The sequence below is a fragment of the Loxodonta africana genome, chromosome 3 (assembly GCF_030014295.1).
Source record: "Loxodonta africana isolate mLoxAfr1 chromosome 3, mLoxAfr1.hap2, whole genome shotgun sequence".
NCBI classification, from domain to species: domain Eukaryota; kingdom Metazoa; phylum Chordata; class Mammalia; order Proboscidea; family Elephantidae; genus Loxodonta; species Loxodonta africana.
In genome coordinates this window covers 77049158-77108453 of record NC_087344.1, presented here as the reverse complement: position 1 = coordinate 77108453, position 59296 = coordinate 77049158, and the positions used below count along the sequence as shown (strand labels likewise).

The following is a 59296-nucleotide window of genomic DNA, read 5'->3' as shown; positions in this document are numbered from 1 at the left end:
AATGAGGACAAAAATGTCTTTTGTTCACCATATGAATTGCCAGTTATCCCACTCATTTATTCAAACTTCCCCCCCACCCCCTTACTTGGTGCTATCTTTATCACACACTAGATTCCCTTTTGTGGTTGAATCCATTTCTGTAATCCATTTTGTTCAACTTATTTGTCTGGTTCTGTTTCAATATCATACTGCTTTAAATACACTGACTTTATAATACGTTTTAATATCAGGTAAGGCAAATTCTTTTTCATTTTTTTCCTAGATCTTTTGTTCCTGCATGTTTATTCTTTTATATGCACTTAAGAATCTAATCTCCCTTCTCAAATCCTTCTAGAAGCCAATATGGAGCTTTGGAGTCCCTGAAATTATATGCAAAATGTTCATTTGCACATTTCACCAAAGACAACGTCCAAAGTTTTCATCAGATGCACTAAGGGACCATGATTCCAAAGGGAGCCCCGGGTTTACATGACTTGTGATGGGGTACACCTTGATTCCTCCCCTCTCTCACATTCTCACTAGCTCCCTCTTCCCCATCCTTCACCTCCACTGTTGTTCCAGCTACTTCCCTGGCCTCCATCTTGCCTCCCCTAATCTAATCTCCCTTGATGCCCCAGAGCAATCATTCTACAACTCAGGCCCTAGCCCAGGTCTGACATAAATTAAACGAACAAACAAAAAACTGAACCTGTTGCCGTCGAATCAATTCTGACTCACAGCGACCCTATAGGATGGAGTAGAACTGCCCCCGTAGGGCTTCCAAGGCTGTAAATCTTTACAGAAGCAGACTGCCACATCTTTCTCCCTCGTAATAGCTGGTGACTTTGAACACATGACCTTTTGATTAGCAGCTGAGCACTTAACCACCGCACCACCAAGGCTTCTTTGACATAGATTAGATGCTAACAAAAGTTTAAATAACGAATAAAATAATGAGTCCCAGCTCCACCTCAGACCAGCTGTGGGACCTAGCTTCAGGCTCTCCACAATGTTGGGCCTCAGTTTACGTTTCTCACAGATCAGGTGAGGAAGGATAAGATAGACTGAGGGTATGTAGAATATACAGCTAGCTATATCCCCAGGAGGCTCATTTAATCCCAAAACATTTTTTCCCCTACTTCCCCACTCCCCATTCACACTTTAATTCATGCCTTTGGCAGGGAAATTACTTTTTTGTCTGCTTCCAGCAAACAATTAGGAAGGCAAATATTAATAATAGTGTAGATGAATGGAATTGAGAATACTGTTTCCCTAGAGTGGAATGACCAGTCCTAAGCAAGGTAAATACAGTAGTTGGGGCAGGCATGACCCTAGAAGAGACTTTATACAGCATCCTCCTCCAGCCCCAGGCTGCCAAGGAACCCGGGACCCAGGGAGCCCACTTGGAAGCTCGTTAAAGCAGATGCCAGGCCCTAGGGCAGGATTTTTCAACCTGGCACTATGGACATTTGGGGCCAGATAATTCTTTGGTGTGGAAGGCTCTCCTGTGCACTGTGGAATATTTAGCAGCATCCCTGGCTTCTATCCACTAGATGCCTGTAGCATCCTTCAGTTGGGACAGCAAAAAACAGCCGCCCCCCACCCCAAACAAACAAACAAAACCAAAACTCATTGCCATGGAGTCAAATTCTGACTCCTAGTAACCCTATAGGACAGAGTAGAACTGCCTCACTGAGTTTCCAAGGCTGTAAATCTTTACAGGAGCAGATTGCCACATCTCTCTCCTGCAGAAAAATGTCTCCAGACATTGTCAAATGTCACCTGTGGGGCAAAATCACCCCAAGTTGGAAAACTTTGCCTTAGGAGAAGTAGAGAGGGCAGGGGAAGGGAGGTTAACTTGAGTCTCAGGGCAGGGCACTCCCCTCCTGCCCTACCCTGTGTCTAAGAGGGACACTAATATAAAGTCTTTTTTTCATAGCAGGCACTCAGGCCAGTCTTTTTTCCTCTGGACTTTAGGTTTTATAAAATCTGTAAAATGGACTTAAATGTTTGTAAGTCGTTTCTCTCTACTGTCATCTTCTGATGAGCCAGAGCTGGTTAACCAGATGGCAGGGCCGGAGCTGTTTTCAGAGTGCTTCACCTGGGGGCGGAGCTGGGGTCACCACAGTGCTAGTGAGTTACCAAATAGGAGAAAGGATGAGAAAGAACAGCTAGGGATGGTGGTGGAGTGGGAAGCCAGGCTTGAAGCAGTAGTGGCCCAGGCTTGAAGTAGGAGCGCCCCAGAAGAGGTTTGAGGCACCCCTAGACTCAGCCTCTTCCAGGCCCACCCCTTCCCAGGTCCTATTAGCGTAGGTCGACCCCAAGCAGGCCAACACAAATCTTTCCGATTCCCCTAGGCCCCGCCCCTTCCCGTGCCCCTCCCGCCCGGCTGAGGCCCCGCCCAGCAGGCCCCGCCCCCAGCAGGCCCCGCCTCCCGCCTGCCCAGGCTTGGGCTTTGCACCCGGCGGCGGCTGACAACGGTGGCGGCTGCGGAGCTGGCAGCGCAGGCGGGCGGAGCGGAGCTGCCCGGCCCGTGGCGGGCGATGCCCCCGTGAGCCTCACTCGCCGCCCCTCCCCGCCCCGCGTCCCTACCCCCTCGAAGTCCACCGCCCGCCTGGGGCCGGGCCGCGCCCACGGCCGGGTCCGCGGGGCGGGGTCCTGGGGCAGCACCTGCCCCGCCTTGCGGTGCCGCCTCGGCCTACGGAGCCCCTCTGCCTACCTGGACCACCACCGCACCCCTGGGTAAGTCGGCGGGCCTTCCTTTCTCGCCGGGAGTGGACGTGGGGAGGGGGCTGCTGAGGTCCGGGACACGCGGTCTCCAGGTGCCGGGAGAACCACCCCGGAATGGGGGAGTCCGGCCGTGAGGCGCCACGTAGGGATTGTGTGTGCTGGGTCTAGGGGGCGGGGGCTCGTGGGGAGGAGAAGAGTGCGTATGATGGCAGTGGGGTGGGGGCTAAGGTGTGCAGGGGGCGTGGGGTGTGTGGGGAAACCTGGAAAACGCGTTAGGGGCTGAGTCGTGAGTTCTTTGGTGATGCTCAGAGCACCTGGGGCCCTGATCCTCAACAGCGTTGCCTTGGATGGCATTTTTGGAAAGTGTTTAAAATTCCTCCTGGAAAGAGAGCTGGGAGGCAGCCTGCCTTTCTCTCTCCTGCCCATGCCCTGGTTGAGAATCGGCCACACTTTCCTCCAAATGTAATGCCATTAAGGTTCTAGAGGACCCCTGCCCCTGAAAGAAAAGGGGGTGTTGTTCACTCCAGCCCTAGGGTGGGAAGAGGGGGCTTCCGGGAAGCTGAAAAAGCAGTTGGTCAATACCATGGTGGGGAGCAGGGTGTTGGAAGACTTGGCAAGACCATTGATGGGTAACTGGGCACCCACTTATCCAGGGGGAGGGTATCCTTCCTGACTGGCCTCCTGGCTGCCTGGACCCCATTCCCACATCACCTTCCCTGGACAGCCCAGTACTGAGGAATGAGTTTCTTCCCAGTGTCCTGGGTCTGGGAACCCAGGGAGGGGGCATAACTGCTGTGGTCCTGGATTGGGGTGGGCAGTGCCAGACCCAAGACCAAAGAACAAGGATCCCTGGTTGGCACTGGCACCTGGAGACTGTCTGGATGTGGCCCTTTAGGGCTGGGGAACTTGGGGGGCTGTCAGTGTCTGACCCCAAGCCTGGGGGTGTTGTCTGGGTGTGTGTGTGTGTGTGGTGGAGGGGGGAGGCTACTGCCCCTTTGGTCCTGTCCCCTCCACATGATGACTTCTTAAGCCTGGAAGCCTTGGGTTTGGGGCCTGAAGTGGTGAGGGAAGGGCCTTTCTGGGTTGGGCCTGGCCACCAAGGGGTTAACTAGCCAGCCCCACAGTGCTGCCAGCCACCAATTAGTCTGTAATCTGCAGCTGCCAAGCGTCCCTGGGGGTATGTGGGGAGCCTAATGGGGCATTCTCTGGTTGGGGAGAGGTGGGCAGAGGCCCTGTGGGGAGGGGGTCCCTGAAACTGGTATTTAAACCAAGGACTATGCACTTTGGAATTTGTTTAGGGCCCACAGACCCCTTCCCTGCCCTCTGTGCCAGGTTGCTTGGCTTAGAGGCCTCGGCCCTGGGGTTCCATACCTACTCAATCCTTTGCTGGGTATGGATACCAGAGTCAGGCAAACCTGGCTTCAGACCCGGGCTCTGTACTTACTGGCTGTGTGATGCTGAGAAAGTCACTCCCCGACTCTGAGTCTCCTTCTGTAAAACAGACCTAACCTCCTAGGTCTCCTGGGAGGAGTAAATGAGATGGTGGATTTGAGCTGCTTCGTACTGTGCCTGGCACTCAGGGGAGCTCAGAAGATAACTGCTGAACACACGGGCTACCCCTGTGCCAAGCACTCTCTGGGGCAGCCCTGCGGGAGCCAGGTGCTGAGGATCCAGCAGGGAGCAAGACAGTTGCGGGCCCTTTCCAGGGGGCGGGCCGGGGAGGGGGATGTGGTCTAGTGCGCTAGGGCTTTGTCACTGTCTTAACTATTATCGCTCCCTGCCTCTTTGCTCACTCACACTTCAGGTCTCTGGGTGTTAATTGGATTTTATTCTGTGGAGCCCAGGTCTGAAGTTGGTAGTCTCTGGGCTCTTCCTCTTGCTTCCCAGGTGCTTTGGGGGGTTCTGTCAGGGGTCTGGGTGATATCACACAGCTGGAACAGCAGCTGGCCCTTTAAGGAGGGAAGAAAACAATTATCCTGCCTGGGCATTGCATCAGCTGGAGCCTGGAGGGTCCCTGGGGAAGGGGGGCAGGCTGGTGGTTGATTTCATTAGTGCCATGTGAGAACTCTCACCCCACTCCCCAGCCGCAGACTCCTCCCCCAAGCAGCAGCAGCCTGGCCCAGAGCCTCCTCCCACCCCAGGAGCACAACCCTGGGGGATGCTCTTTGTGCACCCCAGGCCATGTCTGGGCCCACGCAGAGGAGAGTGTAGGGAGGTGTCTCTCACACTGGTATTTTGCTGACAGTGGCAGTGTCTCTCCTCCTGGCATTCTGCTGACATGGGATGCAGGGTGTGTCTCCTGAACTGGAATTTTGTGGACAATGGGGTGTTGCCCCCATTTGTGTTTGGCTGACATGGGGATGTCTCGCCCACACTGGCATTGTGTTGATCTCGGAGAGAGGATGGCTTCTGCACTGTCCTCTCCCTGACAGTGAGGCTGTCTCCTACACTGGTATTTTGCTGACCTGACAGAGGAGCCATGCCGGCTGGGGTGTGTGTGAACTGAGGGCTCAGGTTAGAAATAACTACTCTCTTTGGAGGTGAGCTAGCTGGGAATGGTGAGTCATAGGGACTAAGTGGTCTGGGGCAGAGAGGAGACCAAGTACTTGTGCATCAGTCAGACTTGGGTTAAAATCCTGTATCCTCCACTTCCAGGCTCTGTTACCTGCGCAGGCAGGTGGCTGTAACTTGTGAGCCTCATAGCCTCCTCTGGAAAATAGGAACAATTTATACCTACGCTGCCCCCATCCCCACCTGAAAGGTGCTGTAACAGATGTACAGTACCCAGCCAGGGCTGGCAGGTGGCAGGCACTACTGAATGATGGTTCTCTTCCCTTTGCAAATTTGGGCCCCTCACGCCTTGCACTCAAGATGCCTGGGCAAGGAAAAGGGCTAGGGAGGAGCGGAGAGAAGAGGAGAAAGCATGCAGGGCCAAGAGGGAGGGGTCAGTCACCAAGTCCCTTGGTGAACTAGGTGGCTCTGCCCTGACAGAGCCTGAATTCTAGATTCTAGAAGAGCCAAGCAGAGCAGGTGATGTATGTTAAAGGAGGGATCCAGGGGTTCTCTAGAACCTGTCCCTAGAGTGCTCCCCTACCCTCAGGAGTCTGGGAAGAGTTCCTGGAGGAGGTAACATCTTAGCAGAGATATGAAGGGGGCCAGGAGTTGACATGGTAAAGGAGGAATGAGGAAGGGGAATAGAGTGAACTGAGACCCTGGTGACAGTGGGAACAAGCTTAGTGTGGTGGGAAGGAAATGGCAGTGGGAGGGTGGGCTGAGAGTAGGCAGACCTCAGTGCAGCCAGGCCAGACTTCCTTGGTCTAGCAGGATACTAAAGACTTGGGAACTTACCCCAAGGCCAGTGGCAGCCTCTGAAGAGTTTTAAGCAGAGAAGTCAGGGCCAGATTTCCAGAGTGTGGGCTGGAGTCAAGGGCCCTCACCATGGGTGACCTTTTGCCGTCTCCTACCCCCTTCCCTGTGCAGCAGCCTTGGTGCCCAGGGAGCAGGTTGTTTATGTGGCTTGCCCCAGGAGGGAGAGGGCCAGTCCCAGTCCTGCCTGCTCCTTCTCTCTGGGCTGAGCTGCATCGCAGCCTTATTGACGAAGCTCAGCCCTCGGGGCCAGGCCCTCTCGAGCTCCTGGGGAGCCAGAGGGCAAGAGGCAGGGCTTTCGCACCCGGCTGGCTGGCTGTGTTCGCATTCAAGCTCTGTCCTTCATGAGCTGGGGGATCTCTGCCTAGGTAACACCCTGTTGCAGTTCAGTGCCTTGAACTATAAAATAGGGTTGAAAGATAAGATAAAATTCTAGATGGAAATCCTAAACCTCCATCTCAGTGTCTGTTGGCCCTTTATTCTATTGCATGGAGACTGACGTTGACTCTGGGCTGGCTGAGGGTGGGGGCAGGACTGGAATCATGAGTCTGGTCACACAGGCCCTGAGCTTAGAAGGACCTCTTGCTGGGTTTAATGCTGTGTTGTAGCCACTTGAAATTCTTCGTAGTTTTGAGCAATGGGCCCTGCACTTTCATTCTGCACTGGGCCCTGCAAATATGTGGCGGGGGGGCGGGGGCGGGTAGGAAGAGGCAGGGGAGACACAGACCTGCAAAGAGTTCCCAAGTGGAGGTGGTAGAAGGTGGAGGGCATGAGTAACTGTGCGAGGTGGGTGGGATGTTAATAATAGTAATGTGTATTTAGCACTTACTATGTGCTAGGTTATCTGTTAACACTTCACCTGCTCATTTTCAAACAGCCCTGCAAGGTAGGCACTGTTGTTACCTCCATTGTATAAATGAGGAAATTGAGGTTAAGATACTTGACCAAAGTCACACAGCTATCAAGTGGCAGAGCTGGGATTCAAACTGAGGTTGTCCAACTGCAGAACATGTGTCTTCCCCTAGGAGGGGCCACCTGAGCTGGGTCTGAGGATAACTAAGAGTTTGCCCAGGGAGAAGATGTAGTGGGAAAGGCAGGGCTCTCTCAGCTGGTAAATGCTGTGCCAATCAGTGGTGCTGGGCCAGGAGAAGAGTAGCCAAAGCCAGATGGCCCGTTGGGGCCAAGAGAAGGTAACTGGGTTTTAGCAGTCCTGATTTTCAAGCTCAGGGCCTCTGGTCACTCTGCACCCAAGCCTTGCTCCCAGGGCTCCTGAGAAGTCCCCCAGGCCCTCTTCTCACTGTATACTCCCTTCTCCTCCCCACCACCCAGACAATTTGATTTACTCTTTTGACTTAATGATTTCTTCTGAGCTCAAGACCCACATGTCTAGCTGCTTCCTGGAGTACACATAGATGTCTCTTAGACAATCAACCCCAGGTCCAAACCCAGCTCCTCGGTTCCACCCGCCCAAACTTGTTCCGCCTCCGGTGTCCCCAGCTTATCCCTGGCATCACCACCCACCCACTTGCTCAAGCTGGAAAGCTGGAAGTTCTCCTGGACACCTCCCTCTCCCTCACCCCCACCTCCCACAGCCGGTCCTCAGCAAGTCCTGCTTGTCCTCCTGAATCTCTCTCTAGCCACTGGGCTCTCTCCTTCCCCACCGCCCCATTCCAGGCCACCGTCATCTCTCACCCAGACAACAGTCACAGCCTCCTAACTGGTCTCCTGTTTCTGTCCTTGCCCCACTTCATTTCATTTTCTAAAGATAAAATGTGTGATCATGCCATTTCTCTGCTTAAAACCCTTCCAAGACTTCTTATTGTCCTTGGAATAAAAGCCAGAGCCACAGGTGTAGCCTACAAGAGTCTGTGTGATCTGGCCCTCCCCAACCTCTTGTGTATTGTCTTGTATCATTCTTCTGCTCCCTTCTGTGCAGGACCCTCACACATGCTGTCCCTCACCCTGGAACCCTCCCGCTGCCCAGCTAACTCCTACTTATCCTTCAGATACCAGCTCGAATGTCATTTCCACAGGGAAGCCTAAAAACTAGAAACTAAATGCCATCTCTGCCCCCACCCCGCCACCAGCCTTGTGCTTCTTCACCGCACTGATCACACTTGGATTGCTTTTTCATCGTTTCTCATTCTTGCTAGATTATGAACTCTGTGAGGTTGGGAATCCTGTTTTGCCTAGCACTGGCACATAGTAGGTACACCACAGAGTTGGTCAATGAATGAAAGGAATAAATAGACCATTGCTGCAGCATCCTAACTGGTCTCCCTGCTTCTAGGCTTGCATCCTCCAGTCCTTTCTCCAGGCAGCCCCAGAGCCGTCGTTCTAAAACACAGGACTGACCCTGTTTTTCCCCTCCCGCCCTACTTAAAATACTTCAAGAACTCCCCATTGCTGACAGGAAAGGGCCTCTGCTTCTTTGCATGATATTCAAAGCCTTTGATCTGTGCGGACTGCCACTCTAGCCTGGCCTCCCCTGTGTCCCAACCACACTTTGAACTGGCAGTTCCTGTAACATGCCAGGTTGTTTTGAGCCTCTGTACTTTTGTACTTGCTGTTCCCTCTGCTTGTAGTGCTCCCCCACCCCACCCTTACTTTCTCCCTGGAGAACATCCTTCATTCTTCAAAACCGACTCAACTGTCACCTTTGCTGTGAAATCTCTGCTGAACTCTCCTGCCCCTCCCTGGTCTGTTAGCCCCACTCTCCCTCTGCAACAAAAGTACAGAGTCTATATCTCTTACTCACTGTCTCCCACTAACCTGAGCGAGTCCAGCTCAGGAACAGTGATTATTTTCCTCCAGGACTGGTCATCTTTGTATCTCTGGTTCCCACCTTTTCCCCTGCCTTAACTTGTTCTTTGCTTGTATCCAGAAACCCACTCAGCCTAGCTTCGGTAATAAAGAAGGGTTTATTATGAGGACACAAGGGATTCCTGGAAACTGAGGGGCAGGAAAATCATTAGTTTCAGGAAAGGCGGGACCTGAAAGGCCAGGAGAAATTGAAGTGACCATTCTCTGCGTCCTCTTGTGTCTGTGTTTCTCCCTGCTGGTTGTCGTTGCCTTTCTGTCTCTGCAGACTGGGGTTTCTCTGCATTTCCAGGTACTGAGCCACTTATAGTCCCTGTATTGTGTCCCTGAGTTCCAGCCACATTTAGAGAGAGAACTCTGGGCCTGGCAGATCCACGTCCAAACTCCCAGGAGAAGATCTGATTGTCTCTGAGTGGGTCAGGTGCCCACTGTGGTCCAATCAACAGTAGCCAGTTGGGAAGGGTCACAAAGCCAGACATGCAAATGTTGCTCTTAGTACCCACCTCAGAGAAGGGGATCTTTGTTAGCTGGAATCCTTAGGGTACCAGGGTAGGTGCAGGGAGTTGGACCTGGCTCCTAACCTCCCACCTGGACAGCGCCTGGAGAAAGGGGACCTGAAATTGTCTGTCCCTGGGGCAGCAGTGCTCAGGGCAGGCTCTGAAAAACCTGCAAAAATGTAATTCAGAGTCCTAAACAGAGAGATAGGGAGATGAGACCGTGAATTTTCTTCCCTGTCTTTGGAGTTGGGGCGAGAGGGAAGAGGAGGGCATGAGCAGTCAGGACAGTGCTGCTCCCAGAATCCTTTTCATCCCTTAAGACTTAACTCATTTCCTTCCCTGTATGAAGAGCCAAAGGAGCCCTGGTGGCACAATGGTTAAAGCACTCGACTGCTAGCCAAAAGGTCAGTGGTTCCGACCTACCAGCTGCTACGCGAGAGAAAGATGTAGCTGTCTGTTTACAAACTTGGAAACCATATGGGGCAGTTCTACTGTGTCCTATAGGGTTGTTAGGAGTTGGAACTGACTTGACAGCAGCGGGTTTGGCTTATGAAGAATGATTCCATGCCTATCCTGCCTCTAGTCAGTCATTCTTTACCTGTATTGATTTTGTTCTTTATACTTCTCTAATAATAAACGTTTTTTGAGCATCTACTCTGTGTCAGATACTAACAAACAAAAAAACCCAAATCCGTTGCTGCCGAGTCAATTCTAACTCATGGCGACCCCATGTGTTACAGAGTAGGACTGAGCTGCATAGGGTTTTCTTGGCTGTAGTCTTTACAGAAGCGGATTTCCGGGCCTTTCTTCCATGGCGCTGCTGGGTAAGTTTGAACCACCAACCTTTCAGTTAGTAGGCAAGCACAAACGGTTTCATTTAATCCTCACACCCTATAAGATGGATACTATTATTATCCATAATTTATTGATGAGAAAATTGGGGTACAGAGAGGTGGCACTGACAAGCTAGGGACACACAGCTGTGTGACTCTAGAGTAAAAATTCTTTATAGCTCTTACCCTCAGCTACTTACTCACTTGCCTGCGTGCCATTGGGATTGAGGGCCTCATGGGCAGGTACCAGGTTACCATCTTCCCTCTCTCTCCACTACCCAGCATGGGGCCAACTCAAAGCAAGGGCTGCCATCTGTGGGATAGATGGACACAGGTAGAGTCAAAAAGGCGTCTGGATGGGAGTCCACAGGTATTCTGCTCCTGAATCTACCCTGTGCTAGCTGTATGAGTCTGGACAACTCTCTTAAGCTTGCTGAGCCTCAGTTTTCTCATTCAAAAATGGGGACAGTAATTCCTGCCGTGAGGCTTATGTTAGATGGTGAGTGTGATGATAATTTGTAAATAGGAAAGAACGGAGCAATTTCCAAGGGATTTTTGTTGCCAGAATAGGCTGTGTCAACAGGGCTCCAGCTGGCCACTGCGCCTGAGCTTCTGCGGGAGGTGGACAAGCTAGAGCTTCCCAAGGTGGGGGTGGTACCTTCAGTGGGACACGAGGTGACTTTTAGTGGACCACAGGCCTGCCATTACATAACTTTGACTCACATAGTGAGAAAGTTGGTTCTCTTTCAACTCTACTAGATTCAAGATTATTCTGGGGAGAAAGTATCAGTTTAGAGCTAGTGTGTCTTTAACACCTTTGGAACATTCACTGTCCTCCCCTTTTAACAGATTGCAGGCCAGGCTCAGAGGCTTGGCTGGAAACTTCCATGTAGCTAAAATTTAATAATGTAGTTTTGTTTTACTGTATTTTACTGTCATTTTCTATTCATTAGAAGTGATATTGGCTTTCCGTTTGCAGAAGCAACACTGAGTTTCTATTCAAACAAATGTGTTTACGTGAAAAATGACAATTAAAGAAAATAAATAATGAAGAGTGTAGGAGTACGAGGATTTGCAGAAATCACTGAGGTGGCACACAGTGTTCTGCGGACATTACAAAACTGGCAAGTGGCACAAGGACATCAGAGACATGGCTCGTTGGCCTAGATAATCTCAAAGGTTCCTTCCACCTACCTGGCAAATTTGGGGGTCCCTCCCTGCTATGCCAGCCTGCTCCCCTCTTGTCACCTCATGTCCTGGCTTGGGTTTCTTTGAGAGAATCCTGCCACAATTGTCCTCCAGGTGGGGATTTGTGCCCACTGCCCCCAGAGCTTGCCTGAGTGGGAGGCTCTTGGAGTTGGGGTGTCTGAATAGGGGAAGATGCACTTTAATCTCTGAGGCCAGGACTTGGGAGCTCCTTTGGGAAGGAGCTGCTGACTCCACAGTTCTGGTCCCCACACACAACAGAGACCTCGGAGCATTGGGGCTGTGGGAGCCATGGGTACGGGTGAGGCAGTCCCGGGAGCCTCCTGCCCCAGAGCTCAGTCCAGAACCAGCAAAGCCGGGAGCTTTGAAGTCTCAAGGGTCCCCCTTTCCCTGCTCCCCCCTTTTTACCAACCTCTTTGTGCCTTGGGCTGCCTGCCCCCTGGGGACAGGGAGGTGGACTCAGAGAACGCAGTAGATTTAGCCACAGGGCCCAAGGCCAGGCCAGAGCATTGAAAAGGCAGACAAGTGGGAGGGAGAGAGTCATCCCTGCCCCTCCCCAGTCCCATGCCCACACTGGGGGGCCATCCTGGGCACCAGGAAGGTGTGGGACCTGGGTAGAATGTCTGAGGGTCTGTGGAGGCATATTGTGTGTGTGTGTGTGTGTGTCTACCAGCCCTTGCACACAGCACACAGTGCCACACACGTTCACAGGGCCACTCAGACACACCACACAGCCAGCACACACTACACAAGGACAACGTTCACAGCACACACCACAGCATGTGGGTGTGTATGTGCGTGTGTGTCCGTGGTGAATGTATCTTTGCGTAATGCACCTGTGAGTTTGTGCAGCATGCGAGTGTGTGTGGTGGATGTCTTGTGTGTCATTTGCATGTGGTTTGGGTGAATGCATCTCAATGCAACATGTGTCTGTGACGCACAAAGAGTGTGTGTGTGCGCGCACGGTATGTCTGGGTGCCCTGTCTAGGGGTGTGGTGGGTGCGTGCTGTGAATGTCGTCCTTGTGGAGCGCGTCCTGGCTATGTGATGTGTCTGAGTGGCCCTGTGAACGTGTGTAGCGGGCTAGCTCCGGTCTCTGCCCTGGGAGGGGAGAAGGGGAGAGGGTGTTCCAGGAAGGCAGTTCTGAGGGGCCCTGTCTGTGTCTGGAGCCGCGGGTGTGCTGGGTTCCCTAGGACAGTCCCTAGGGCGGGCAGCGGGCACGCGCTCAGGCGGCGCCTTCCGGCATGGCCCAGGGCTGGTAATCTGAGCCCCTTCCCCCATTAAATATTGATCCGGCCCAGTTGGCGGCTCTGGCTCCCGCCCCAACCCGGCACCAGCAAGGGGAAGAGCGGTGGCGGGGAGCAAGCAGCCACCGTCGCTGTCCTTGGTGCTGCCATGTCTCTCTCCACAGGGTGTAGGTGCTCAAGCTACCGCGGGGCTAGTAGGGGGAGTTTTTCTCACCCAGAAGCGCCCTCATCAAGGCCCCTGGCTCCCAGGATGAACTTGCTTGCCCCTACCAGCTACCTGTCAGTTCCTCCACCAATCTAAGAAAGGGGAGCAGAGGGACCAAGTGACCATCTTGTTGGGCTCCAGTATGCCCCATATGCCTGGGTTTGCCTGGGACAGTCCTAATTTTTACTTGTTGTCTTAGTGTGATCAACAATAGCACCCCTCCTCACTCTCAGAGGGTTCCAGTTGGATAATAAATTATGTGGCCACCACCTGCCCGGATGGCACTGAGGCTTTGATCCAGAGACCTCCTCCCCCACCCTCTTTGCTCTGCTCTGGGATTCTGGAGTTGTGTAGGTGTTCCAGTGCGGGTGTGCGCTTACTTGTGTGGGAGGTTGTCCTTCCTGTGCCAGGCTGAGGTGGAGGGAGTGCTTGGGAGGCATGGGAATCTTGAGACCCCACTGCAGCTCAGACCCTCCCTGGGGGAGTGTCTTAGGCAGCTAGTGCTGCTAGAACAGAAATACCACAAGTGGATGGCTTTAACAAAGCGAAATTTATTCTCTCACAGTCTACAAGACTAGAAGTCCAAATTCAGAGTGCCAGCTCCAGGGGAAGGCTTTCTTTCTCTGTTGGCTCTGGGAGTAGGTCCTTGTCATCAATCTTCCCCTGGTCTAGGAGCTTTTCAGTGCAGGGACCCTGGGTCCAAAGGACACATGTTCCTGGCTCTTCTTGCTTGGTGGTAATGAGGTCCCCCTGTCTCTCTGCTCACTTCTGTCTTTTATATTTCAAAAGAGATTGATTCAACTAAATATAAAACCAAAAACTATGAAGATCTTAGAAGAAAAAATAGGATCAACACTAGAGGCCCTAATACATGGTATTAACACAGTACGAACCGTAACTAACTACACACAAATGCCAGAAGATAAGCTAGATAGCTGGGATCTTCTAAAAAGTAAACACTTATGCTCATCAAAAGACTTCACCAAAAGAGTAAAAAGAGAACCTACAGGCTGGGAAAAAAATTTTGACTATTACAAATCCAACAAAGGTCTAATCTCTAAAATCTGTAGGAAAATCCAGTGTCTCTACAACCAAAAGACAAATGATTCAGTTAAAAAATGGGTGAAGGAAATGAACAGACCCTCCACCAAAGAAGACGTTCAGGCAGCTAACAGACCCATGAGGAAATGCTTGCGATCACCAGCCATTAGAGAAATGCAAATCAAAAACCACAATGAGATACTATCTCACCCCAGCATTAACGGCAGGAATCAAAAAAAAAAAAAAAAACAGAAAATAACAAATATTGGAGAGGCTTCAGGGAGATTGGAACTCGTATGCACTGCTGGTGGGAATGAAAAATGGTACAACCACTTTGGAAATCAATTTGGCGCTTCATTAGAAAGCTAGAAATAGAAATACCATATCATCCAGCAATTCTACTCCTAGAAATATATCCTAGAGAAATAAGAGCCATCACACGAATAGACATATGCACACCCATGTTCATTGTAGCATTGTTCACAATAGCAAAAATATGGAAACAACCTAGATGCCCATCAACAGAGGAATGAATAAACTATGGTACATAAACCAAATGGAGTACTATGCAATGATAAAGAACAATGATGAATCTGTGAAGCATCTCACAACATGGATAAATCTGGAGGGCATTATGCTGGGTGAAGTAAGTCATTCACAAAAGGACAAATATTGTATGAGACCACTATTATAAAAACTCATGAAAAGGTTTACACACAAAATGAAACAATCTTTGATGGTTATGAGGGTGGGGAGAGGTGGAGATGGGAAGACACTAAATAGACAATAGGTAAGTGGTAACTTTGGTGAAGGGTAAGACAGTACACAATACTGGGGAAGCCAGCACAACTTGTACAAGGCAAGGTCGAGCTCCATAGACACAACCAAACTCCCTGAGGGACTGAATTACTGGGCTGAGGGCTGTGCGGACCATGGTCTCGTGGAACATCTAGCTCAATTGGCGTAGCAGAGTTTATAAAGAAAATGTTCTACTTCTATTTTGGTGAGTAGCGTCTGGGGTCTTAAAAGCCTGTGAGTGGCCATCTAAGATACTCCACTGATTTCACCCCTTTGGGAGCAAGGGAGAATGAAGAAAACTAAAGACACAAGGGAAAGATTAGTCTGAAGGACTAATGGACCACAACTACCATGACCTCCACCAGACTGAGTCCAGCACAACTGGATGGTGCCTGGCTACCGGCACTGACTGCTCTGTCAGGGATCATAATAGAGGGTCCCAGACAGAGCTGGAGAAAAATGCAGAACAAAATTCTAACTCACAAAAAAAGAACAGACTTACTGGCCTGACAGAGACTAGAGAAACCCGAGAGTATGGCCTTGGGAAACCCTTTTAGCTCAGTAGTGAAGTCATTCCTGAGGTTCGCCCTTTAGACAAAGATTAGACAGGCCCATAAAATGAAACAAGACTAAAGGGGCACAACAGCCCAGGGGCAAGGACTAGAAGGCAGGAAGGGGCAGGAAAGCTGGGAATAGGGAACCCACGGTCAAGAAGGGAGATTGTTGACAGGTTGTGGAGTTGTTAGCCAATGTCATAAAACAATATGTGTACTAACTGTTTAATGAGAAGCTGGTTTGTTCTCTAAACCTTCATCTAAAGTACAATAAAAAAAAAAGATCAATTCAAGATACAACCTAATCTTGTAGATTGAGTCCTGCCTCATTAACGTAACTGTTTCTAATCCTGCCTCATTAACATCATAGAGGTAGGATTTATAACACAGAGGAAAATCACATCAGATGACAAAATAGTGGACATTCACACAATACGGGAATCATGGACCAGCCAAGCTGATAGACATTTTGGGGGAAACAATTCAGTCCATAACAGGGAGCCAGCCCCTTTCACCATGGATCCAAATTTGGCGTTCCATTCAAGCTGTGCTCTTTTCCAGGCCTGGGTTTCCCCTGCCCCCTAGGCAGGCGTTAGGGTGCTCCCCCAACCCCAACCTTGTATCTAGGTGGCCTCCCTCCTGAATCCTGGGCGGCAAGTCTCAAGGTCAGGGTGTTGCAAAGCCTCTGGGTTGGCCACACGTTTGTGGCATTTTCTCTGAGATCTTCTACTTTCAACCACTGATTCTCCCTCCTGCAATGGATTCCGTTTTTCTTCCACCCCTAACTGTGGGTATTACCTCTCATCCTTTTCTCACTGTGCAGTCTCTTCTGGGCATTCTCCTTTCTTTCCACACCCTGTTTTTTACCCACTGGGAAAGCACACCCAAATCCTGCCCACACGCATTGCTCTCCTGAGCTCCAGCTCTGTGAATCTGCTTACCTGCCCAGCGCCTCCACCTGGGAGTTGCAGTATTACCTCAGACTCATCTTTCCCTTAAGCCAGCTTCTTCCTCTGGGACCTGAGGCTATGCTGATGGCACCTTTCAGCCCTTACCCTTCCTGTAAATCACTTTGTATTCACTTTTTTTCTTGTCCCTTACTTTGCCACATCATTAACTCTAGGCACCCCCCCATGACTCCTGCCCACCTCTTTTCTCTTCACACCTGTGCCATCTGAAGCAGTGTCACCGTTGTCACCTACATGGGTACAGCAGCCTCTTGGCTGCTTCTCCTCACCAGACTTTTCTCTGATTCAGTACTCAGAGTCAGACTGATTTCTGTAAAACTTTATATCTAATGTCATGTTGGATTTCATTACCTACAGGAACAAAGTCAAGCTTCTTAGCCTAGCATTCAATGGCCTGGAGTGGCCATTCCAGAGCACCTTTCTGCCCCTCTCTTTCACTACCAAACTTACCTCCTGTTCCAACTGCGCTGCCTTGATAATCAGGCTCTGAGTATAGCATTTTCTCTCTGGACCTTTCCAGGTAGTTCCTGCCACTTTCTTGCCACTTCTGCCTCTCCAAATCTACCTATCTTTTGAGGTGCTCTGTGATACACCTGGTGGCATAGTGGTTAAGAGCTATGGCTGCTAACCAAAAGGTCTGCAGTTCAAACCTACCAGGCGCTCCTCGGAAATTCCATGGGGCAGTTCTACTCTGTCCTGTAGGGTTGCTATGAGTTGGAATTGACTCGATGGCAACAGGCTTTGGTTTGTGTGATGTACTCACCCTGGATGCCTTCTCTGGTCTTCCCCGGCCTGAAGCGTTCATTCCTTCTGCAGAACAACCAGCACATTTTATCTGTACCTCTCAGTGCTTTGGGCGTTCTGTGAACCAGCAGAATAGGTGTCACCTGGGAACTTGCTAGAAATGCAGAATCTTAGGCCCCACCTGAGACCCATGGACTCAGACTCTACATTTTAACAAGATCCCTGGGTGATTCATGTGCAAATTTAAGGTTGGGAAGCACTGAACTGTGCATTCATGGAGGGTAGGATCTTGCCTCTGCTTCGGGGTGGCCTTTGGCCAAGGCTGATGGTGTTCTCAGGTACCAATTCTAGAAGCCCCTGACTGGTGAAGGTGCCACATCTGGCCAGATGCCATGAGCTATAGAAGGTGGGAGGATGACAGAGATGGCAGAGAAGGACGTGTGTCCTGCCTTTACCCTTTGATCTGGACTGTATGACCTGCAAGGCCCCAGGATTCAAGCTTTGTGAATTTGACGCTGGAAAGCGCTCTAGCGACATGAGTAGGGATCAATTAATAAAAAAGTGGTCATCAAACAGAACTCTTCCCTCTTCACAAAACACATATTGGTAGAAATGTCTGTTAATTTAATGTGTGTCTTAGAAGTTACTTTAATATGTGTTTTTTAATTTATTATAGCATTCATACAGAGCCTGAAGTAGAAACTTTAGAAAACACAATATGTCACATGAAGAAAATAAAAATGACTTGCAGTTCTTTTATCCAGCTAGAAAGACTGTTAATGTTTATTTTCAATTTCCACTCATTCATTCAACAAATATTTACAAACTCCTACTACCTGCCACGTGGGGCTGCCATGAGTCGGAATTGACTCAGTGGCAATGGGAACTATGCTAGGGAGTCCCTGGGTGGTGTAAATGGTTAATGCGCTTGACTGTTAACCAAAAAGGTGGAGGTCTGAGTTCATCCAGAGGTGCCTCTGAAGAAAAGCCTGGATCTATTTTTGAAAAAACAGCCACTGAAAACCCTATGGAGCATGGTTCTACTGACAGAGTAGGTTGTTATGAGTCGGAATAGACTCAACGGCAACTAGTTTACCGTGTGCTAGACTTGTGCCAGGCTCTAGGGATTCAGGATGAAGAAGCTGCCATGGTTCCTACTTGTAAGCAGCTCACAGTCAGGGGATGGGGTACAGGAGACAAGCACTGAGCAAATTAGGAAGAGCAGGGACAGTACAGAGTGCTGGGGAATATGGCAAAGGGATTAACCTCATCTGGGAAGATTCTCCTAGGAAATGATGTTCAAATCGGGACTGAGGGATGAGTAGGGAATAGCCAGGCAAAGGAGGTGCGACAGACACATATGGGGCCCTCAGAGCAAGAGGCGAGGGTAGGGTGGAGAAGGGCATTTCAGGCAGACAGGAGAGAAGAGAATGCAAGGAAGGATGCAATACAGAGTAGGGGTCAGAGGCACAGGCTGAGCTGGAAGGTGGGAAGGAAGGCAGGAGTCAGATCAGACTAGGGCTGTGGGCTTTGGTGAGGAGTTTTTACTTTATCCTGAAGGAAATGGGAAGCTAGGGGCAGGGATCCAGCAGAAGTCGTCTGTTCTGCTTTGTAGGCTGCCTCCTCACAAGGCTGAGCTCTCTGAGGGCTGTGTTGTTCCTCTGTGTCCCCAGTTCTGAGGGAGGGCACATGGCCATGTCCTCAGGAGCCCCGACGCTGAGAGAAGACACATGGCAGACCTGTCTGAGGAAAAGAGGTGTGGCCATGCCCCCAGCAGCCCCTGGTCGGAGGTGGGGGGCAAAGCTCTGCCCCCAGGAACCGTGTTGTGAGCAGGAGACGAGACTCATCCACTCTGGTCTGTCTCACCCTTGAGTGTCTTGAGTCCTTGCAGTCTGGGGGACACAGCATCAGGCCTGGCCATCCTACCCTCCCTGGCCCCCATCCTAAAGGACCATGGCTGAAAATGTGTCCAGGGCAAGTATATGACTCATGTGGGCCTCTGAGGCCAAAGGCCACAATACTGGGGGGAATCAGGGCCAGAACTTGCAGGGGCCGTGTCCTCAGCCCCCTGCTCCCCTCAGGGATGCCTGGAGTCTGTCCGTATTGTCTTCCTTTGCAGAACATGTCTGCTTACACACCCCCAGAGGGTTACCCCTTTCCGTGTATAATGGGAAAGGGCCCACCCTGCCTGAAGCTGCTTGTCCCCCCTGGGCCAGTCTGGGTGGAGAAGTGGGTCAGTCCGGTAGCTATGGTGACAGCAGTGCTCCTGCCAGCCTTCTTGTCTCCTCACCACAAACCTCACCGATGAGCTCCTTTGTCCAGTTGGGGAGGAATGGGGGCCAGGAAGGTGAGACTGGGGGCAGGAGTGTGTGTGTGTGTGTGTGTGTGTGTGTGTGCTTTCAAGCTCACACAAGCACCTGCTCAGAGCAGGTGTGTGTGCCTCAGCCAAGGGAACTCACAGCTCCTGGTAAGACACTTCCCACTTCCCTGCCCACTGAGGGGATGGGCCTCGCCCTGCCTCTTTGGGCTGGGCAGGGACCAAGGGGAGGGTGTGTGCATGAGTGTGTGTCGTGCACACACACATGACTCGGAATGCCTGTGGCTGTCAGTGTGGGTGCTTCTGTGTGCCTTTGTGTTCATGAGTATCTGGGTGAGGGTGTGTGTGCATATCTGTGTACACGTATGATTTTGCTTTTAAGTGTGTATCATCTGTGCCAGTCTGGAGGGTGTGCAGTCACCCATTTGAAAGTCTGTCCTGTCTCTCTCGCAGTGTGTGTATCTGTGTGCATGCTAGCCTGCTTTGGGGAAACAAAGACCTGCACAGCCAGGAGAGGAGCCGGCACAGTGTGCTTCCTGCTCCAGCTCTATGCATCCTTGGCCCAGCTTGCCTCCCCCACCACGTACCAACCGCCACCCACATGTCTCCCTGCATGGGTTAAGGAAAGGCTGGAGCTGAGGTAACTCGCATCTCCTTCTGTGGAGGCAGGCACTGGCCTCTGATGTGGGTGCAGATTGGCACGGGTGATGTGATGGGCAGTCCTGGGGCAGGATTGGGGTTAGGGCAGGAGTCTCAAATGCCAGACCCAGCATCCCACAAGGGGCTAGGTGCTGACATGCCAGCAGGGAAGGCACAGCCTCACTGCCTAAACCAAGGGGTCCAGGGAGCTGTGGGTGGGAGGTGATCCTGCTAGTCTCTGGGCCTGCCCCTGGTGGGGCCACACCTGGTGTGGGATCCAGGCCAGTAAGAACAAACACCTGTTCAACCCTTTACTGTTTATAAAGGCATCATTATTAATAATAATAATATGATTTTTGCTGAGCACTCAGCATGTGCCAATCCTTATTTTGCAGTACTTCATCTGGTAATTGTAAGGCAGACATTACTGTCCCCACTTTAGAGAGGAGGCTCAGAGGGTTTGTTAAGGAAGTTGCCCTGCATCATACAGCTTGCAAGTGGCAGCTCAAAACCTAAGGCTGTTGTTGAACCAAAGCGTGTTTCTTTGTTTTGTTCTTTATAATTTATTTCGTTATTGTTTTTGAGAATATGCACAGCAAAACATACACGAATTCAACAGTTTATGTACAATTCAGTGACATTGATTACATTCTTTGAGTTGTGCGAACATTTTCACCTGCCTTTTCTGAGTTGTTCCTCCCTCATTAACATAAACTCACTGCCCCCTAAGGTTCCTGTCTAATCTTACGAGTTGCAAAGCCTGTGTTTTTAATCACTGTGCTTTCTTGTTCCTCGTTATCTCATCTGGTCCCCATTCCAGCCTGGATAGTTAGGCGGGTTGAAGAGACCATTAGAAGAGGAGATGGAGGGTCAGAGAAGCAGAATGACTTGCTCAGGGTCACATGGCTGGGGGACAGAGCTAGGAGTGCCCCCTCCTCCCACACACACTCCTGACCGCTGGGCTTGTCACAGAGTGACTAGGGAAGGACACAGGCAGCCAGGGCGAGGAGGGTTGAAGGAAGAATAGGGTCAGAGGTCCTCAGCAATTGGGCCTAAGTGAGTTGCATGTATGTTAAAAGTCTTAAAGTTGTGTGTGAGGCTTCATACCAGCAGTTTCAGATTAAAGCACCTAAAGGTGGATTAGAGGACCCAAGAGTTCAGACAATTTTACAAAGGAGAAAAGAGAAAATCAGAGTTTAAATGATTTGTCCAAGCTAGCTCCAAAGTCTGTCTTTTTACTTCAGAAACTACTGGAAGCCCTTGAGAACAGATGTCTTACCTAGCCCATCCTCTAAGCTTCCTTCTTCCCTTCCAGATCTTTTTCTCACACCACCTGCTCCTGGGAGCCTGCCCTGATTGCTGTCACCTCGTTTCTTGAAAATTGGTGCCTGGGCAGAAATTAACTGAAGTCTTTTGCAAATGCCCTAGGGCTGTGCTGTTGAGAGGGGCACAGCCCCCTGGGATGCACAACATCACATTCAGATTCATCAATTCGGTGAGTTTGGGTTTTCTTAGCGGCAAAGGATGGGGAGGGAGTACCTGACCAGCGATGTGGGAACTTGGAGCTCTGGTTTCCCCACCAACTTTCTGTGTGACTCTGGGCGTGTCCCTTCCCTCCCTGGGCCTTGATTTCCAACTCTGTAAAACAGAAGGCTCAGTAAAGAAGGCAAATCAGTTTTAACTCATAAAGCTATTTTTGATCAGTTGGTGCTGGGCATTTTTTTGAGAAGGATTCTGAGGTTAAATCTGGCCTCAGTAGGAAAGAGTGATGGATTAGTAATGTCTGCCGTGGGTGGAGGATGGAGAGAGGGCTAGTTAGAGCCTCTGCGATTTACTCTTTCTTCCAGCATAACAGGCCATCACCCTGTGACGGCTTCTTTGGCTTTTCCTCTTGAAAGAATGGGTGATTACATTTACCTCAGGCTTTCAGGTGACCTCACTGACTCTCAAAAAAGGCTCGTTATCTGGTTGGACATATGATCAAAGGGACTCAGGAACCCAGGATGGCTTGGCAGAGCCTGCGTCTGGCTGTTGTCAGGATTCAGGAGAGGGCTTGGGGGACTCTTAGGGTACTGAGAACGCAGGTACAGGCCAAATGTTGAGAGCTGAAAAGAAAACACTCAGCTTATTCCTGGGGAGCTGTCTTAGGCTGGGTTCTCTAGAGAAGCAAAACCAGTAAAGCGTTATAAATACGTATATATAGAGAGAGATTTATATCAAGGAAATGGCTCACGCGATTGTAGAAGCTGGAATGTCTCAAGTCCATGGATCAAGATAGAGGCTTCTTCTGATTCATGAAGCCACGGGGGCTGGCAAACCCAAGATCAGCAGGTCGAAGAGCAGGGCTCTTGTTCACAGGCTGTGAAGATAGATGAATCCCAAGATCGGCAGGCAAGATGGCAGGGCTTCTCCTGATTTATGTAGCTGTAGGGGCTGGTGACCGTGAGATTGGCAGGTCAGAGAGCAGGGCTCTTGCTTACAGGCTGTGAAGATCAACAAATTCCAAGATTGGCAGGTAAGCTGCTAGCTCAAGTCCCAAGAACTGGAGGTCAGACGAACAGGAGGCAGCTGCAGGATCCAGAGCAGGCAAAAGTCAGAATATCCACTTATATTCAGATGCAGCCCACATGCACAAGGAAACTCCCTTTCAACCAGTTGGCTACTCACAGCAGATCCTGTCATGGGGGTGATCACATATAAATACTGAGAATCATGGCCCAGCCAAGTTGACACACAGTCTTAACCATCACAGGAGCTCAGAAAGTTTCTGCTGGCACAAAGTTTTGACAGGATTGGGGGTAGCCCTCTTTCCTGGAGGATAAATCAAAGTTCTCTTGCCTCTGTTGTACCATAGATGGGAGTCAGCAGGGATCTCTTCAAAGTGAGGTCTCTATGGCCAGGGAGATTGTGGGAGGGTCTCTTTCCTTGGGGGTGACATGAACTGGGCTGGCAAAAGGACAGTCCTCTCGGGGAGGGGGGTGTTGAGGTGACTTTGGTGGAAGGGCTGCAGTTCATGTAGCAGTCCTTTAGCACCACGTGTGTGAGACGCTGTGTCCTCACCACTCTGCCCCACCTCTGCCTCGTGCCCCTTTCTCAGCCCTGTGGTCTGATGGCCCCGGGGGCTGCTGTGCAGTCATGCGTCCCTCCTTCCTGGGCTAGTCTGTCTCTCTCTCCTGCACTTCCTGAGCCCCAGTTCTGAGCCCTCCACTGTACCATGTGTTCACAGACTCCAGGCCTCTCCATTAGAAAGACCTTTAGAAATCACCCAATTCGTCCCCTCCAAGATTACACACAGATGAGAAAACCGAGGCCCAGAAAAGGTCACTCAGGGAATCTCTACACATTCTAATTTTGCCTGTTGATCTTAACCTCCTAGGCAGGACTCCTGGACTAGGGGATCAGGCCCTGAGGCCTTGGGTCCAGTGCTTTTGGCCTGGTTCTTCCTGTCGCCTTGAGAAGCAGCCTGCCTGGCTGGGCCCTGCCAAGCATCCACTGACTCTCTAGGCCCCACGGGTGATCCCTGGGTAGTTAAAGATGAGAAAGCGACTCTGAGTGGCACAGAGTCCTGGATGTCAAACCATCTGCTCACCAGTGTCATTCATTATTCAGAGGAAACATGAACCCCTGTGTTGGCAGCGTCAGGAATTTTGTCCCCTTCCGCCTTTTCTTCTCATCCCACTGGGCCGTGGAGGGGGGGGCGCAGAGGAGACTCTCAAGTGTCCTGGAGGTAGCACCCAGCAACCACTTGCTTCTCTAGCTGTGGTTTGGGTGGGGTTTCTGCCGCCTCTCAGATGCTCACACCAACCATGGGGACCTGGGCCAGAGGGATGTTCTTATAACAGGTACTTTCCTTACAGCCTTCTCCAAGAGCCCAGAGACCCAGGGACAAAGTCCTGAGCTGGAGGGATGACACACATCTTTGGATGAGCTCTGGGTTGAAGGAGCAGGGGCTGCTGAGGGTATCTATCTCTCTGTGGAAACCAGAGGCCTGGGTTCAAGTCCAAGTTTGGCCACTTAGCTGAGTAGGATAAGCCAGTCCCTGACTTCTCTGAGACTCATTTTTCTCACCTGCTATGTGGAGATAACTCCATGCCTCACAGACAAACTATAGAGAGTAAACTAGGCTTACGTAGTGGTAGATTCTCAGGGTCAGATAAGCACTCTCCCACCTTCCAGCAAAGGGCCCGTGCAGATACCCCAAAAGACACGTTGGCACTAGGATTGGAAACTAAAGAGACGAGATCATCACAGGCCGCAGTCCAGGGCCACTTTCCATTAGCTGCAGCGTAGGTGGGGGTAGATGGGGGAATGCAATCTGGGGCTGTGCACACATCACAGGGTGAGCGAGAACAGCCAGACAGCCACAGAGAAGGCAGAACAAGGCTTTGACTCATCCCCACTGTCGGCCCTAATTTGCTAGGCCAGCAGGTGCCACGCAGCCCAGGAGACCAGGTGGCTGTCTCAGCTGTCTGGGGACTGCCTTCCTCACCAGCCAGAGTACTGCCCTCCCTTTCCTACCCCTATTTGTCCCCCTGCCCCCTGCCATTCCTATGTCCTTTTAAGAGTCCATTTTGGAGGATGTCAGGCCTAAGGGCAGAGGATCAAGCAAAGTGCCCTGTGTCCTGGGATGGGCAGCTGCCTGGGGAAAAGCACTGGGGGCCAGGGCAGGGCCAGGAAGGTGTTAGGTGCAGAGCAGCCACTTGGTTGCCTTTCCTGGATTCTGCTGGACCAAAGGACACCCACTGCCACATTAGACTCTGCAGCAAAGTTGCAGAGGCTGGCAGCTGGAGAGCTCACATCTGTACAAAAGAGAGCCTCTAACGCCTGCTGCCCCTGCTCCCCCACAATGCTCCCAGAGCTCTCTGTCCTCCTCCTCCCTAGCACTTATCGTAACCATTGTTAAATATTTAATTGTGTGGTTAGTTATTTACGCTCTGTCTGCCCTCCTGGACTGGAGGCTTTGGGAAGGCAGGACCAAGTCGGCCCAGCTCACTGCTGTCTCCTCAGCCCTCAGGATAGGCCTTGGCATTTTTAGAGCTCAGATGTTTGTTGAATACTGCTGATGAGGACAGTAAATTTGAACGCTTTGGAGAGGAATTTGGCAATATATCACAAGAGTCTGAAAATGTTTATGCTCTCAGTATTAGGTAGGATGCTTTTGGATGTAACAGAGCATCTTGATTCTAACTGACCTAAGCAGTAGGAAATATATTATCTCACATAACTGGCTCCAGCTGCGACCTGAGGTCCTTTCGGTGCCCTCAGCAACACTGGCTTCATTCTGCGGCTGGGCCATCTCTGAGGGAGGAGTCATGGGAGGAGAGAAAGAGAGGCAGACAGAGACAGAGGCACCCATCTCTCTTATGAGCATGTAATTCATATCTTCCCTTAAGTCTGATTGGACCAACTTAGTTATATGGCCACCTTGGACCGGCAAGAGCTGCTGAAGAAGCGCCATTTGCTAGTTGGCTTGAACTCATTGGGATCTGCCTCTGAAACAAGGCATGGGGTGATTCCTGGACAAAGCCAGCACTCTGTCAGAAAGCAGGATGGGAGAATGGATGGTGGGGAGGCTATCTGCAGTGTCCACACCCTCTGGCCCCTTGGTATATATTGCCAAATATATCTATTTCTGGAAAATCAATTCCAAGGAAATAAGCAGACAAAATTAGTATAGAAAGATGTTTATTGCAGTGTTACTTAAAATAAAGAGAAAGAAGGGGAGAGAGTTGGACCTGATCTGAGAGGTAACTGCATTGAAATATTTAAGTATTCTACCTTCATACAATGGGATATTATGGCAGCATTGAAATCTTTATACAAAGTGTTAATGACATTGGCAAATAATGATGATATAATGTTAAATGAAAAATAATTGTATTTGCAGTGAGTTCAGTTATTTTTTAAAATAGCATAGAAAAGAGACTGAAAGGAAATGGATATAAATGCTTATAATGGCTGCCTCTCAGTCATGCAATTAAGGGTGATTTTTGTCTGCTTCTTCCTAATTATCTGTACCACCACCTTGGAGCAAGACAACCCCTTCCACAGTCTGAACAGTTTGGAACCAGTTTTGTTCTTCCTTCTCTTATTATTTGCTTTGAAAATAACAATCACTAACACTTACCATATATTTACACTATGCCTGCCACTGTTGTAGGTGCTTTACATGCACTAGCTAATTTAACTCTTACAAAAACCCTATGAGGTAAGTGCTTTGGTGTCTCATTTTGCTGAGGTGTTCCCTGAAACGCAAAGATGATTTCAGTCACAGGGTCACAAAGCTGGTGTGTAGACCCATTGCCGACTCACAGCAACCCTATAGGACAGGGTAGAACTGTCCCATAGGGTTTCCAAGGCTGGAAATCTTTATGGAAGCAGACTGCCATAACTCCCCACCTCACCTCCTCACACACACCCAGCAGAGCGGTTGATGGGTTCAGACCATCCACCTTTTGGTGAGCAGCCCAGTGCTTAACCGCTGCGCCCCCAGGGCTCCTTTCAGTGTGTAGAGTACCTTTGGGATTCAAACCCAGGCAATTTGATTTCACAGCCTCAGTCATCACCGCCAAAGCAGGTCACGTGGCATCGTCTTCACAGCTACGCCCTAAAGCCGCATTAACTGCGCCAGACCTTGTACATCCTCAGAACCTCAGAGGGGTCCTCTGAGAGTGACTTGTCCAAGGTCACATCGCTAGGAAGTGGTGGAGCTGCGGGGGCCGGGGCTCTGATGTGGGACCTTTTGTCTCTCCACCCTCCCCTGCCCACCAGAGCTGCCAGAGGCCCTGCCGCCCAGCGGACCATGTTTAACGGGGAGCCGGGTCCGGCCTCGGCCGCGGCCTCCAGGAACGTGGTGCGGAGCTCCAGCATCAGCGGTGAAATCTGTGGAGCCCAGCAGGCTGGGGGCGGGGCCGCGACCACTACCGCCAAGAAGCGGCGCAGCAGCCTCGGCGCCAAGATGGTGGCCATCGTGGGCCTGACCCAGTGGAGCAAGAGCACACTCCAGCTCCCCCAGCCTGGTGAGGGGGTGTGGGACACCGAGGGGCAGGGCGAGAGGCAGAGGGATGGGGTAGGAGGTAGTGGAGGTGGGGAGAGGGGAGTGCACACTTCGCCGTCAGTGGACGCAAGGACTGCCCTCACTGGTGTGCATTCGTGTGTGGGGCAAGTGTGTCACCTGTTCACACCTACATACATTATATCTAACACGTTCCATATAGGAGGCACTGTTCTAAGTCCAATACGTGTACTGACTCATTTAACCCTCATATAACTCTCTGAGGCAGGTACCAAAGGTGGAGAACCTGAAGCACAAAGAAGGAAAGTAAGATGCCCTGAACCACACAGCTAGTAAGTGGCAGAGCCTGAATTCAAACACTCTTAGCTGGGCTTCCGGGTTCATGCGCTGAACCTTTACACTTTGCTGCCTCCACACACAGACTTACACATTAATCAGTAATTATTTATGGGACAGCCATTGTGTTGCTAACACCATGCTAAGTGACACCACAGTCTCACAGACACACACATCTGCAAGCTTCAGCCTCACCTGTAATCCCTGCATTACCTAAGTACAGAGTCACACCGATGTAGTTACACAGCACACAAGAATGTTAGAAAGTCACAAGGAAGACCTACACGCACATAGGTACGCACCTTGCACGGTCATGTAAACACAGTGCCCAGGAAACCACCCATACTGACAGGGAAGCACAATATGCTCGTTCGCAAGGTGGTGTTTTTAGTTGCCATCAATTCGATTCCAACCCATGATGACCCCCTGTGTGCAGAGTAGAACTGCTCTAAAGGGGTTTTAAGGCTATGACTTTTTGGAAGCAGATTGCCAGGCCTGTCTTCCAAGGCACTATTGGGTGGGTTTGAACCACCAGCCTTTCAGCTAGTAGTCGAGCACTTAACCGTTTTCACCACCCAGGGACTGTTAATTCACACCACATATGGTCACAGATAAAACCAGCCATGCAAATTGCAGTCCCATGAGTACAGATCTACAGACTCAGATCGCAGGAACACAGTTACACACGTGCACACACAACAGCCCATGGCCACGGAAACACATCACACATGTGTGTACACTCACATACCTCACAAAACCACATTTACATATACCTTAACAGCTACATCCTGATAAATACACTTTCTCAGACACCTAGCCATGGAATCCCAGTTATGCTCATACCTGCAGGTGACCCCGCTTGTTCCAGCTTGTCAGGCACAGTCACACCTGGACCCCACATCCCAGAGGAGCCTGCCCTCCCTGCTAAGCCCCTGCCTCCCTCACTTTGTGGCATCAGCCCAGACACCAGCTGGTTTTGTTTTAAAATCTCTTCCTGCTTATTTTGCTCAGAGTAGCAACTTCCCCAAGAAACCTTCAAATAGGCAGCTGGGTGGGGGTGGTGAGGGGGTGGGGGCACTGGAGGATCCAGGGAGAATGCTCATCAAGACTCCCAGTTGGGGCTGGGGGTGGGGGACGTTTCCAGATCTTAAAATAGATTTTACAGAGCCCTGGACAGGAGCACAAGGGATGGTCTTTTCTAGCAGTCGAGCTGCGATGTGGTTTCTGGCTCAGGGGAGTTCTAGATGGGGAAGGGGCTTGAGGTTGTCAGTGCCCCAAGATGGGCCTGGCACTAGGGAGGCAAGGAAATAAGGAGATGGGGATCTGGGCATCCAGGAATCAGTCTGGAATAGGACCAAGGTGTGAGATTAAGGATCGGGGGTAATAATTAGGAGGTCGTGGAGGAGATCAGACCCAGGAATCCAGATGATCCAGCTTCAGACCCAAAGCTTCTTTATGCCCAAGGTAATTCGAAGGGACATTCTTCTGAGGCCAAGACTGGGATCTGAATCACTGGGAGGTATTCAGTGATCTGCTTGGGGCTGTCAGCCTATCCAGACTCCGCATTCAGCAGGCAGGTATTGGAGCCGACACTGGAGACCTCCCGGCCTCGAGGAGAGATGCATGATGGTGGAGCTCAGGATTACTTGTCTCTGATATGAGAGGGCACAGCTGAGGTCCTGGGGCCTGGAGCTAGAGGAATCGCCCAGGTGCCCTTCCAACTGAAGATCTCTATGAATCATGTAATCACCAACATCAGAGCAGAAAGTCCTCTTGAGATCTTCTAGTCCAGTGTACTCATTTTACCCACCAGGCATCCAGAGTCTGGAGAGGAGAAGGAACTTTCCTGGAGAAGGGCTTCAAGGCAGCCTTCAGAGCCACCACCCCTGCCATTTACCAGCTGGGTGACTTGGGGCAAGTTACTTCACCTCCCTAAATCTGCTTCTTCTTTTGTAGGGTGGGGACAATAATAGGTGCCTTGCAGGCAATAGTACATACAGACAATAATACGGGCCTTACAGACAATAATACGGGCCTTACAGACAATAATACATGCCTTGCATCCAGGGGAGTCAGTGAGATAGGACATGCCAAGGCACCCAGTTATGTGCATGGCACATAGTAACAAACAGTGAATTGTCAATGCTATTTTTAGGGGCAAAAAAAGAAATGAATTCTCTGCCTCCACATCTCTACCACTTCCCTGCAGTGCATTCATCTCCCATCTATAATTCTTTCCCCCATTTTTTACTCCCAGGCCTTGAGGTTGCTAGAGTCCCAGCTTTGTGTGCCTAAAACTGGGCTCAGTCTGAGCCTGTCCCCATCCATCAGGTCCTTCCTGGCACTTGGAGCCCCATCCTGGGTGGGAGTCTGGCCCCCAAGGGATGTATGGGCCAGATGCACCAGGGGCATTGGCTCTGGAAAATGGTCTGGGAAAAGGTCCTAGACAGGTACCCTCTGCTGGCCCAGATGGGATGGCTCAGTTCCCTGCAGGCTGGTCCCTTGGGAAGTGGAGAAACTCCTCTCCCGGATCCAGTCAGGCTTCAGGGCCCTTGGGTGTGTGCCCTTCCCAGGTGCCTCCTTCCTCCCAGTTTATCAGTACCCTGCCATTGATTAGAGCCCCACCCACCCCCTCCTTTCTATCCTAGTTCAGGCTCTCTTACCTCTGGTCTGCACTATTACCCCAGCCTTCTCTCCAGTTCTCCTGCCTTATCCCTTCCAGCTTATTCCTCATGTTGTCCTACAGTGGCCTTCCAAAAACTGACTGTGAAACTTGGGAGGACTATAACTCCCTGTGGGACTTTGGCAAAGTCACTTTCTCACTGGGATTCAGTTTCTTCTTCTGTAAGAGGAAGCTAAAAATACTGTCTCTCAGCTTCCTCCTAGATCTGAGGAAATTGTGGGGAGCAGTGAGGAAGGTGGGGTCAGAGCTCTGGGGGTCCCAGGATACAGGTGAATTCTGGCCTGGCAGTAGGTTGGGCCCACATAGGGCCATCCTGGACTGTCTCAGCCCTACCTAAGTGGAGCTCCCTTTTCAGCACCAGGGACAGCGGCCCTTCCCTCCTGGGCTCCGGGTCAGAGTGGGAAGAGGGTTCAGGACTTGTCCAGGAGGTGCCATGGGGAGTGCCATGACTGGATCTCCCTTGTGATGTGGTGGGACAGATGGGATGGTTCCTGGAGTCTTTCCATCTCCCCGGGTATGACAGAAATATTGCAAGCAACGTGGCCCAGTTCTCTAGAGAGAGAGAGGCTGCATATAGTTACTCCCCATATTGGTAGGAGCTCAGAGTCTGGACAGGTGTGAAGCCAGTAGAGAACTTTTCTCTAAGGTTGCAAGACTTTTCTCGCCACCCAAAGCACGTGGAACTTAATCTCTGTCAAAGCACAACTCAAATAAATGGGGGGTTGGTGGAGGAAAGTGAGAAGTAGAAAGACCCTTAGACTGGGCATGTGCAGGCCTCAGGTCTAGTCTCAGCTGTATTGGTGGCTGGGCCTTAGGCTCCCCATCTATGAAATGGGGCAGGGGGATAGTTCAGTTATCTCGTAACGTTTCAGGATTCCTTGGCACCCTCATGCAAGGGCTCACGTTAGGTTGGGCAAATCTGATCAAAGAAAGTAAATTTGTTCCCAAATGGATCAAAGTTTTCCCAAGCTATGGAAGAGGGAGGGTTGGGGGTTGTGAGAAGGGGAGGCTCTGGCTTCAGCTCAAGGTGCATGTTAGGGGTAGGATTAAAGACATGAGAGGAGGGAGAAGGCCCTGCAGCCCCTGAAGATCCATCTGTCTTCTAACTGGGTTAGAGGGGATGTGGCGGTTAGGAGCCAGGGACAGGGAGAGGCTCCCCCCATGCCCACCATTATTATTCAGCCTTCTGCATGTGTGTGGTGGGTCATACACCATTTGTGGGTTTGCATCTATGTGTGTGACTGGATGGACTTGATTCTGAGTGTTATGGTGTGATGGTCACATGTATGTGACTGACTTTATATGACAGTATGTCAAGTATGCATAACTAAGACTTGGTGGGACCACTTGTGACTGTGTTGCTATGTAAACATACATATGACCTTGTGTGTGAGATTATTCATATATGTAATTGATGGCACTTGAGTGTGCCTGCTTTTATGCCTGGCTGTGTGATAGAAATATGTATGAGGTAATGTAACTGCGTGTGTGTGAGAGAGAGACGTATTGATGGATTGATTGATTCCTGGATATGCTAGCTATTTCAGTATCCCAGAAGCTGGGATGATTTCAGAGAAGACATTTTTCCTTACTCCCCCTACCCCCCGCTCCAGGTCTCCCCCACCCCACTCCATCCACTAGTGACACTGGCCCTCTCAGCCTTCCCTGCCCTGGTGGGGTCTTCCTGAAAGATAAGTAGTACGAAGGAGGAGGAATAAAGCCTTCATTTTCCCAGGCTGGGGTCTTGAACATCCCCTCCCTGACCCACCATTGGATGTGGGTGGGAGAGAGGGTTGCCAGGGTAACCAGCTCCCCTCTCCCCACTGCTTTGGTGGAGGGGGGCGGCAGCGGGGCGGAACTGTGTGTCCCGCCCCCAGCCTCTCCACATCCCTGTAGGCAACTCTGCTCTTAATTTGTCTGGGCCTATTTGCTGTCTAGCCAGTGACAGCAAATGGCTTCTTTGGTACAATCCCCATCTGAACACCACTTCCCTCCCCATCAGGCTCCTCAGCCAGGCTTCAGCAGGGGAAGTCCCAAACCCTCAACCTGTCTTCCCCTACTCCACCCCCAGGAGGAGAGGGTGTCTAGAGGGACCACACTGCAATGCTGAGGAGGTTGCCATGGAAACCCAGGCAGGATGGTGCGCCACCAATAGGAGAGGGAAAGTGCCCCATGTTCCTTGCAGAGAGCCCTCTGAACAGGAGGTACAGACACTCGGGTGGGCTCTCGCTGCACAGCCTCTGGGGTCCTCTGCAGGCCTTTCTCTCAAAGCCTGAGTCAATCCAGGCCAACCTAGCAGTCCCTCTCTCAGTCTTGCTTTCCTAACAGCCTCTCCACATACATTCCTCCCATGTTCAGACCCATCCTGAGAAGGCATGTTAGTTTGATAGTAGCCAGGCTTCACCATGGGGTTTTTGATACCGTCTTTGAAAGTGTCAGAGAGGTAGGTTGTGGGTCTGGGTGTGATAGGGTCCATGAGGGTACCTGGAAGAGGATTCCCAGAGAAGGCAAACTTTCCAGAAGAGAGAGGGAAGGATGTTTAAGCCTTTGGGGCAAAGGCTGAAAGGAGAGCGGGAGGGTAGGCAACAGGGGAGCCTGGCTTGGATGAGGGTGAGGGCCTGAGGCTGCAGGGCTGGGCTCTGCCTGTGGCTCCCCCTCACCCCTGCCACTCACCTCTGCCTCCAGCCATCTTTCTAGTTTGCTTTGTCTGCATCACTGTCCTGTGCAGGGCCAGGGGTCTCAGGCTGCCAACCAGCTCTAAGGTTAATCTCAGCAATGCCCTTGCCTCCAGTCAGAGCCATTGCCCACCTCACCACCTCCTAAGAGGGTGACTTTGGCAGCCCTCTCAGAGAAGCTGACCTTGTTCTCTCTCTGTGCTTGGGGGTCATAGAAGGGACCACCAAGAAGCCGCGCAGCAACATCCGACGGAGCACAGAGACAGGCATTGCAGTGGAGATGCGGAGTCGGGTCACGCGCCAGGGCAGCCGGGAGTCCACTGACGGGAGCACCAACAGCAACAGCTCAGACGGCACGTGCGTGCGGCCCCCACAGCTGCGCCCCATCACCTGACCATGGTCCAGTCCTCCACCCTGCCTTCCCGGCCCTCTAGTCACAAAGCCAGGGGGCAGAGTGGGATAATCTCTTGTTTGATTTCCAGCCAAGATGTCTGGGGTCCTCTGATGTCTCTGCCTCCGCCCACCCCTTCCCAGCCCAGACACCTGCTTGGGTGGGCCTCAGTGTCTTCCTCTTGCTCCAAGCTGCTCTTTTGCACTGAATGCTCAAGTGGCCCAGGAGCAGCAAGTCCCTTCTGTGTGTTTCAGGAAGGGCCTCCTGCCTCCCAGCACCTATACACTGCTCTGCTGGAGAAGAGGGTTCTAAAGGAAATGGGATCTTTTAAATGTACGACTACTGCAATGGCTCAGATGGTAGACTTCTCACTTGCTTGGAGCTTAGGGAAGGAGGCTGGACCAGATCAGTGTTTTTCAGACTGGGGGTGGTGACTAATAGGCAGGAAGCAAAGTCAGTTTAGTGGGTGAAAACCAGCTTTAGAAAAAGAAATAGGAAACTCGCGTATACCATATATATGATTTTTGTGGTACCATTGAGTCTTACTTTGTGAATTTTTCTTTCAGTTTTCTGCACATAGATGCACATACATCTATACTGGACTGTGATATTAAATGTATCTCTTATATTTACATGTAGGTTGCAGTCAAAAAACTAGAAAATCATTGTTTTAGATATTCCCTCAGATCTCTTCTGAATCCATGAAACTATGGTTGTGTGACTAAGGTTTACGGATTTGGCTTCATCAAGTCCAGTGGTTTCCGGTCTCAAGATTCTGTGGCTCCGTTATTTAAGAGTCTGTGGCCACATGTCTTTTTGACCACACGTCTTGCTGCTAGGCCTACTTTCATGACTGTGCATAGCCACTGGCATCCACTGCATCTTACTGTGTGTCGGGCATGCGGTGGGCACTTCAGATCGGTGCTCCTTAGGCTGCCATCACACTGGGAACGCTGGGCTACGGGTCCATGGTGATTGACGTACAGAAAGTGAGAGGAAGCTTTTAGAAACTCTCTTGGCAACGTCATGTTGCCATGGATTTCTATTTTATTTTACAAAAATATTACCCTTTGATGAATTAGGAATTAAATCAGTCCTTCAGCCTGATTGTCTGAGGAGCACTGGTTTGCTTGTGATGTCTCATTTAACACAACAGCCCTAAGGGATATAGGCCCTGTCATCATCTCTGTTTTACAAGTGGAGAAACTGAGGCACAGGAGAAGGATGAGGTACCCTGCTGAGGGTCACAGCCCTTAAGTGGTGATGAAGTCAGGATTTGAATTAAGGCCATTTGATTCTGTAAACTTTGTTTACAGTTTTTTTTATACCAGGCTCCTAAAATTCTGTGGCCTTGAGAGTCTGCGTTTGTTTATTTAACCCTCTCAGATCCTGTTGTCCTAAAAATGTGGTATTAGGCTACTGCTAACCATGAGCAATGAGGGTGGGTGGGCCTGGAAGCCCCTTCCTGGGGAGTAGGGGTTGAGCCTAGTGGGGCAGAGACACAACACAGGCTCTTTCTGACAAGCTTACACAGCCTGTTCTGGCCTCCCTGCCTGGCACTGGCCACCAGAAGCTCAAAGCCAAACTGTCCAACAGGATTCCTTCTTGGATAGCCTTTTCTCTGTCCAGCAGGAGCCTGGGCTGTTTTACATCTTAGAATCTTGTTTGGTCCCTTGTAGGCCCTAGACAGACCTGAGCGGCCTTCCTTCTTCTGTCCATTCTCTGCCAGCCCCACCCAGAACATCTAGGCTCGAGGACATGAGCAAGTAGCACTTCCCCCTTTGGGATAACGGCAACAGCAGCAACATCAACATTGCTACCACTCACCGTTTCCTGTGTGTCTGGAACTTTCCATGCACCATCTCCCCTAATCCTCACAATTACCCTGTGATTTGAACACCGTCTCTGTTTTGCAGGTGTGACAGATCGCTTACGTCTTTGAGTCTCGGTTTCCTCATCCGTAAAATTGGATAATGGCTCCTACCACACAGAGCAGTTGTAGGGTTAGATGATATAACACGTGTGGAGCATTCAGCATGGTGCTGGCACCTGGCCCGCTTTCCGGCATCGTCAGTCCTTCTTATTACTATTTCTCGGCCCTCCGTAGCCATGGACTGCGCATGGTCACCAGCCAATAATCTCAACCCTGCAATTGTGTTGCCTCACATTACTGACTTAAATTTCAAACTTACGGTCAACTCAGACCTCAGTTTTTGGAAGTCGCCCAAGGCCTAGACATTTCTGGCTCTTGGCATTAACATCTGCTGATGAGGGTGCAGGTGCCCAGCAAGCCCTGCCTTTGAAGGATCGCATCAGAAATCCCTGGTGCCTCAGGATCAGCTACCATCATTATGTTATTTTTATTAGTCTTTTTTCTCAAGTGACCTCAAAGTTCGTTTTATTTATTTATTTTTCAAATGTGCAGAAATGAGCAGTTTTGTTGTCTCCAGCCAGGGTGGGCCACTCACATTGTGTAGAGGAGAAATTGAGGCACAGAGGGGCATGTCCAGTGCCCCAGGGACAGAGTCACTGCATGCCGCCATCCGCACCCCCACCCAGACACCCTCACAGGCCCTTCTGCCTCCTCCTCCAGGTTCATCTTCCCCACCACCCGGCTCGGGGCCGAGAGCCAGTTCAGCGATTTCCTGGATGGGCTGGGACCAGCCCAGATTGTGGGGCGACAGACGCTAGCAACGCCACCGATGGGTGAGTCTTCCTGAGGCTGGGCAAGTGGGACAGCAGGAAGGAGGAGCTCCGTGGGGCCTTCGGTGCACTGTGAGCAGCAGAAGGAGCCCTCACGCTGACTTTTGTGGCAACGAGGAGTTAGCCTAGAGGAAAGGGGCACTAGCCTTTCTCATGGGCTGTCCTGAAGCTTTTACAGCACGTTCCCTCCCTCATTTCACCACTCACTCGCCCACTGTCCCACCGCCCACCCTGCACTGGGCAATGCTAAGTGCTGGTTATAAAATGGTGAACAAAAATAGTCTCAGCATCCGCTTTCACGGAGCTTATTCCATCACTGATTCTGTATGACCCTGGGTAAGTCACACGTCTCTTGTTTTGAGCCTCCATTTCCTTATCTGTAAAATTGGAATACTAATACCCCTCTTAGTTCTGCAATCTAACAACTATGTTTTTGAGCTCCTACAGAGTCGCTGTGAGTCTGAATTGACTCGATGGCAAGGGGTTTGGCTTGGATGCTTTCCATGAAATATCTTATTTACTCCTTAAGAACTATGTCTTATTTGACTTTTTACCCTTAACCTCGTGGCTGGCATCCAGAAGCCTTTTAGTAATTTTACCACCCCCCCTTCCCTGGTGGTGCAGTGGTTAAGTGCTCAGCTGCTAAATGAAAGGTCAGTCGTTCAAACCCATCTGCTGTTCCGTGGGAGAAAGATGTGGCAGTCCGCTTCTGTAAGGATTTGCAGCCTTGGAAACCCCCTGGGGCAGTTTTATGCTGTCCTGTAAGGTCTTTACGGGTCAGAATTGATGCTGATGGCAGCGGGTTTCTCCCCTGCAACTAGGAAGTGCTTCCTGAAGCCTATGCTTGGTCTTCTTAGCTCCGTTCTGACTCAGTTCATTGGCTCTCACATTGGCCCCTCCCTCCTTCTCATACGGGCTCTGTTGGCTTCAGTCAGCTCCTCCCCAGGTCTGGCTTCCCCAGAGATGCCTCCTCACCTCCACCCCATTCCTATTCATCTGACTGAACAGCGTCTGACCCAGACGTCCCCGCTCAGCCCTCTTCTGGACAGTGCTCAACTTTTGACCCTTATAGTAGGGGAGGAAGCCCAGGTGCCAATGGTGCCCTGCTGTGAGTCACACCAGGAAGCTAAGATTTCATTCCAGGCCAGGACCCTTTCAGCGAAAGTGCCCACAAGGAGCCCCTGTCTGCTGGAAGCCAGGTCCATAGGGACCCTCAGTGGATGATGGTCAGCTCCCATCTGGCTCCTGGGTTGGGTTTGGCTAATTCCCAGTCTTTGCTTCCAAGCTCGTAAGGGCTTGAGGAACCTGCTTTTTGCAGCCCTGGGTCCAGCCCTGGGCTGGGAGGCAGTGAGAGGTGTCGGCCACTACTGCAAGGCTAATGCACTACCACAGCTTAGAACGTTTGGTTGTGGTGCCCCCTGGTGTCCAAGCCTGGGAAAGAGAGATTTGCATTTGCTAAACTTGTTAGGGGTGTTAATAGTAAGACAGGGAAGAGACTAATTCGCAGGACCCTTCCCTGTCCCCCAAAGGGAGGTCAGGAATAGCTGGAGAGAAGGGAGTAAATTTCAGGATAGCTCCTGAAAGTAGAAAACCCCCATCTTCCCAAGAATGCAAATACAATTGCATGGTGGCCCATTTTAATTTTTCTGGATCAAGCTTAGGATTCTGGACCCCTTTGAAGAATGTTCCAAGTGCTTAATGCATAATTTCAAATTCTGCTTACTCACATTGAACACAGCTTAGAGTTCCCAAAAACCAGGTAACTGACATGACTCCACACACAGAGCTTTTCCCAGCGGAATATTCTGCCTTGTCGGGGCGCAATGAGGCATTCTCTGCACCCAGAAAATCTCCCAACCTCCCCTCCCTGCCTGGGCAAGGGAACCCACACAAGAGCAGGCCCTCGCTCCCAGGTAGTGCCTCAGGTCCTGGGCAGGTACAGGTCTCAGCTGCTATTCAAACTGAGGTTCTTTAAATTGTCCGACATACATTTAGCGGGGATTGTGGGCGGTGGGGGCGGGGGGGGGGTGCTGCTCTTTAGGGAAAGGAGAAGAAGAGCCATTGACTCTGCAGCTTCTCCATCTTCCTGAACAGTTCAGGTCTGGCCCAGAATTTGCCTGTTCTGCTCAGTAAAACTGAAGCCCCTCTAGTCAACCAGACTTAGATGGGAGTTTGGCAGCTGTTACCCAGGCACACCTCTTAGGATCAGGCCCACCCCACCCTCAGGAGCCTATCCGAGTATTTCTCAGCCACTTAGAGTGGCCTCCCGAGAGGAGTTCCGCCACTTGCCATTCTCTCCATCTTGTTTCCTCTCTGGCGCTGGCGGAGCGCCCTCTGCAGACCGGCCTCTGTACGGCACTTGGCTGGCCTGTCCCTTGGTCTGGCTCTGCCTGGACCCCCTCTCTCCTCTTTTGCAGGGGACGTGCACATTGCCATTATGGACCGCAGAGGCCAGCTGGAGGTGGAAGTGATTGAGGCTCGAGGCCTCACCCCGAAACCAGGCTCCAAATCCCTCCCAGGTGAGGCTGAGCGGCTGGGGAGGGATTTTGAAAATGGGGTCCTGGCAGGAAGGGCTGTGCAGCCAAGCTCTGGGCCTAGCATTCCTCAGCACCCCGTTGGCCTGAATCTGTGTGCTCAATCGACACTGGAGTCACTACTTGCCTGGAAGGCCAGTGAGCGGGGGTAAGGGCTCAGTGGTGGATGAGTCAGCGTCTGAGGCAGCCTTGTCTACCTGCTGTCCACCGCTCAGCTCATTCTGCTCATCTCCAGGTGATCCTGGGGCTTAGGCGAGGGGGCAGGCCATAGTGGTCTGCTCAGGACCCACCTCATCATGCTTCTGTCATCCCTCAGCCACCTATATCAAGGTTTACCTGCTTGAGAATGGGGCCTGCTTGGCCAAGAAGAAGACAAAGGTGGCCAAGAAGATCCATGACCCCCTGTACCAGCAGGCTCTGCTCTTCGATGAGGGGCCCCAGGGTAAGGTGCTGCAGGTGAGTGTTAGGGTGGGGAGGGGAACTCTCACAGAGCAGAAGTCATCATTTTTTTACCTTTCCTTATGCCTTATCTCGTGCAGGCACTGTACCAGGTGCATTAACGCACATCGCTCGTGCATTTCCACAACCCAGTGAAGTGTTACTGCACCCAGTTTATTCATAAGGAAACCAAGGTTGGGGAGGATGGCTAAATGACCTCCTGGGTCGCACAGCTAGTGGGTGGAACCAGGATTTGTCTGTCTTTTCCCATCACTGAACAATTTCTAATGTTGCTGGAACTTCTGATCAATGCCAGCCTTCGTGCTAAGTGCTTTCCAAATGTGATCTCACATCGTCATCATGACGATCCTGTGAAGGAGGTATGATTGTCATTTTACAAGTGAGGAAGGAGTCTCAGAAAGGGGAAGTAACTTGCTTAAGGTTTTAATAGTGACTTGCAGAGGCAAGTTGAGTTCAGGTCAGGGTGACTGGCATCCCAACCGCTTCAGAGTAACAAAGCCCTTCTGCACGCTTTGTTGTTTGTGCCTCACAGCAGTCCTGGGAGGGAGGGACTGTCATGCCATTTCATAAATGAAGAAACAGGCACAACAGGTTGTATAGAAATACAGCATATGGTAAGTTAGTCTCAGGACTCAGTCCTGGCTTCAAGCTCCAACTCAGATATTTACTAGCTGCAGGTGGTATGTTGTGAAGATTGAACAAGATATCGCGTATGAAGGGCCTAACATAGTGCCAGTGGTTAACAGCTCAGTTGCGAACCAAGAGGTTGGCAGTTGGAACCCACCAGCTGCTCTGTGGGAGAAAGATGTGGCAGCTGGCGTTCATAAAGGTTTACAGCCTTGGAAACCTGATGGGGCAGTTCTACTATGTTCTATAGGGTTGGTATGAGTTGGAATCGACTCGACGGGAATGGATTTTTTTGGTAACAGTGCTTGGCATATAGATGGCCACTCGCTAAGCATTAATTGTGGTGGTGGTGGTATTTGGCCTTGGCCTTGCTTGAGACTACACAGTGGCAGAGAGGCTAGAAACCAGGGCTGTTTAGGGCTGACTCTCAGCTCTGGCTTTTTCTCTGGGCCGAGGCACTTACATAGCTACCTGCCAGTGCCCTTGGAGTTGCATACCACAGAACTGCAGAACCCTAGGGTTCTGTGGGGGGAATCTAGGGAGCAAGGGGAGGCTGAGTCATTCTCTCCTACTTCAACTTTCCTGCATCGAACACTTATTTAACCTGTGTGTATACACACATACAAATATCTATATCCCCAACTATATCTACCCGTAGATATATATATTCCATTTTGAAAAAGGACTCACTGAAAAACACACACATTTGAAAATCACCAAGCTAATCTGTTCCCCTCTCCCAGTTTTATGGAAGGGCAGGCTGAGGTCCAGTGAGGGCAAGGGGCAGGTCCAGTGAGCCAGCGGCAGAGCTGGAGCTGTCACCCAGGCCCTGGACCCTCAGGCTGTGCCTGCCTGGGGAAAGCTGTCGTCTGGGATGCTGGGAGGTTCTGGAGTCACACACAACCAGGTTCCAATCCTAGCTGTGAATTACTGTGTATCTTTGGGTTAGTTAATTAACCTCTCTGAACTGCAGTTTCCGCTTAGTGGAAATGATAATACACATCACCCCTACCCAGCTGGCTCCATGTGACAACTGAGATAATGCATGTAAAATCCAGAGGATTGGGCCTGGCACATCAGAAGTGCTCAGTAAGTTGTTGACAAAATCAGTCTGGGTTTTGGCTCTCTGTGCCCACCTGAGGCCTGGTAACACTCGCAGCTCCCGGGCCCCTGACCCAGCTCTAGAGTGTGTGTGGGGGGTGTTTACTCATCCCTCACACTCTTCCTCCCTACTGCAGGTGATCGTCTGGGGCGACTACGGCCGCATGGACCACAAGTGCTTCATGGGCATGGCCCAGATCATGCTGGACGAGCTGGACCTGAGTGCCGCGGTCACTGGCTGGTACAAACTCTTCCCCACCTCCTCAGTGGCCGATTCCACGCTTGGATCCCTCACCAGGCGGCTGTCCCAGTCCTCTCTGGAGAGTGCCACCAGCCCCTCGTGCTCCTAAGGACCTCAGGAAGAGAGGCTGGGATGGTGGCATGGGAAGGGGTGCCAGCTGGCCGCCCACTTCCTCCCCTGTACATAGTCTTCATGTCGACATGGACCCCGTGCCCTGCTGCATGCCTGTTGGCCACTGGGCTTGTCCCAGCTGGCAGTGGAGACTAGTGTGTGTGCGTGTATATTTGTGTGTAAGTGTGTGTAGTCTGTGTATATGTGTGACCACAATTATATATGTTCATCTGTCTGGGTATAGTCAGTCCTGGTGACTACATGGGCTGAAATCCATGTCTCTTTGTATCTTGTTGAAAAGAAACCCAAAGGAGTGTTGAGTGGGCACGATTCACCAAGTGGGGGCTGTGGCCATTGGTTCATCCCATCTGGTCCCATGTCTGGGGCAGAGCCTGTATGTTCCCTACCTGTGCCTCCTCTTGGTGGTCTCTGCTTGGTTCTTTGTCTTGTCCTTTGTACCACCCTCTGTCTCTCCCCAGCACTGCTGCTGTTTTTTGAGGAATGTAGCATCCACTGCAGTTGAACACGCTGAGGCCCCTCTAGGAACCCCATCTTATCCCCTCCTCTACCACCTCTGCCCCGATGCCCCTCCTCCCACCCGAGCAGCCCTGGCAGCTCTTCCCAAGGAATGCATTCTGCAGCATGTAGCATGCTCACCTAGTGCCCTGGCCAGGGCTCCGGGAGAAGCAGCAGCTGCCTGGTAAACTGAGGGCTTGGAGACTGCTTTCTCCCTTGGACTGGAGCCATCTCCTTCCCACGTGTATAACACAAGGTGGTCTTGGTTCCAGGGGAAATGGCCCGATACCTTAGAGGGAGGTGCCAGGTGCTTCCTTGAGCATTTGTTCCTCACCTCTTTCCTCCCTTCAAGGCTCCTGGCTCTGACATGCCAAAGGAGCTCTCCTTGTGGGCCTCAGGAGCCTTGGAGTAGAGGGTCTTGACATCCAGGGGGCTGACCTCAGAGGGGATGTTATCTTCCAAAGCAGACAGTCCCTGGAGATACCTGTGTCCTCCCAAGGCTCTGCTGGTGGCCTTACCTGCCTCTGGGCTCATCCCTGGTGGGGGCATGGCTTGGTGATGAGGTGCTGAGGGTAGGGCTCTTTGCAGAAATAAGGAGGGCTGAGGCTGGCTTGTTTTGAGCCACAGTTGAGAATCCATTCGGACCTTTGGGGATTAGCTGCATGAAGTTGCTCATTGGAGGCTCTATTTTTTGCTCATTTCCAGGCCAGGGTCCCTGTCTGGGAACCCAGATTCGCTTGAGCCCCGGCCTCCTGGCTCTGGACTCTGACCGCCACAGTCACCAGCTCTGTACAAGCAATATTTACCCCTCCCAGCCCCCCGCCTTTTCATCCTCCATCACCACCCTTTGGACAGCAGCCTGGCCTGCTGTAGGCACCTCATCTGCTCTCTGCTTTCTTGTCTACCCTTGTCTGGTTGGAGCTCCTCAAAGCTACTCAAACCCTGACCTGACTCAAACCCTGGCCCTGTTGGTGGGGACCAGTTCCTAGTCTGGACCTTTTGAAAGGTCTGCTGGGAATCCTGAAGTCTGGCTTAGGAAGGCCCAAATCTGTCCCTGTCACCCCTCAGTTCTAGGGTGAATGTAAAAAGTCAGAGATTGCCCCAGAGATAGACAAAGCAGCCTGTGGGTCCAAATCTGGTGGGGAGAAAAGGAGACCCAAGATGGGGAAGGCCTTCTTTCTGCCTCTTCCCCGAACGTCATTCCAAAGTATTGAAGTGACTCTGGTCCAAGTACTTCAGGCAGAGGGAGAGCTACGAGTGGTAGCAAAGGAGAGGTCTAGGAACCTGAGGGCTTGGACTTCATTCCTGTCCAAATCCAGGTGGACAGGAGGTGGGTTCTGAGAGGGTGGAGGAGGATGCGCCATGAACTTCAGGCCATCTTTCTGGCAGGAATCCCTGTTAGGCTGACACCAGAGCCCTTTCACCCTTCCTTCTCCCCAAGAAAACTAGGGGAAGAAGCCAGGACTGCGCAGGTCTTGCCCTCAGACAAAAAATAAGGGCAGGGAGAAAATGAGGACAATTAGCTCCTGGGCTCCTGTCTCCTGCATGAGCCTACTTTCTAGTATTTTCAGAGAAGAGAACCATTGTACATACGGAAGAGTGGAGAGGGGTGGGTAGAGGTTTCTCTTTATGCAGAAACTTTCTCCCCAGTCCCATTGCTTGGGACGGGGTAATACATGCAATTTCTCATGTCCCTAAAAATTGGGCAAAGAGCCCTGTACCCTTTGACCCTACAGTGGGGACAGGAGGAAACTCTTTTGCATAGGGTATTTTTGTCTCCTGTCTGTGATATAGTCACCTCTAGAGCAGTCACCACCAGGATAGCTGAAAATAACCTAGACCTTTGAAGTGGTGGGGTCACTAGGATGGTGCAGACATTTGCCGATGTAGCAGACTGCTGATACCAGACGGTGACTGTGCAGTCACCCCAGGGCATGGGGGCATTGCAACGCCCTTATTCTTCTAGGGGCCTGAGAAGGCAGCGGGAAGAGGGGAAGCTGCCCTTGGGCAACTGTAGGCCTCGGTGCATCTTGTCCTGGGGGAGGGTTAGCACAAATGAAGTCCTAGCCAGAGCTAACCTGCCTACAATCCCTGGCTTTCACAACTGCCCAGGAGTCAGGCCACTCCATTATCCCACCTCTCCAGTGGGAGGTAATTCCCCCCAAGTTGACTTTGGGGAATTATTCTTTTTAATCTTTTGTACCAAATAAGTTACTAACCCCAACTTGGATGCCCTCCCCACCCAGGGGGAAACTGTGAGGCTGATGTGTGTGTTGGTGAGTAGCTGCATCTGAAGGTCTGTTTTTTTGCATCTGGGATGCAGGGGCTTGTCTGAGAGTCTGCTCTGGAGGTAGCCTGTCCCGGGAGTAGAGGGGCAGAGGCGTGACCCCTGGCCCTCCCTGGGATGGTGGAGCATCTGCCCCTTGGGGAGGGGATGGTAGGGAAAGAAGAAACATGATTCCGCTGGAGTTCTCCCTACATGGGCCAACTCACTGCAGGTACAGTGTCCTGGCTCCAAATGCACCTCATCCCAGGTGACACCGGCACTGTTCCTCTGCTTAGGCCGGCTTGTCTCCTAAAGGAGTGAGGATGTGACAGAGACAAGAGTGGCCCTGCAGTGATGCTGGGCAGTGGGTGGGGACAGTGATGGCTGGTTCAGAGCCTCTGTCTCCAGGTCTCTGCTCTGTTCAGTCTGTCCCACTTCCGGCAGAGTCTCCTTCCCTACGGGGAAGTCTGTGACGGGCCTTTGATGTGAATCAGGCTCCAGTAAATGGGGCCAAGTCTTGGTTTGAAAGGGGGATTTGTCCTTCAGGGAAGAACCATCTCCTAAACTACTCCCCATCCAGTTTCTTCCACCACCCAATTCACTAGGAGAGAAGAACTTAGAGGCTCTTGGTATCCAGCAAGTCCCAGGCAATGCCAGTCCTTCATGGGGCGGAGGCTAAACCTAGGAGCTCCAGAGGGAGGGCACCCAGCTAGCTCGTCACTTGTGGAATCACTGCCTGCCAGGCAGAACACTAGGTCCAGCCACTTCTCCCAGGGGCATGACACCTACCAGGGGAAGCAGGCCTGAACTCTCCTTCACCGCCAGCCTTGAGGACAGCAGTGCACACTCTTTCAAGACAATAGATACTTCCAAGGGTACTTCTTTGCAAATGAAATGTAGCACAATCTTAGACTGTGTTACCAGGACCCTGACATGCAACCGGGGTCCTTACTCCATGCCCCACCGCCCAGGAGATGCTGAGCTCCTCTTCTGGGCTTCCAGAGTCCTCATACGTCATATTCCCCATCTTCCTCGGCCCAGAAAGCAGCAGGGCTTTAGTAAGGCTGCTCTCTCTGTTTCCCTTATTGCTCCCAGCACTGTGCAAACTCTGTGCAAGAAACCGCTGCTTTTGTCTGATGTTGTAGATGAGTTGTCCTCACCTGGTGGGGAGAGTGGGCACGGCATTCAGGGCCAGGAGGTGGCCCAGCACTATTCTGGCCGTGGCTCTGGGGGGATGGAACAGCAGAGACTGCTTCCCTGCTGACTCCTGCCTGCCTTTCTCTTTATCTCCTCTGAGTTTTCTGCTCCAATATGCCGACACTTAGAGACTCTTTAAAATGCTGCTTCCTGCACTGGATTGTCTTTCACTGAATGATCAGGGAGGAGACGAGGATGTCGACTCCTCCCCTACCTTCTCCCTCAAGTCTGCATTTCACTCAGGTAGGAAGAGACTGGGGCAAAGCAAACACCATCGTGATGAAAGAGCAGGGAAGCCCCACACAATCGGGGGCCTGGGTGGAGTTGGATGGGCCTGGTCTGACTGGGAAAAGGTTATTTTGAAAGAGTGCCTGAGCATCTCAGAACAATGTCAGTGATGCCAAAGAGAGCAACTTGGCCTCCTTGGGCACCAGCTCTTCCGGCAGAGCTGCACAAACGTGGCTCAGTTGTTGATGTGTCCGATGGTGGGCTTTGTTCTCTGACAAAGGGCTTAATCTTTCCATGTAGCAAAGCAACTCCCTCTCCCCACCCCCCGCCCCCAACCCTAAGCTCGGGCTCTTGTGGGCCCAACATGGCTGTGCCTGTGAGGGAAGCCACACCCGTGAGAGAAACTTCCATTCTCTCAGGGGCCTAGACTGGCTTGAGACACGTGCTCATTGAAAAGCATGAGTGTTACTGCTTTGAGAAAACCTTCCAAGGGCCTGGCTGGAAACGTGGCCAGTAAGGACAGGGGCCTCTCAAGCAGTTCACAGTGATGCCAGGGGAGGTCCCTGGGACTGGGTTCCAGCTTGGCTAACAGACAGGGGCCTCGGGAATTCCAGGGGAAACAAGGCATCTGCCCCATTGGTCAGTGATCATCTGGGCAGCTGGCTACAGGGAATCAAAGGCTGTTATAAACAGTTTTGCTAGAAACTGTGACTGTGGGCAAGACTCCCCACTTTTCTGGGCCTCAGCTAACTCCTGTTGAAAATGAGAGAATTATCTAGTTGCTCCATGATTCCCTCCAGCTTTTAGAATCCTCTGATCTGAGATGATGAGGGTCGCAAGCCTCGTGCACCTGGCACCTGGTTCCATGGGCTGGTTTTTTCCATCCCTTGGTGCCCAGGCTGGTGCAGGTCCTTATCCAGTCCACGCCCAAATGCTGCTTCTGACAAGAACTCTGGGAATCCTAACAGACTGTGATTTCACCTCTTCGTGGTGTGTTCTCCTCCTTTTATTCTTATGTAATGATGAGAAATAATTAAGGGTTGTCTACAATGGACGTTTTTCAAGGTGCTGATGTGATGTCACGACCTCAGCTGCATCCCGAGTAGGTCAGTATCCCCACCAGCAGATCAGGCTGGGTCATTCCTCATTTCTGCTTCTCGAATGACATCAGTGGAAAAGTTAAAGAAGTGAGGATTTTAGAGGAAATGCTCTCTGATGGGAGGGGAAAGGGAACTTATTTCCCTTCAGAATATTTTGTTTCTTAAAACCACTCCTGTCTCCAGAATGTCTTTAACCAGACATCATCTAAGAAGGCATAGTGGCTGCTCCTTTGGAAAAATTTGGTCTGATATTTCTGTCAACTTCTTTAGAATGTAAGTTCATGGGAGGCAAGAACCCTTTTTTAGAATTTCCAAAATGCATCCTGCAAAGAAAGAGATAGCTGATAGGGACTGACAAGCACACTGTTTAGACAAGAAGCAAACAGTCTTTTATATCCATGCTCTATACGTTTTATATGTGCAGCATCTTTCCAAACTTGAGGTTCCTGGGTGGCAGGTGGACAGCTGGGAAGGACTGCCGGCTGTTTTGTACAACGTTCTTGCCAATTCCCTTGAGGCTTCTGCATGTACAGTATTTGGGCAGCAAAAAATTATTAAAGTCAGTTTGAAAATGGTTTCCTGTGTCGCTTTCTGCAGACGGTTCTTAATTCTAGAAGAGAGAAAGCAGGGTTCCAGGTGACTGAGCCTTATAAAAGAAGGAGGGTGATGCCTTGGCTGAGGCGGGAGAGGGCAGTACAGCTCAGAAAAAGGTCTGAAAGATATAGCCTGGGCCTCTGACTGCTGTTTGAGGAACTCTGTTGCCATAATGATGTTCTTGGGCCATGGCACCTGACTGGCCCAGTCTCCCATCTCAGCCTCCCAGGATCCCTGCTTATAGGCCCTCAAAGTCTTCTATTCCCACAGACTCCTACAAAGGCTACCCAGAGCCAAACTGATGGGAAGGTAAGATGGAGCTAAGTCCACTGCTTTCAACCCACTGTCCATTTGTGAGCTCTTGGGACCAACACTTCTGCTCAGGCACATGGCTAGGTCATTCCTGCTTATTTCAGCCACACCTGAGACAAGCAGTAAAAATAGCAGTTGATCTCCAATGCAGTGATGTACAGCAGTCATGACCCCTAGAGCACCCCCTTCCCTTCCCTTCCTCAAGGAGGGGAGAAAGGTGTGTTAATATTTAGTCACTTCTAGGCAGAACCATTGTCTCCCTAGAACTCTGTTTGGTGGTACAGAAGATGGAAACAGGAAAAAGGAAGTGTAGCTGTGTGTGAGCATGTGCTTTCCTGGGGAAAGGCTGGCATCCCTAAGAGCCCTCCAGTGTGACCTCCATTGCCTTGGCTTTGGGTCTGGCCATTGGCCTTGCAATTCCAGCGGGCACCATCTTTTCCATGTTCACTCTCTCTGTAATATACTGCCTACACTTGCATGAGTTGAAGAACTTCTATGCTTCTATCCTGCAAAAGTCTTTAAAAAAAAAAAAAAAAAAGGAACAAAAGAAAAGACAACAAAAATCCAGAGGAAAAAAATTCTAAAGGATGTTCTTCAGACAGAAGGAACATAGTACATACATCATAGGGTTACTGGGATAGTAAAATGAAGTAATATGTTTAACATACTCCAAACAGTGCCTGGCACATAGTAAATGCTATATGTTTGCCATTAAGGAAGATGATCCTACATGGAAGGGCCGAAATGCAAGAAGGAAAAGTGAGCAAAAGAAATAGATTAATAATATATTTTAACCTATTGTTTAAGTAAATTGTGTTAAATTGTATATGTAAATATACAGAGATTATAATGTTTAATTTTTAAAATTAAAGTATGAACTAAAATATTGGGCAAAATAGCATGTAAGTTGGTCCTTGGAACATTCTTGAGGAAGGTAAAGATATTGAATAACTTAGTCTTCCTTAAGTGCCCATTCTAAAATTTCTAAAGTAAACACTAAGAGAATAGAATCAAATAGATGCAAAAATCCCAAATACTACCTATTAAATCCAATAATGTATTGGAAAATACTAAATTAAGTAGTGTTTATCCCAGGAATGCAAGGATGGTTCAATATCAGAAAAATTCATCACTGTAATTCACCACATTAATAGACTAAAGGAGAAAAAAAAAAACATATAATTACCCTAATGGGAAAAAAAAAATCATTTTATAAGGTTTATAAGTATAATAAAACTCAGCAAGGAGAAGGGAAATTCCTTAATCTGATAAAAGTTATATACCAAAAAACTTAAAGCAATTGTTTTATTATGGGAAAACTTTATACACATTCCCTTTATGATTAATACAAGGAGGCCCACTGTCATTCCTACAGTTTAAAAGAGTTCTAGAAATATACAGTGGCAGAAAGAAAAAACATAGATGTAAAGATTGGAAGAAAAATCATTATTTAAAAATAATTTTCATCACTACCTTATTTTTAAAAAAACAATTATTAGAACTAATAAGAGCATTCAACAAGGTTGCTAGATATAAAATCAACTTAAAAATCAATTGTATTTTCCTATGACAGCCAATAAATAATAAACGTGAGATTATTCACAATAGCAATAAAAACTGAGTAGGAATTACGAATATGTAAGATCTCTATAGAGATAACTTTCAGACTAATAAAAGACTGGATGTTCTGAATAAGTGGAGAGACATTTCCTATTGAATGAGAGTTTAATATTTTAAAGATATTAACTCACCAAATTAATCTATAAATTCAGTATTATTTTAAAACCATAATTTCATAGAACTATAAGACAATAAATTTGTTTTAAGCCACTAAGCTTGTGGTAATTTTTTATAGCAGAAATAGAAAACTAATACAGGTAGAAAATAGGAGGTTACCTTGGTGGCTACCACTGGAAAATCAGGTAATGTATGCTGGATGCATACAGTGGAGTTTTATGCAACAGAAGCAATAGATTATCTATACACATAACATTGGTATACCTTAAAAACAGAATGATGCTAACAATTATGTTTATGTGGATTAAAATTCATGTACATACTCTGTTTCTAGTAACGGCAAACTTAGATAATTCAAACCCGAAACCATCCTTGAGGTCAACTAGAAAAGCTGGCCAAAAATTATGAAAAAACATTAGCTTAGCTTGAAGGCATCAGAGAACCAACAATATCATAGAAAAACAACTATTTTAGGTCAAGATCCAGAAGAAGATGGAAAACCAGAAAATTGAGCTTAGCACTTGCAGATGCTTTTCCTTTGGAGTATTGGCCAATTCCAGAAGAGGAAGTTAGAAACTGAGAGGCAAAGCAATGCTTTTGACAGCCTCAAGGGGCTAAGAGGGCAAAGGTTAGAGTTCAGAGCCTACCAAGAAAGGGGCACTCCTCCTGAGCTCTGTGTTGGGAACTGGATGGGCTGAACCCTAGGAATAATGGTGAATTAGAAATAGACCTGTATTTGCAGGACTATAGCCTACCTGAGGATAATCTTAATGGCAGGAAGTTGAGGTGATTCCAGATTGGTGGTGCTCCAAGCATCCTGGCAAAATGTAAATATAAATCCTTTCTGCAGTAAAATAATGTAGGGTTCAAATTATTCGTACAAATAAATTTCCAAACAGTATCAGGGACACAATAAAAAACAACCAACCAACCAACCAACCAAAAAAAAAAAGTACCCAGGCAAAATGTAAAGACAGCTAAACACAAGCAAAATGAATGAGAACCAGCATAAAACAAAACAAAAATGGAATGTGATCCACCAGGGCTCTAGATAATAGAGTTGTCAAAGACTTAAACTATATGTTGTTTAAAAAGATAAAAGACAAGACTAATACTTCAGGCAGAACACTATAAACTATTTTTAAAAAGGAAATCATGGGTTTGAAAAACACCCAAATAAAATTCCAGAATTCAAGAAAAAATAACCAAAATTAAGGCTTTAATAACTAGGTTTAAAAGCAGATTAAATTCTTCTGACCATAATGATATCAAACTTTCCCTCCAGTCACAAACAACGATAAAACTGGACATTTGATTCAGTTTTCTGCTTGGGGAGGGGGAGCACTTTCCAGACTGCAGTTCAGTGAGGTGGAATCCAAGCACAGGATGGAAGTCTCACTGAGCTCAGGAGGCAGAGACTGAAGTTTGGGGCAGCTAACATGGCTTGAATTTGTAGGTAAGAGAGCCAGGGAAAGAACCATGTGGGAATGGGGCCAGAAGTCTGCATAGGAATTCTTCACAGGTCCTTGGTTGAGAGCTGGGCAGAATTAGGCACTGTGCAGAGTTAGGCACTGCAAGGCCTAGAGGAGAGTAGCTGGTGAGATCTCAGAGCTGAATAGAGGTACCAGAGATTGCACAGTGCTGGGAGATGTTGGAATTCCAGCTAGGCTGAGAGTCTCTGGCATTCTGGTTAAGATACCAGCAGAAAGGCCATGACTTAGGAGTAAGGACAATGCTCTACAGAGAGGATTATAACCTGGGACTAAGGATAAAACCAAAACAGATCTTCACTGATAAAAATCAAACCTGACAGGATCAATATTGTCAACCAGTACGTTAATTGTCTGCCAAAATAGAATTTGGCCTCGTTTAAGGGAAAATAATATAACACTGACCTTCTAAAATATCTCATCTAAAATGTCCAGAATGCAATAAAACAATTCTAGGCATGCTAAGAAGCAGGAAACTGACCCAGAATAAGAAAAGAAAAGAAAAAGTAGTTAGCAGAAACACTCCAGTATTATCTAGATGTTGGTATTAGACCCACCAAAAACCAAACCCACCGCGGTCGAGTCAATTCCGACTCACGGCAACCCTATAGGACAGAGTAGAACTGCCCTATAGAGTTTCCAAGGAGCACCTGGCGGATTCGAACTGCCGACCTTTTGGTTAGTAGCCGTAGCACTTAACCACTAGCCACCAGGGTTTCCGTTGGTATTAGAAGGCAGGCTTTTAAAAACAGCTATTAGAAATATGTTAAAGGGGACTTCCGGCCAACATGGCGCCATAGACAGAAGCAGCACACTACCCCTCCATAGCAAAGACCCTAAAAACTAAGTAGAACAGAGACAAACGTCATTCCTGGAACCTGAAGTGTCAAATGAAGAGATAAGAACTCAGCCAAGCACCGAATGGAATAAGAAACTGAGAGTACAGAGAGTGAGCAGAGAGACTGCTGAAGGCCCTATCAGCTAACGTAGCAGGGACCCACCACCTTGGACTCCTGTCGGGGATCCGCAGACAGGGAGCATGGGAAACCAACTCCCAGCAGGAGACAGAGCACCGGTAACCAGTGATACACGCTTTCCCACCTCCCATCCTCTCCCTGCTGCTCTACCTCCCAGCTTCCTGGCTGACTTCGGTGGCTCCGACAGCTGGAAGTGCAGCGTCCATGCCGCTGCCGCTTGGATTCGCCCCACCCACGTTGGAGATCGACTGTCGGACAGGGAGTACGGAAAAGCAGCTTTACAAAGTTCCCAGCAGGAGACAGAGCACCCGATTACGAGCTATGTACACCTTCTTAACCCTCCCCTTATTCCTCCCCTCTTCAGCCTCCTCTGCTTCCTTCCAGCCACAGACTCTTGGCCAGGAGGCAACTGCTTTGGCCTCAGGCTGCTTGGATTCGCCCTGCACACACTGGTCGGGCCCCTGAGCTGCTGTTGGTTCTATCCGTCTTTTTTTCTTTCTTCTGTGCCTCCTACCACCTCCCCCTCCTTTCTCTGGAACACCTGGCTCTGTGTGCCATCTTCTTCTTGAAAGATTGTGAAGTCATGCTCAACTGGGGAAACACTCCCCCAGCCAGCAACACCGCGCTGGTGGGATCTCTGGGGCTTTTCTTCCTTGTTTTGCTTTTTTGTTTTCTTTTTCTTTTCGCAGCTTGGGAGCCCCTTTTAGCCGGGCTGCACTGCACAGCTTAGGAGCCACTCCCTCAATCTACGCAGCGGCATAGGTGGGATCCCTGGGGGCATTTCTTCTTTTTTTCTTTCCCCTCTTTTTTCCTTTTCTCTATTTCCCCTTTCTCAGTTCTCATCTCTCTACGTTTATCTTCTTTTCCTGTCTCGTGAATACCTGGTGCTGTGTTAGTATCTATACCCCCTCTAGCCAGGCTATACTGCACAGCCTGGGAGCTACTTGCCCAGTGTAAGCAGCCCCACCAGTGGGACTCTGGAACTCCTGGGGGCTTTTCTTTTCCAAATTTTTATCTAGTTATTTTTTTCTTTCTTTTTATTTTTTCCTTTTTGCTTTTCTCCATTTCTTGGTTTCTTATCCATCCACTCCAACAGCAGGCTCCATTAGCACTCTTTTTTTTTTAATCTTTGCTTGTTTGTTTTTGTCTACTGTTTCTCTATCCTTTCTCTCCTCTTTCCCATACCCCATTAGCTCCACACATGACAACCTCCCCCCTCCTTCCCGCCTACCTACACCGTGCACTGAGCATCACACCCTGGAGCAGCACAGGCACGGCCTACTGGAACCTGCCCAGCACTGATTCCTGACCCGAGCTGTTGGCCCTAGAATACATGGCACAAACAACCCCCAGCCCCTCCCCTTCAGCTGAATTTTCCCTCCTGCACCATAGCTGAATGGCTGGCCCTGCCCATTGGACAAAGAGGTGAAAAGTACCGTGACTACAAATGAGCAAAGAACAAAGAATGCACAGCCTGCCTACTCAGACATAACCAAATAAAACAAAAAAGCAAGATGAAACAAACAAATCTACAATCAAGAAATGAAAAAATAACTACTGAGTGTCCCGAAGACAGCAGACAATATCAAAACATATTAAAAAAATGGGACAGGATGGTTCCAGTGGATGTCCAAAATAAAACACCAGATGACTTTCCGGTAGAAGAAAAGGCACTAGAACTACCTGATAGGGAATTCAAATCTCCAATATTCAGAGCAATCCAAGAGTTGGAGCAAAAAGCAGACAAAAATGAGAAAAAAATAGACAAATTTATGGAAAAGGCAGACAAATTCATGGAAAATACAGATCAAAAAAAAAGGAACAATTCAAGAAAATAATACAGGAACAAAACGCCACAGTAAATTCACTAGAAATCATTCAAAAACAACAATTAGAAATCCAAAAGATAAACAACAAGATTTCAGAAATGGACAGTGTCATAGAAGGGCTGAAGAGCAGGTCTGAAATGATGGAAGACAGAATCAGCGAAATCAAAGACAAACACTTGGATACAACTCTGAGGAGAAATCAGAAAAAGGAACAAATGAAAATGAAGAAACCCTGAGAACTATGTGGGATACAATCAAAAGCAAAAATCTGCGAGTATTGGAGTTCCAGAATAGGGGGAGAAAACAGAAAACACAGAGAAGATCATTGAAGAATTGCTGACAGAAAACTTCCCTAATACCATGAATTATGAAAAGCTGACCACCCAAGAAGCTCAACAAACCCCATATAGGATAGACCCCAAAAGAAAAACACCAAGGCATATCATAACCACACTCACTAAAACCAAAGACAAAGAAAAAATCCTGTGAGCAGCTTGAGAAAAACAAAAAGTCACATACAGAGGAGAAACAATAAGACTAAGCTGTATTTGACAGAAACCATGCAGGCAAGAAGGCAATGGGATGACATATATAAAACCTTGAAAGAAAAAAATTGCCAAGCAAGAATAACATATCCTGCAAAACTTTCATTCAAATATGATGGTGAAATTAGGACATTTCCAGATAAAAAGAAATTAAGGGAATATGTAAAAACCAAACCAAATTTATAAGAATTATTGAAGGGAGTCCTTCAGTCTGAGAACAAACAACATCAGGCCACAGCCTGAATTTAGGAGGCAAGATTGTACAGCCAGATACCAACCTAGGAAATGAACTCTCAAGGACTATACAAAACCAAAACAATTGCAACAGGGAACCAGAGAGGTTAATCTGTAAATGACAACAACATCAGAACAACAAAAAAGGAAATAAATGGCATAGGTATAGAACTTTCTAATGGAGAGAAGTCTAGGTGATATCAAGTAATAATAGACTGTTTCAAACCTAGGAAGACAAGGGTAAATTTCAAGGTAACCACAAAGAAAGTTAACAAACCTACTCATCAAAATAAAGAAGAAAAACAAAGTCTCAATAAAAACAAAATCTACAGAAATAAAAAAGAAACAAACGGAACTCAGAACAGAAGACTAAGAGGAACAAAGAAAATGTTAGCACCACAAAAAAAAAAAGCACTACAAAACGACAGCAATAAACTCATACCAATCAATAATTACACTGAATGTAAATGGCCTAAATGTACCCATAAAGAGACAGAGAGTGACAGAATGGATAAAAAATCAGGATCCATCAATATGCTGTCTATAAGAGACACACCTTAGAAACAAAAAGGCAAATTTATTAAAAATCAAAGGATGGAAAAAAATATACCAACCAAATAACTGCCAAAAAAGAGCAGGAGTGGCAATACTAATCTCAGATAAAATAGACTTTAAAACAAAATGCACCATAAAAGACAAAGAAGAGCACTATATAATGATTAAAGGGACGATCCATCATGAAGACTTAACCATAATACACATCTACACACCCAATGACAGGGCTCCAAAATACATAAAACAAACTCTAACAGCACTGAAAACAGAAATTGACAGTTCCACAATAATAGTAGGAGACTTCAGTACACCTCTCTCAGTAAAGGACAGAACATCTAGAAATAAACTCATTAAAGATACAGAAGAGCTAAAGAACACAATCAGCCAACTTGATCTCATAGACATATATAGTACACTCCACCCAACAGTTGCAAAGTACACATTCTTTTCCAACACACATGGAATGTTCTCCAGAATAGACCACATCTTAGGCCACAGAGCAACCCTCAACAAAATCCAAAACACTGAGATAATACAAAGTATTATCTTTGTCCACAATGCCATCAAAGTAGAAATTAACAACAGGAAGAGTAAGGAAAAAAAAAATCAATTACATGGAAACTGAATAACACCCTGCTTAAAAACCACTGGGTAATAGAAGAAATCAAAGATGGAATCAAAAAGTTCCTAGAGTCAAATGAGAATGAAAACACATCATACCAAAACCTTTGGGACACAGCAAAGGAGTCCTCAGAGGTCAATTTGTAGCAGTAGATACACACATCAAAAAAGAAGAGAAGGACAAATTAAAACATTATTTACACAACTTGAATAATAGAGAACAGCAAAAGAAGTCCACAGCCACCAGAATAAAGGATATAATAAATATCAGAGCAGAAGTAAATGAAATACAGATTAGAAAAACAATAGAAAGAATCAACAAAAACAAAAGTTGGTTCTTTGAAGCATCAACAAAATTGACAAACCACTGGCCAAATTGACAAAAGAAAAACCGGAGAGGACACAAATAACCCAAATAAGGAATGAAATGGGGGACGTTACAACAGACCCAACTGAAATAAAAAGGATAACAGAGTATTATGAAAAGCTATACTTGAAAAAATTTGAAAACCTAGAGGAAATGGACAAATTTCTAGAGACATACTACCTACCCAAACTAACACAAAAATGATGTTGAAAATCTGAACAGACCCATAACAAGAGGAGAGACTGAAAAGGTAAAAAAGAACTCCCAATCAAAAAAAGCCCTGGCCCAGATGGCTTCACTGGAGAATTCTACCAAACATTCAGTGAAGAGCTTACACCAGCACTACTCAAACTATTTCAGAACACAGAAAAGCAAGTGATACTTCTAAATTCATTCTATGAGGCCAGCATAACCCTGATACCAAAACCAGGCAAAGACACCACACACAAAAAAAGAAAATTACAGACCAATATCTCTCATGAATATAGATGCAAAAATTCTCAACAAAATTCTAGCCAATAGAATTCAGCATCGTATCAAAAAAAGAATACACTATGACCAAGTAGGGTTCATACCAGGTATGCAAGGGTGGTTCAACATTAGAAAATCAATCAACGTAACCCACCACATAAATAAAAGGAAAGAAAAGAATCACATGATCATCTCAATCGACGCAGAAAAGGCCTTCAACAAAGTCCAACAACCATTCCTGATAAAAACTCTCAATAAAATAGGTATAGAAGGGAAATATTTCAACATAATAAAGGGCATTTATGTAAAACCAACGGCCAACATTGTTCTCAATGGAGAGAGGCTGAAAACACTCCCCTTGAGAACAGGAACAAGACAAAGATGCCGTTTATCACCACTCCTATTTAACATCGTGTTGGAAGTCTTAGCTAGAGCAATAAGGCAAGAAACAGAAATAAAGGGCATCCAAATTGGTAATGATGAAGTTAAACTCTCCCTATGTGCAGATGATATGATACTATACTTAGAAAATCCAAAAGACTCCACCAGAAAACTACTGGGAACTAATAGAAATATTTAGCAGAGTCGCAGGACACAAGATCGACATACAAAAATCAGTTGGATTCCTATACACCAATAAAGAGAATGATGAAAAGGAAATCAGGAAAACAATACCATTTATAATAGCCCTTAAGAAAATAAAATACTTAGGAATAAATCTAACCAGGGATGTAAAAGCCCTATACAAAGAAAACTACAAAACACTACTGCAAGAAACCAAAAGATCTACATAAACAGAAAAACATACCATGCTCATGAATAGGTAGACTCAACATTGTGAATATGACAATTCTACCCAAAGCAATTTACAAATACAATGCAATACTGATCCAAATACCAATAACATTCTTTAAAGAGATAGAAAAACTTATCACTAACTTTATATGGAAAGGGAAGAGGCCCCGGATAAGTAAAGCACTACTGAAGAAGAATAAAGTAGGAGGACTCGCACTACCTGTCTTCAGAACCTAGTATACAGCTACAGTAGTCAAAACAGCCTGGTACTAGTACAACGACAGATACATTGACTGATGGAACAGAATTGAGAACCCAGATGTAAATCCATCCACCTATGGCTACCTGATCTTCGACAAGGGCCCAAAGTCCATCAAATGGGGAAAAGACAGTCTTTTTAACAAACGGTGCTGGCAAAACTGGATGTCCATCTGTAAAAAAATGAAACAGGACCCATTCCTCACACCATATACAAAAACTAACACAAAATCGATCAAAAATCTAAACATAAAGCCAAAAACTATGAAGTTCATAGAAGAAAAAACAGGATCAATGCTAGAGGCCCTAATACACGGCATTAACAGGATACAAATCACAACCAACCACACACAAGCTCCAGAGGATAAGCTAGATAACTGGGATCTTCTAAAAATTAAACACCCATGCTCATCAAAAGACTTCACCAAAAGAGTAAAAACAGAACCTACAGAATGGGAAAAAAAATTTGGCTATTACAATCAGACAAAGGTCTAATCTCTAAATCTACAAGAAGATCCAACAACTCTAAAACAAAAAGACAAATAATCCAATTAAAAATGGGCAAAGAATATGAACAGACGCTTCACCAAAGAAGACATTCAAGTGGCCAACAGACACATGAGGAAATTGCTCATGATCTCTAGCCATTAGAGGAACGCAAATCAAAACCCCAAGGAGATACCATCTCACCCCAGAATTACCGGCATGAATCAATAAAACAGAAAATAACAAATGTTGGAGAGGCTGTGGGGAGACTGGAACTCTCATGCACTGCTGATGGGAATGCAAAATGATACCACCATTTTGGAAAATGATATGGTGCTTCCTTAGAAAGCTAGAAATAGGAATACCATTTGGTCCAGCAATCCCACTCCTAGGAATATATCCTAGAGAAATAAGAGTTGTCACACGAAAATATATATGTACACCCATGTTCATTACAGCATTGTTCACAATAGGAAAAAGATGGAAATAGCCTAGACGCCCATCAAGAAATAAATGGATAAACAAACTGTTGTACATACACAATGGAGTATTACACAATGCTAAAGAACAATGGTGAATCTGTGAAGCATCACATAACATAGATGCATCTGGAGGACATTATGCTGAGTCAATCACAAAAGGACAAATATTGTATGAGACCACTACTGTAAAAGCTCATGAAAAGGTTTACATACAAAAAGAAACAATTTTTGATGGTTACAAGGGTGGGGAGGGGTGGGGACGGAAAAACACTTAATAGACAGTAGATAAGCCGTAACTTTGGTGAAGGGTAAGACAGTACACAATACTGGGGAAGCCAGCACAGCCTGTACAAGGCAAGGTCATGGTAGCTCCATAGACATATCCAAACTCCCTGACGGACTGAATTGCTGGGCTGAGGGCTGTGGGGACCATGGTCTTAGGGAACATCTAGCTCAATTGGCATAGCAGAGTTTATAAAGAAAATGTTCTACACTCTACTTTGGTGAGTAGCGTCTGGGGTCTTAAAAGCCTGTGAGTGGCCATCTAGGACACTCAACTGGTCTCACCCCTTCGGGAGCAAGGAAGAACGAAGAAAACTAAAGACACAAGGGAAAGATTAGTCTAAAGGATTAATGGACCATACCTACCACAGCCTCCACCAGACTGAGTCCAGTACAATGAGATGGTGCCTGGTTATGAGCACTGCCTGCTCTGACAGGGATCACAACAAAGGGTCCCAGACAGAGCTGGAGAAAAATATAGGACAAAATTCTAACTCAAAAAGGAAGACCAGACTTGCTGGCCTGACAGAAACTAGAGAAACCCTGAGAGTATGGACCCCACACACCCTTTCAGCTCATTAATGAGGCCACTCCTGAGGTTCGCCCTTTAGCCAAAGATTGAACATGCCCATGGAACAAAACAAGACTAAAGGTGCGCAGCAGCTCTGGGGTGGGGACTGGAAAGTAGGAGGGAACAGGAAAGCTGGTAATAGGGAACCCAGGGTTGAGAAGGGAGAGTGTTGGCATGTCATGGGGTTGTTAACCAATGTCATACAACAATGTGTGTACTAACTGTTTGATGAGAAACTAATTTGTTCTATAAACCTTCATTTAAAGTTCAATAAAAAAAGAATGTTCATAGAAACTTTATTCATAATAGCCAAAAAATTAAAACAATACAAACATCTATCGTACAAGTCAGGATCCAATCAGAATACAGAAGCCACACGGTAATCTGGACAAAAGCAAACATGTTGCTGTCAAGTCGTTCCGATTCGTAGCAACCCTATAGGACAGAGTAGAACTGCCCCATAGGCTTCCAAGGGTATCATCTTTACAGGGAGCCCTAGTGGTACAGTGGTTAAGAGCTACGGTTGCTGACCAAAAGTTCAGTTCTTTGAATCCACCAGCTGCT

At 48.7% G+C, this 59296-nt stretch overlaps 1 protein-coding gene across 2 annotated transcripts; it reads left to right on the top strand.

Moving 5' to 3' along the window:
• The first annotated feature begins 2636 nt into the window (after nt 1-2636).
• On the top strand, nt 2637-45474 carry RIMS3 (regulating synaptic membrane exocytosis 3). Of its 2 annotated transcripts, XM_064281797.1 has the most exons (8): nt 2637-2721; nt 21259-21438; nt 26715-26962; nt 32868-33009; nt 35637-35749; nt 38164-38265; nt 38597-38736; nt 40605-45474. In XM_064281797.1, exons 3-8 carry the CDS (start codon nt 26746-26748, stop codon nt 40815-40817), a joined length of 927 nt encoding a protein of 308 aa, XP_064137867.1. In that variant the 5' UTR covers nt 2637-2721; nt 21259-21438; nt 26715-26745; the 3' UTR covers nt 40818-45474. The 2 variants fall into 2 exon arrangements, with proteins under 2 accessions (XP_064137867.1, XP_064137868.1); XM_064281798.1 differs by lacking the exon at nt 2637-2721 and having other exon boundaries at nt 20788-21438.
• Nucleotides 45475-59296: the final 13822 nt, after the last annotated feature.

Excerpts from the sequence above, each read along its gene's own strand:
- RIMS3 (XM_064281797.1), top strand. The coding sequence starts at position 26,746 with ATGTTTAACGGGGAGCCGGGTCCGGCCTCGGCCGCGGCCTCCAGGAAC. Across the intron at positions 35,750-38,163 it reads GCTAGCAACGCCACCGATGG|GGGACGTGCACATTGCCATT; the intron begins GTGAGTCTTCCT and ends CCTCTTTTGCAG. Across the intron at positions 38,266-38,596 it reads AGGCTCCAAATCCCTCCCAG|CCACCTATATCAAGGTTTAC; the intron begins GTGAGGCTGAGC and ends GTCATCCCTCAG.